The sequence below is a fragment of the Protopterus annectens genome, chromosome 3.part0 (genome assembly GCF_019279795.1).
Source record: "Protopterus annectens isolate FY-2018-M chromosome 3.part0, PAN1.0, whole genome shotgun sequence".
NCBI lineage: Eukaryota > Metazoa > Chordata > Ceratodontiformes > Protopteridae > Protopterus > Protopterus annectens.
Genome location: NC_056731.1, coordinates 1,226,653,192 through 1,226,725,280, shown reverse-complemented (window position 1 = coordinate 1,226,725,280; position 72,089 = coordinate 1,226,653,192).

Below are 72,089 nucleotides of genomic sequence, written 5' to 3'. Positions count from 1 at the left end.
CTTACCAACAAAATCTTTAAAGCAATAGACAAGGGTAAGTTAACTAGCAATTGTTGTTGACCTGATCAACACATTTCAATTCATTAAACTATATCACACATTTAAATTGGCTTTTTATTATCTAAGCCCACTAACCTTAAACTTGTTTGCATGTTATTTGCAATATGAATATATGTTCTGATTGAATTTCATCTTTCTCAAGTTCACACCATAACACATGTACTGTCCTTCAGCCTTTGCTTGCACCCTATTTGTGGATGCCTTATCTCTTTTTAAAACATTTTTTTTGAATTTCTTCAAAATAATCCCATTATTCTGGGAGACCTACCATTCACTGAAAAGTCTCATACTGATTGTAACCTCACCAGTTGAATCTCTCCAAATGGAATGGTCCCCAAAATGGTTTCATATTTTCTTGTAGTACTGCAAGATCACAGTATGTGGCAGAACTTATTTTTTTTTGTGGAGAGTGATTGTGTTTTTCCTGGGGATATGCAACTTTGGAACTTGGACATTTCAGCCAGAAATATGGAATGGAAGCTAACTATGAGGGGGGATTACAACAGGGAGAGGCTTGTTGCCCTATAGAAATGTTTTTTTTTTGCTACCACTTGCACAATTTGGAAGTATGTTTATCAATAAGATAAAGTAATCTTTTTACATTGAGCTGACTCTACACTGAGTCCTCAAAGGGATTCCATAAACCCTCATGACCACTTACTTTGGGATTCTGAAAGGTTTATCATGCATGCTAAGTCCTAATAAGAGAAGCCAACCACTGGTAGTTATCCTTTCTGATTAAGAGACACACCCACCACAGTGATTTTCCAGAGTTGGTGGAATCACTGTGGTGGATCATTCCAACGTCCATGTTAAATGCTAATGAGGCATTCTGGGGAAGTGGTTAAGGCTGAATAGCCATGTGCTCCCCCTTATTTAGAAAATCACTTGGCTGCTTAAATTAGCTGGCCAAAATACAGCATTCCCCAGTTATACTCACTGGGAGACAGCGTGTTACAGATGAGACTAGGAAGGATCATTGGGGATGTAGTGGTGGGAGGGGGGACGCATCACTGTGTGTGTGTGTGAGTGTGTGTGTGTGTGTGTGTGTGTGTGTGTGTGTGTGTGTGTGTGTGTGTGTGTGTGTGCAGCAGAGTGTATGCGTGGCAGTGAGTGTGTGTGTCTGTGTGTGTGTGTGTGTGTGTGTGTGTGTGTGTGTGTGTGTGTGTGTGTGTGTGTGTGTGTGTGTGTGTGTGTGTGTGTGTGTGTGTGTGTGTGTGTGTGTGTGTGTGTGTGTGTGTGTGTGTGCAGCAGAGTGTATGCGTGGCAGTGAGTGTGTGTGTGTGTGTGTGTGTGTGTGTGTGTGTGTGTGTGTGTGTGTGTGTGTGTGTGTGTGTGTGTGCAGAGAGTTTTGTGTGTGTGCGTGTGTGTGTGTGTGTGTGTGTGTGTGTGTGTGTGTGTGTGTGTGTGTTTTTGTGTACGTGTGGATGAATATGTCTATATGTACATGAATGCATTGGGGGGGATAACATGCTGAATTAATGCCTGTGTGTGGGGGGAGGGTGTCTGTTAGTCTGTTTGTGTGTGCATTAATGTCTGCATATGTGTGGAAGAGTGACTGTGAGGGTTCCTAAGCCAAAACAATGCATCGGCCCTTTCCTCTAAAAAGTGCTTTTTAGCACTGGTGATAATTATGCACAATTCAGAGGCATGCAGATTAGCAACTAATGAGATCATGACTAAACATATCTCTAAATGGCGTTTTATGCAACCACATAAACTGCATCTACCTGTGGTTGGCAGTTTACCCCGCCACTCCCTTGTCTCTGAATCCCCTGGTTACGTGGCATATATAAACAGCTTTTAACTTAGAGAATTACAAATTAATGTGTATACAACGCAAAGTAAGTGTTCCAAGTCTTAAAAATTCAGCTAAATTAAGCTACTAAAATGCAACTAAGAAGGATTCTATTTATAGTAATAAAAAGGAAAGTCCAAAATTAACCACATACACTACTCAAGTATATTATTTGCCCTAAGTTTAGATATTTGTTCATATACAGCATAAACTGTTGAGAAATCTTTATGGAGCATAACAACTTCTTCACATAAAATTGCCAATTATCAAATGATTTATTAGCATTGTCAATATATTTCTTAGATATATACAGCTTCAAGAAGAACAATATCACATGCAGTGTTTTGAGAATTATTTACAAGAATATTAAAAATGTCATTATGCCAATATATAGGACAAGATATTTGATAACCTTAATGCTTAGAAGGTCATTCATTTTCTATATATACAGAGGACACAAACTTTTAGGTCACATGCCAGTCAGCTCTGGGAATTACTTCCACTCTTAGAAATAAATTTATCTTATGCTAAAGTCAACAGAGTTAAGACTTCAGTTGACAGCTTTGTGAACACCAGATCTATATCATTTGGAATTTTCATAGGGCTCATCTTGGTTAATAGCAGCTCATGTATTCTGAAATATGTGTTTTCTTTGACTGTGGTCTTGTGTTTTCATTTCATATCAAGCAGACAACAAACTTGACCTGTTCACTTATAGCCTACTACTCCAGCAGAATCTAAAATGTACTAACGAGTGAAGTGAGATAAATGCTGGGAAAAGGTGTACTAGTTTCATCACCAGAATGAATACTTGGCAGATATTTTTGCAGTAGTTGCAAACAACTTAAACAGGATCCATCAAAAACAAAATCAGTGGATTAGTTATTGGAGTTCCAAGAGACTCTGCTATAACAGAGTCAGTTGGCTAACCATAAATCTTAGGGCCAAACTTTTACCTGGCAGTCTAAGTTACTGAACATTAAAACAGACTTTTGTAAATCTTGCAGAAGATTCCGTGAATACAAGTCTAGTTCTGGAACCCTATAATGAAGTTACACTTCTGCAAATGAAATAGATGCTTTCTATTCCTATTGATTATGTACTTCTAAAGCATTTTCGCCACCTCATCTTGTGGAACTCAAATCCTTCCTCATGTACATACTCACCTATGTTGGACTTGTATAGGAAGACTCTATTTTCATTCCTATATGATGAAGTCTATTACAAATATTAAATGAATACCATGTGATTTTCTTCAGGCTTCACATTTAAGATGTGCCCTCCTTGAACCAAACAGAGAAGCTGTGCTGCACTATTTTATTTCTGTTTTAAACTTTCCTAAATCTCTTACTGTGCATATGAGCCACTGTTCGATATTTTTTAAATGAAGTTAAGTCCTAGTCGTACAATACTTACCATTTAAATATATAAATAAATGTGTAACGGGTTCATAGGTAAGTACTAAACAAGCTACCCTTGCAGGTCATTTTAAGCCTAGCCAGTTTTACTTTTGATGCTTGAATTAAGCTGTTCCGATTGGTGTTAGATAAGCCATACCTATGTAAAGGTCAATAACTGTATGCTACATTCAGTGAAAATAACTAGTATCATACCATAAATAATTTGAGAGGGCCCATTCATGGGATAAAGCATTTAGGAGCTGCCTCTGTCTATTAGTAGCCCAGAAGGCAGTCCTGGGATAAATTTTCTACTACCAATCTATAGAGCCAAACTGTGCTTGAATATGGACAGAGATGGGCTTTGTTTTTATGTGGATAGGGAGTCTGTTCCAGAGCACTGGTATCTTCTGAGACATATGCCTCTCCCTTCAAATCATTCTGTTGATGTTGAAGAAGAGGTTTAGATACCTGGAGTGAGTATTTATGATGACATTTGATTTACTGATGTGCAGTAGGTCCACTGGTATTGGATTGGAGAATGTCTTGTATGCCAGACACACTACATCTGTTAGTAGTCTGTAGGATACCGAGTATAGCAGCAGGGCTTTGAGTCAGTCCATATGTTGAATAGGCTTTGCATCCTTTTAGTAAGGTAGTTCTGTGAGTGCTCCAGCTATTGCATGTGACTGGACAGATACATGCCAAAGGAGGTATTATATTCAATGGCTGGCCTAATGATGTAAATGCGAGCAATGACATCTCTAAATATATTAGCAATCTCTTTGTGTACAAATTGTGCAATTCTTTATTACAAGAGTGGACACATGTTGGTCAAAAGTTGGGTTACTGTCCACATAAGTTCCCAAATCCCAAGCAAATGGGTCACCTCCTAGATGAGTATGGTCAATGTGGCAGTTCCCCCAGGAAAAACAACTTCCCAAATGATATGATAATGCATTTTTTGCCATTTAGTTTCAGTCCATGATTCTGGCACCAGTTATTTGTTTGGTACAAATCTTCCTGCAGGGTGGCTAATTCATTTGGGAATTGAATGACTGATTCCAGCTTGCAGTCATCTGCAAACTTAGTCAGCCAGAGCCCTTTAGCACTGACTTTTACTCAAAGAAGTAGATGCCAAACAAGAGAGGTTCCAGCATCAAACTCTTTGCAACTCTCATGGTGACTGGTCTCTTTGTGGAGGCAGCTTCCCTTAGTTTGATCTTCTGCATCATATCTGTGAGGCTGTTCACAATCCAGTGGCATTTTAGGAGTTTATTACCAGTTTAGTTGGCTTTTCTACTATGCCTAAGTGGGGGATTTTGTCAAAAGCCTTGGCCAGGTTGAGGAATGTGGTGTGTACCATTTTAACTTCTTTCATTGCTATGGTGACTTTTTCAAAAAAGTCTACCAGGTTGAGTAAACATGACCTGACCTTTATGGAGCCAAGTTAAGACAGGTCCAGTATTTGGAGGTTCCCTATGTCATGATTAATCGATTCCATAATAAGACTTTCCGTGGCTTTGCATATGAGGCTGGTCAGACTTATGGACCTGTAATTGCCTTGGTATGTAGAAGATCTTTCCTTATGCAGGGCAATGACTGTAGTTGTTCTTCATTCACTTAGTACAAAACCTATCAGGGGCTGAGGTTAAACAATTTTGTTAGGGCAGTGGATAAATCACGGTTCATGCTATTTAAGGCACATCCAGGGATATTGTCAGGACCCATCAGTATGTTTAACTTTTGATAGAGCTTTTAGGACTTGGTCTTGTGTGATAGCTAGAGGTGAGTTGGTTTCAGGAATATCTTGTGGAATATACTGAGGGGATAGAGGGGAAAAGTTTGAGCTGAATTTATTGGCCACTAGGTTTGCTATATCTTCAGCCTCAGTGTAGGTAATAACATTCAAAATCAGCTCAGTGTGTTGCTGAATTGTGTTTATGCGATTATGAATATATGTAAAAAGGCCTTGTTATTGTTTTTGGCTTGGGTGGCTATTTTAGCCTCAGACTTGGCTTTGGTGGATTTTATTAAGATCCTGAGTCACTTGTTTACTTCAATGACAAGAGCTCTATCATTTTGGGACTTACTCTTCTTACTTTTAGTCAAATTTCTCTTGCTTTTATTTAAAAACTTCTTAATATTATGGTTCCAGCATGAGAGTTTATTTCTGGGGTTTGCCTTGCACTTGTTTCTACAGGGTACAGCTGCATTTATGCAACTGTATATGTGCCGGTGTAGTGTAGTGGTGTACATTTCCACATATTCAGTGGAGTTAAATGGGTTTCATGGGGGTTTGAAACTTGCCAACGTGTCACTTTGGATTAGGTAGTTTGTTTTACAGAAACTTCTAAAGTTACTTTGGGTGTAAAGTGTCTAATTTCAATTTTATTTCAAAGGAGATAGTTTTATAGTCAGACCTAACAAGTGTCAGAAACATGCAAGGGATAGTGCAAGATACCCATATGTTAGTGAGATACTTCTCCTGCAAATGTCACTGTGTTTCAGGGCTTTTCAAAAGCTAGCCTTATACAGCAATTAAATGACCTATGCCAATTCAACTACAATCCCCACCTGTCAGAGTTGTCACCTATGCCTCTGTGTCTACTTACACTCAGAACAATTCTACTGATAACATATTTCATATCTGAGCCAAAGGTACTCAGAAATACTGTATGTAACTACTTAATACTTACTGTGTGATAAATGTAGTGTACAGCCAATCATGACAAAGTCATCTGCAGTGTTGGCCACCATCCCCAAATATATTTTATTTCTGTAAATGCCACAGCTAAATATATCTAAGAGGCTCTGATCATGCAATTTCATACTGGCTATTTTTTTTCTATTGTTATAGTGTTTATCTCCATGGTGGCACAGTGGATAGCATTGTTGCCCACAGCAAAAGGTTCCCCTGTTTGATTCTCAGCTGGGGTTCCTTCTTTGCAGAGTCTGCATGTCCTCCCTTTGTTTGTGGGAGTTTGCTCCTGGTGCTCCAGTTTCCTCCCACATTCCAAAGGCATGGAGTAGGTAGATTGGACACTCTAAGTTGACCATAGGTACGAGTGTGCATGTGAGTGTGTGATGTGGAAGAACTACCATGATAGGGCTAGCCAGCTAGTGGTGTAAACCTTGGCTGTAAATGATTGTCACTGCTGAAGTGACACCTTGACCCCATATGCAAAAATTGGAAAAAGGGGTTGTGACTGGATGCATGGATAGTATACACCTCCAGTAGGGCCTTCTCCTTTTGTGCATGTTATCACATAGTATTCTCTTACTGCCTCTCTGCCTACCTTACTAGTTCCTTGTTTTCCATCAATTTACTCTTATTGAGTATGTTTTTTTTCTGGAGGAACTCCATGACAGAAGTCCAACCCATTCAATTCCCCTACCCTACCCCCAATTCCCAACCAACCCCACTATGTCTACTTTTATACCCAGCCTTACTCCTCCCCTAAACATTTCAATGAGTCAGTACTAGCTCCTATCAGTTATTTTCAACCTATCATTCCTAGCTTTTATCTACTTTAAATACTTCCTCATATATCTCATCAACCAGTAGCAAACATTCTCACAGCCTGCATCCCTCACTTTCCATCAAGAAATATGACTCTTCAAACATTATCTTTTCTTTTTCTGTTACCTCTTGTCAGCCATTTAACTTCCCACTGTTTTATATAAAACTAACATTAACCTCTCCTATCCTCACCTACTACTTAAAAATCTAATAGTCTCAATCGCATCACCATTATTGCATCTTGTCTTTTCAATGACTACCCCAGCAATCACTATCATTACAAAATTCATAACTACAAACTAAAATATTCCCTATTTAAGCAACAACTAAAATTCCCATTTAAGAAAGCCCACTCTTCTCCTTTACTTCTCTCCAAAATATTACTATATAGACACATACACCCCAACCCTGAGCCCAACCAATCCAGCAACCAACTAACCTCCACCAACATTCCACATCACCACCCCCGACCAAAAACAATTGAACATTGTCTCCATTAACACTGACATTATCCACAACAAAATCTCAGAACTACATGCCTGGATATGCCATTTCTCCAGTCACATATTAGACATCTCATAAACATAGCTCAAACTCTGAAACAGTGCCCTGGCTACAATATTATCAGAGCAGACCTTCCTATTAAAAGATGCTAGTGGAATACTTCTCCTGTACTATAACTCTCTTGAAATTATCCCTTATATAAACCCACTACCTAAATTCAATAGTGCAGAATTAATGATCTATTTCCTTGAATTAAATAACACTAACTATAAATAACTATGTTATCATACTCCATTATATTCCCCCAGGAAAATATAGACACACTAGAAAACATTCTCAACTGGTTAACTCATACTTCCCCTCCAAAAAAAATAATAATATTAGGCAATATTAATATTGACTGGAAAAATTTTTATCCCCAATTTCCAAGTTCTAGCATCAACATTTTTGGCCTCTCCTGGCTAATCAGTATGCCTACATGCTTCAATAAAGTGTCAAACAAAAACTGCACCTTTGACTGGACTACAGTATGTGACCCTTCCAAATATACCTCTGTTGAGACTCTTTCCAACTCCCTCAGCAACCACCTTCCAGCATTTACCCATCAGATTTGTAGTCATCAACCAAAATAACATATATATAAATGTACCCAAAATCTCTACATTTAATCCACAAAATGTCATAGTCACCTTACAATTTATTAAATGTTCTGTCCTAAAGCACCTCCAGTTAGATAAAGCTATGTTATCATCATTCAACAAAACATACCTAGACATATTAAACAGCTGTGCTCCCCTTAAAACTGATTACATCCAGCCATATACCCTAGATGTGCAATGATACTAGAGTCCTTAAGCAAAATACGAGACAAGACATGGAAATTAGTTATAACTAACAATACACCCTAGCTTCTGAAGAAATTCAGAGAATGTAGAAACCTAAGTAAAAAGCAAATAAACACAGATAAAATATGTATTATAGCAACCTCCAAAACCAACATAAATCCAACCCCAAAAAACGGTGGTCTTCAATCAAAAACTTATTCCACCCAGGTACCAAACCTAACGGAGTTTTAGTTTGGACATTTGATGAACCCTTTACCAAATAGTTCAGATCCAGAAATTGCAATTAATTCAACACATGCTTTATTGATAGCACAGCTACTCCAAATATAAACACACCTCTCAGCACACCCACATGCCTCTTCATCTTCCTTTTCCACCCAATAACTCCTTCATTAACACAAGCACACCCCACCTCTCCTGGAGTTTCACCAAACATGCTTACTCTGAAAACAGTGCCTACATCCAGCATCAGTAAATTGCTTCACAAACTCCCCCTCAATTGACAACTTAACTTCAAAATACTTCAAACCAGCAACAGATGTCATAGCATACCCTGTATCTGCTATAATTAATAGGTCCATAATTGAATGCTGTGCTCCAAACCTTTGGAAAAAATCCTTTGTCACCTCTCTCCACAAAGATGGAAATACTCTCAACATATCAAACTTATGTCTCATAGATATTCTTTCCCCATTGTCCAAAATATTTGAAGTCTCTAATGATAAACAAGTCCTCTAACATGTCCTTCAAAAACAACTCCTCACTCCCACACCCTGCCCACAACTCTACCACTGCTCTTCTCTCTCTTTTATGGACATCATCAGTAAAGCCAGGGATGAAGGAAAACTTATTGCCAACTGTTCCTCAACTTATTAAAAGCCTTTGACACTGTTTCACATTATATACTACTTCATTAAATGTCCAAACTAAAACTCTCTGAGTTTGCCATACATTGGTTTAAATAGCTTACTGACAGGTAAACAACAATCTGTAAAATGTCTCAGTACTCCATCTTTCCTGCATGTCCCCACAGGTGCAACCCAAAGATCCATCTTAGGACCTATCCTTTTTAATATATTCATAAATAACCTCCATACAGCTTCTAAACAAGCATCACTTACACAATACATAGAAGACTCGATGCTTATATGCAGCAACCAGCCACTACAAACCATTTCACAATTGCATCATTAAAATTCTAGGCTACATGACATGGAATCAGGGAGAAAATGGACAGCTGCTCAGCTTACAGTAAACACAAATACAAGTTTACTGTACTTTGAGTGCCATTAAGAAGTTTAAAGTTTAATATGAAGTAAAAATATCTTCTCATACTGAAATTACCATAAATATTTCTTTAATTATGTCAGGAAATATAATTACTAACACTCAGCAGTGTCCTGAGCTTGTCGACAAAAACACTACCCATTCAGTCCCTAAGGAAATAGCTGATATTCTATCTGACAAATTCAGTGCAAATTTTTCCACCTACACTTACAACTGATTTGCAGATTTTTCAGTCCTGTGTACCCCATATAATCACTATGGAACAAGTCCCCAATCCTCAAAAAGGCTAAGGTCTCCACATCCACAAGATCTGATACCATATAAGGTTGCCTGATTGTTACTGCCAAATGTGGCCTATATAAACCCACACATAATCTTTTCATACTAAGCTTCTTCATAGAAAACATCACCAAAGCCTGCAAATGTTATCATAATGTTTTCACATAAGGATGGACCAACCTCTGAGTCATCACCCTTGTTAACCTCATACAGAAAGGCATATTAAGTATCAGTTCTTACCTCATAACTCTAGACATTGAAAACTCTCAGTTTGACAAAGTTAGGTTCTACATCTTTAACGTTTTAACCTCATTAATATCTTTGAAAAGTAACTGAAGCAATGAATATTTGATGACAATGCATGTAGCTTACCTTGCTCTGATTAAAGCCTCATGTCCTATTCCAATGCAGGTTTTATAGACAAACTTATAAACCTGAATGCTAATTCATATGGTATAATATGAATAGCTAACTGGCTGACTAACAAATCCCATGTAGTCAGAGTTACAGAAACCAGCCATACCTCTCAACTGTACAGATTTTCACAGAATGTCCAAATTTTTACCTCATATTTTTGGTCTGTTTCTCATAAATTTGTGTTTTTTTCTGGCAAAACATTGAGGGAAGAACTCAAAAAAATAATGACAGCAATTTGAGTTTCAGACTTCATACTCATCAGAAAATTCATGCTAATTCAAAACCTGTTATTCTATCAACTTTCTAAGTTTGTAAGAGCAATATTTAAAAAAGTGTATCTATTTTGGGGCCTCTGTCCCCTCTTTATTTATGGCATTGTCCAGATTTCTTGTAATTAGAAGTTGAGAGGTACGGACGCCACTTCCGTGAGTCAAAATGGTATCAGTTGTATCCTGCAGGGCTCAATACTGAACCCTGTGCTAGTCAGCATTGACATCTCAGACCTTCAAGCCAATATGCCTGATCTGTGGTTATCCAAGTCTGCAGACATCTTCAAACTGGGTGCTATTCCTTCATCCATTCACTCATAATTGTTCCAGAAATGGAGAAACCATACCAAAAACTGATATAAGAACAAATTCTTCAAACTAAGTACAAGAGGATGTATTAGTTTAATTTGGTAAATAAAATATTTCTGCATCCTATCACATATGTGACACGCCTGCACAAATGGGCACTGTCATCAGAGATTAAGGCACTTTTGTTGATAACTTCAGATATTTTGGTTATCATGTTTCCACAATTTGGAAATGCTTTTATCTGTCCCAACTAATATTCAAAGATTTCTCTCTCCTCCCAGGTCCAAAGATGCCTTAAATCCCCTTTAGTTATCATGCCTCAGATCATTTATTGAATATAATGCCTCCTTCTGATCCAAATATATCACTCAGCTTGAGCAACCTCAAATATTCTTAACTAAAGAGACCATTAGACTTAAGACTCTTAATTACCATGACAGGCCGACATCAGTCTCTTTTAAATTCCTCTCTGATGATCAGTGTCTAGCATTTTGGTCATAAAAGACCCTTCCCTCTTTGAACTCCTATACTTCACAGAACAAATGGTTCCTTAAATGCCTGTATAAAGGACTTTTATGTTCATCTAAAATGATTAAGAGATAATTGAGATACATTGATTTCCCACTGTATTCTCTTCCTCTGCAACATTCTTCCACCACATGTCAAACAGATCAATACCCTTCCCCTTTTCAAAGTAATTGGACGGGTAGTCACAAAATCTCCCTGGGTTTACTATGTGGCGACCTCCTTGAGGCAGTAAGAAACATTTCAATATATTTATTGGCTAGGCTCATGATCGCCTGAAGACTGATTGTCTATTTTCTACCTATGAATGTATGAATTTATTCAATAAAATAAAAACACATTATGAAAGGACACAACATTAAATATGTTTATCACAGTTTCCCTTACATCAAAGAATGCACACAGTATAAATATACATCAGACAAAGACATCACTGAAAAAGGCTCATTAGATCTCTGCCTGCTGTCATTCTTGGAGTCTGGACAAAGCATAAAAATACATATATTATTTAGTACATCAGAAGTACCAATGACACTCCACTGTGAAAGTGATTTGTTTCATTCCTCATTACTGTTGTCTGTAATTTTATTTTATTTTTGAAATCAGTTGTGCTTTTATATGTGGGTTATTTTGTATCAACTGTATTGCATATTCTTAAAACAAGACTATGCACTCAGCCAGCCCCTAAAATTCCAAACTCCTGCATCTAGTGATTAGACCTTAATCTCATGATTTGTGGGGTCTGTTAAGCTTAATCACTAGGCAACAATGCTTTGTGATACAACAATGAAGACCATCCCTCAATTATCACTGTGGTTTGTTGGCATCAAAGAAATACCTTCAGGCACTAGTGTGAGCTTGAGTGAAGTCAAGCTGCCTGTTAAGCGTGACCATATCAGGAACCAGTGGGATCCCTGTATGTTTGACAGGCAGGGCAAAAGCAATGCAGTAATCTGATAAAGAAAACACCAGCCGCAGACATCACTGAAAAACGTTGACTCCTGGAATTGAAATGTTATTTTCATATGCATAATTACTAACTAATCTCAGCTGTACCACCACTTGAAACAAAGAAAAAAAATAGCTGCATATTTTACTGCTTTACCTGAGTAGAGCCAATTGGAAGATATTTACATTCCATTTATTCAGTAACAGAAAAATCAGGAAGATTATATATACTATTTGAAGGGACTGTAAAACAAGGGATACCAAATAATGATCATAATACATGCTGCTGTATGGTACTTATGGCAAATCAGGCTGACCATATGACACATAAAAATAAATTGCTGTGCAGATACATACACACACACGCACACACACACACACACACACACACACACACACACACGCACACACACACACGCACACACACATTAACACAAACACATATTAGAAATGAAGGTATTTGCTACCTCTTTCCTTGAGCATTACATGCACACAATTGATCCACTGATTTTCAGGAATCTGTCACATAACACATAGCAAAATATCAGGCACTAATCATCAGCTAAAAGCAGAGAATTCAGGAAATTTATACACTGACTATATACTGCTTGAAGAGACTGCAAAACAGGAAGTAGTAAATAACAATTATGGAGGCATGCTGTTGTGTAGTATCTATGATAAATCTAGTTGATCATGAGATATATACAAATACATTGCTGTGCACACACACACACACACACACACACACACACACACACACACACACACACACTCACACACAAACACATACACACACACACACTAAAAATTAAGGTATTTGTTTTCCTTTATCCATGACCATTATAAACACACAATCTATCCACTGATTCTGAGGAACTGATTGCATAAAGCATGCCAAAATATCAGGCATCACAAATCAGCTAAAATCCACATTCCAAGTTACAGTTCTCATGATGATGATTTATTCAAGGAAATAACCTCAAAAGGTTTACAGGAAGAAAAAAAAGAATAATTAATGGAAGGAGTACTGCTTCATTTTATTGCTACAGGTGGTGATGCATGTCATTATCTAGAAAGAATGCAAAATGTCTGCATGCAGTAACATACAGCTGACATACAGAATGATTTATAATCCCATCACAAATATGGCCCCAGCCTGACCCTACCTGGAATACCTCAGCTGGAATCTGTAGCTTCTGTTCAGGTGTGGCAAAAAACAAGGGATAATAAAGAAGGGATGAAGAAAAAAAACATGTTGAGTCAGTTTAGAAACAAGGGCATATTTACAGTGCAGTAATGCACTAAACAGAAACAGTGATTCCCAGAATAATAAGTTAGGCTAATACAGAGTCTGCTACTAGGACAAGGGAGAATGTGAGAGATAAAACTATATACAAAAATTCAACAGTAATTTAGCCAAATGATAGAGGCAACAAAGAATGTAAAAAAAAGAAGAAGAAAGAAACAGTATGTAGACACACCATTTCTTCAAAAAACAGAACAATAATGAACGATACGGCACTTAGAAACAAGTTGTGCAATTTGAAGACTATAAATGAAGCACTTGTTGTGTGTATGTATAATGGCACATAAAACATGTATGCCACGATAACCATATGTCTGTGAGCCAAATCACTGAGCAGCCAGAAATGTTCACCTTATGTTCAAAGTAGCACGCAACAGTGCTCACTCCTCACTACCTATACAAAAATGTGTATGTATTATGCTTACATTATATACTTAAGGAATGCACTTGGCATTTTTACTGTTAAACATTCAGTAGTAAACATAGAGAATGGAAATTAAATTAAATGAAATGAGCAATATGACCTCTAAAGTGTTATGTTCACTTATATGTACAGCAAGAAAAAGTTAGTAACAGACATCCTATGATCTGGGAAATTCTAGTTTCCAATGCTGTGTAGGAAAAGTATTAACCTAGCTGAGAAAAGACAAGGAGGACTAGATGTTGGTTTGGACATGCAAGAGCGATCAAACTGCAGACAGGCAATGTTTTTTAAAGTATAGACAGGATCATAGAGAAAGTCCCAAAACTGGCATTAAATGTACTCTTTTCCATCAAAAATAGCAAGTATGCATTATTCCACTTTTTTCTTTCTGGCTTGCAGCATACCCTTTTCAGCTATTATATTTATACTAAGGCTGATTCAGTTAGAAAGATACCTGAACTCATATCTGCTGCTATTTCAAAGTAGAGAAAGTAGTAGCAATGTGTAGAAATGAAGATGTAAATATTTTTTGTAAATGTGCAGGCACACTACATTGCTGCTTTCAGATGCGACATGGCAAGTAATGACACTGAGATTGGATTTCATTAAATCAACACAGAGTAAAATATAAGGCTGATCACAGGAGATAAGAAAAGATGGTAGAGATGGTATAACTGAAATGGATAAGAGCAAGGTCTGGGTAGGTTCACAAAAGTGAATAAGGTCAGGGCTGGATTTTAGTGTTCGTAAGCCCTAGGCACTTTCACTTCGAGCTGTGCAAAAACAGGAATAAACACCCTCTGAATTACGGTGACTGACATGGTGTTCTTATTACCCATGTTTCTTCCCAAACGTATTATGATCACTTGCTCAACGAATCAGGGTAATTAGTCTGTCACGTGACCAATTAAGCAGGAAGTGATCATGATCACTGAAAATAAGATGAAAAATCATGACTATTATATTGTTAAACCATGTGACTGATGAAGTCAGTTGAGCAACTATCATTTTTGCACTTCTACTTTATATAACTGTGTGTGTTGTTCAATTGTATTGCATGGTAGCACACAGAATATAAGATCATTGTTTGTGTGGACATGGATGAGTCAGCACTGGACAAGTGGACATCTCGGCACCAGATGGGGAAATCAGTTCCGTCAATTTTGCATCGGAAGTATGACTGAACTAGGGAGTTTATTTTTTGAGATTATTCAACACAAGGCCAAGATGTCCACTATCGATGTTTGTGCTGGTTTTTCGTTAGTTACTATTGTTTGAACTTGAAGAAAGTGAGGCATACTTCAGTATTTGTGCAATCCCTGGTAAAAATCTGTTGCAGTAAGGTGATAAACAAACAGCTAGCAACTGGCAGTAAATTGTGTATACCACGTGTATAACCTACAATCATTTGGACATTTTTTATTTAAGCTATTAAAGAAACTGCGTGCTATTTTTTTATAAACTTTTGCTTTTTAATTTTTGTTTACCATTTTAAGGGTAAAATTCTAAAAATAAATTTCAGTTAAGGGTTTATTGTAGTAATTATTCCTGCTTTATTATTTTTAATTTCTTTATGAAAATTGAAAAATACGTTTTTTTATGACTCTTGGTTTTATTCAAAATTTGGTACCATCAATTGGACTTGATCCATATTTTTTTTAATTATTTTTTTTTGCTGAAAAAAGTAATATAATCTTTTTTATTAAAGGTTAACCTCATTTAAAATATCTGATGGATACAAGTGAAAGTACAATTCTGGTTTTGAAAAAAGGAAAAAGAAAGAAAAAAAATTGAAAAGAATTTGAGTAAAATTAAAGGTTCATTGCTTAAATATATACATGTTCCACAGCTGCTGAACAGTACAACTATCCTTTGTCAATCAGAAGATTTCAGTTGTGACAATCATAGGTCTGTAGATCAAAAAACAAAAGAAAATCAAGTTAATGAGAAATTACAAACAACACAGACAGATTTTGTGCTGTCAACATAAGATGTAACTACAAATCAAGGTAAATTATTATGTAAGAGTGATTTAAAAAAACACGAAACAACCGTTACTGTTTCATCATCAGGTTTCAGTATTGATCCAGCTAAATGGGAAATAAATTCAGATCTCATTCATTACTTCTCCCAAAATATGCCATCTCAAAATTTGGTATCTAATTTGAAATCAGTGTCTAAACAGTCTGGTAAAAAGGTATCCAAAAAAATTATTTTTTTTACAGGAAAATAAGTAATGGCGAGGTATTTAAAAGAGACTGGCTAATATTCTCAGAATCCACAGCCAAAGTGTATTGTTATGTGTACATGTTATTTAGAAGTGGGCTTAATGAGTTATCTAATCAATTTCAAACTGGATTTGATGACTGGAAAAATCCACATGCAAGGATCACATCACATGAAAAACCAAAAGAACATCTCACTGCAATATCTACAATGCTACAATGCCAAACGTCTTTATGAACTGATAGAGAATTGCAAAAGGAAAAGCAAAAATTAAGTAATTACTGGACTGAGGTTTTAAGAAGGGCAGTTGTGGTGGTTACATTTCTGGCAGAAAGAGGTTTGGGTTTTCGTGGTGATACAAACTACATAACAATCCTAACAATGGCAACTTCCTCGAGTGCATTGATCTTTTGTCTAAGTTTGATCCTTTTCTCAAAAAACACATAATAAGATATGGAAATCCAGGCAAAGGAAATATTTTGTACCTATTTTCGACCACATATGAAGACTTTATAAATTTATTAGGATTGAAAGTGTTGACCCAGATTAAATCTGAAATTAATGAAGCAAAATATTTTGAATTGATTATAGATTCATCCCCAGATACAAGTCATGCAGGTCAATTGTCAATCATTATTCGTTATGTATCAAAAGATGGCAAAGTACATGAGTGCTTCTTAATGTTTGTTCCCATTGAAAAACATAGCACTAAATATGTTTTTGACACAGTAGTATCAACATTTGACAAACATGGAACAGACATAGCAAAGTGCAGATCTCAGTCATATGACAATGCCAGTAACATGAGCAGGATATATTCTGGACTCCGAGCCAGAATCAAAGAAGCCAGCAAACAGGCAGTATGGGTTCCATGTGCTGCTCTCAGCCTAAATTTAGTAGGGAGAAAGCTGTTTGGCCGCCATTATTTTTTTCAGCTTTTTGCAGTCACTTTACACATTTTTTGCAGCCTCACCACAAAGATGATCTAAACTAAATATGATGGAAAATGCAATTTCAATTAAAAATCTATCACATAAAAGATGGCTATCCTGATATGATGCTGTTAGTTCACTGAATATAAATTGCAATCAAATCTGTGCAGCACTACTTGATATCTCAGAATGTCAAAAAAACCCTGACAGTGGTTCATGAAGCAAAAGCTTTGATGTTGCATGATACCTTTGGTTTCCTTCCAGACAGATCTCTAACAAAAGATGAAATTAAATTGAAAGCCAGAGACTTAGTTAATATCTATTCATCAGACTCGGAAGACGTTGTTAACGATTTTGTTAAAGATTTGTCATTGTACAAGGATAACAAGTCAGTAGTTGAAGTGACTCAACTGATAAAATCCCAAATAAAGGACAAAATTGTTACAAATTTTCCAAGTGTACATATTGTGTTGAGGATTTATTTATCAATAATTGGAACAAATGCAGAAGGAGAAAGATCATTTTCTAAACTTAAGAAAATGAATAATTATATGCGCTCAACTATGAGCCAGGATTGACTGTCATCTTTGGCTCTTTTGTGCATTGAAAGTGACATTACTCCTGATATGGACTTTAAGGATATTATTAAAGACTTTGCTGAAAAGAAAAGTTGAAGAAAGAATATTTTTTAGGAAATTATCTAATAATTTTGAATTGTTGGTTCTGTAATGTAATTTTGAATTTTAGATAAATTAGATTTTTACATTGCACTCTTTTTTTATTAATTAATTTATTGTTTTTTCAATTTGTTTGCCTCCTTCATAGGCCCTACAAATTCTGTAGGCTCTAGGCTCTGTGCCTACAGTGCCTAATGGGAAATCCGGCCCTGAATAAGGTATTCCTCATTGTTAATGTTGTAAGTCTTCACTGTTCACATGTAAACAGCAGACCATGCGCCAAGAAGTACTCCTGCAAAGGAAGGAAAATTCAATCAAACAGGACAGTGTAGAGCAGGTGGGAGGCAATCTGGCATACGGAATCAAAGAAAAGTATGTACAGCAGTGAAAGATATATGGCTAGCATAGATTGTCATTACTTTGGTCATACTAGGGTTCATCTTCCAAAATGTTCTCTTCATCTAATCAAGGACAACATCCACACTGTCTTCCAGGGAAACAAATAGAGACACATACATTCCTGAAGAAAGGAAAATTTAAAAATGCTCCTCCCTTTGATGAAATCACCTGGTTCATCCTGTACACAGAGAAGAAGAGAGATTCCAGAACTGACATGGGAGTCACACAACTTATGTGATAAAATGCAGGCCATCCTCTGACTACATCCAGAAGAGTATGAGACAGAGTACTCTTGGACTGGTGGAAAAACACAGTAACTTTGTGTATTTATTTATTTATTTATTTGATAAGTGTTAACCTGAACAGTGGATTGATCCCAACAGAGTCGGGTACTCGAACTGAATTCCATTATCAGCTTTGTCAAATGCTGCAGAGAGATGAAGAAGAATGAAGACTGAGTAAAAACAGTTGATCTATAATCACCAGCAGATAATTAACCACTTTAAAAATTGTCTTTTCAGTGTCATGGTATATTTAACTCAGACTTAAGTAAAATTAAGCCTCCATGAGAAGTTGTCTTTTTTTCAATCCTATTTAAGCCTTTCCCAATGACTCCCCTTGTTATGGGCTCTTTCTCTTCTTCCAGAGGCAATAGGTAAGCATTCCAAGATTGAGAAAGAACCTAGGTCTCATCCATACTCATCTAAGGATCAACCCATTCATTCCTCTGAACGTTGAGAGCCACATGTTAGGCAGCAGGCCAAATACTGGTCTCATAGAGATCCTGACCTCACCCCTCCTTACCCCCTATGCAGTAGGCAACTTATGGACTCACAATGGCCATCTGGCCAAGGAGAGGCATATAGCCTCCCACACATGCCAACCTCCCTGATTTAGCAGTGCTCACACATGGATTTGCAGTGTAAGCATGCACATTTGCATCAATTTTCACTAATCACTTACTCACAGGTAGGTGTCACTAGTAAGACATTCCTAGCCAGCCCCCCTCCCAGGAGAGGCAAGCTGGGAATGGTCACTAATGCCCATCTTCTCCTTCCCAGAACCTCCAAACCCTCTGCAGCTAGTCAATCGCTGGTCACCTGTGTCATTGTAAGGGCTTCATTCCTATACAGCATAGAGCCAGGGTTTAAAAGTATGAGTTTCAATAAAAGATTGAGGCTGCTCAGTCACCCGTTTGCCCATCACCTTCTAAATAAAGAAAATATTGTTTTTATTGCAGTAACAATCCAGGATGCCTTTGTCCAAAGATGGTTCCCTAAAGACTGGGATCAACCAAGGCCTCCTTTAAAACAGAGAAGGAAATAGGTGAGATCAGACAAACAACTATACTATTCTAAATGCAACACCACAGCTGAGACCCTCAACCCAAAATAGAGAAACCTATGAGGTTTAGGGTGGAGCTTACAAATTGTGGAATACAGACCTGAATTCAGATTCAGTAGCTCACGGAAATGGACATATTGCTATTATACCATCTCCAATAAACCTAAGGAAAAGTTGCTGTGAAAAATCTTCCATTTGACAAGACATGTTAGACTGCAATGGCTTGTTACAGCAGATCTCTATCGGCACCAAGTATAATGAAGGGTCTACTGTAATTCAGATGGTGGGTATGTCTCCACTACTGTTTCATTTTTTATCTTTCTTTTCTATGACTGTATTGCTCAAGATCATGCTAAGTCTCTACAGGCAGGATAGGACCAGTAGATATACTTACTCTAAAAAAGTAAAATGTTGGCACAGGTTTTATTGGTGACAACAAAGAGACAAATCAGAATCATTCACACTGCAGTGCTCACTATAAACTCAACTTAAATTCCTGTGCTGTTGTGGGTTTAGGTTGTAGACTATAATGTCTGAGTGCATATATTTTAAGATAGTGGTTTATCTAGCAGTTGTTAGCAAGCAGTATGTCTGAGCTGAGTTTGCAGAAGGCATTTAATCTGAAGGGACTAAGGCAGAGGGTGCTAACAGCAAGCATTTTGATATTTAATAGATGTGTATTTGAAATAAGCAGTGGTGATCCTTTCTGCATTAACAATTGAGTTCTTTTTAATAATTTTGGCTTTTAATTTGATGCTATAAAATGCCCATGAAGCATAGTGCTTTATGTGTTAAAGAACTGAAAGACTATATAATAGTTTAAACTGATAATAATTTAAAATGATTTCAGATCATTGAGGGGGAAACAACAAACAAACTATTGAGTGTATATTGAGCTCATTGTATTTTCAACTGTTACAGAGAGTTGATGTGGCTTTAAGGGGATAAGATTAGAAGCTTTGTGTGTGTGTGTGTGTGTGTGTGTGTGTGTGTGTGTGTGTGTGTGTGTGTGTGTGTGTGTGTGTGTGTGTGTGTGTGTGTGTGTGTGTGTGTGTGTGTGTGTGTGTGTGTGCGCGTGTGTGTGTGTGTGTGAGAGAGAGAGAGAGAGAGAGACAGGAGAGAGAGAAAGAAATCTAAATAAAGAGTATAACTATAAAAGTAGATGCAACTGCAGTGGTTGAAGATAGAGGTGGATAAATTAAGGGCCCAATATTATAAATCATAATTTTAGTAATATTTTCCACCAATACTCCTACATGGCCATTAGTATGTGTCATACTCATGTTGCCAAGTTGCATTAGTCTTAGTTTCCATTACATGGTCTATAAGAATTCCATCAATTTCCAGAGTATGTATTTATTGTGTTGTCATTATATCAAAAGTAAAAAAAAATTCTTAAACAATTCATCAGACAAGGCAATATTTCTGTGACTGCATAAATGAGACATGACATCCCTGTACTGACAAGGGCAGTGTGCTACCATGTAACTTAGGATTAAGGCACAATGAAATATTTAGGGGTAGAATTCATTCTTGATGTGTTTTGTACCTTGCTAATTGGCAATCTCATCAGGGCAAGAGGTGAGAAATAGAAATGGGGGTATAGCTTAGTGGTAGCGCATTTGAATGCACCACCAGAGGAAGGTTGGCATTATGGTTAAGATATCTGCCTTACAAACACAAGGTAGAAAGTTCGATTTTCGCATGAGTTAATTAGCTAGGCTTAAAATAACCCACAAGGACAGTTAGTCTAGTATTAATCTAGGAACCTATAAATAATTAGGGATATAATTATAAATTAAACCATCTGAATGTAGACGCCATAAGAAAATTCATTTGATTATACTGCCTGGTGTTAAGAACAGTATTACCAAATAATCTTTCTTAAGGCTTCATTACTATATTGGTTTCCTTTATAGTTATATACAGTCCTTTCATTATTTTATTTTATTTATTTTTTGAGCAACTAATTGGAGATGTGCCTATTGCCTTCAGTCTTCTAGTGTAGTTCCTCTTATTACTGACCAATGATGTATCACTTCCTCGCAGATTCTTCTCATGTGTCTGCATCACTGATGCATGAGTATAATCCCTTTTTCCACTTCTTGGCATCTCCAGCAAATGTCACTTTTCATCCATCATCATTTTTCAAACTCTTAAAAGTTTTTTTTTTTTTTTTTTTTTAACACTGATGTAACTATTTCTTTTACTGGTCATCCATCTGGCTTTTAAGAACTTCATAAACTCCCTACTCAACGCAAACTATTTAGCATATCCACTTGGCCCTAATACACTTTCGTCCTTCTCTGTCTGCTAGATAATACATAATCCATGACTACCTTCTTTACCATATAATATCTTAACCAATTCAGTTACCTTAATTCGGTCACTTTCAAATTCGTCCCACAATTTGTATCTTTTTCCTCATGTCATACTTCACCTGCTATCACCATCTATTTAAGAACAAAGAGAAGAGCAGAGAAGGGAAAGGAAGAGAAATCTAATGGGTTAAAGAAGGGGTGGCACAATTACATTGGTGCACAGAAAACATTCCTGAGCATTGAGTCATAGGATGATGTGAGAAGGGAGGGAGAAAACACCAAAGTATATAGTGAAAGGAAGGATAGATTAGAGAAGGTATACTATTTAAGAAGATGAGGTGTAGGGCAGAGATAAATAATACATTTAAGGAAAATATTAAGGAGGTGGCTAGAAGGAGAAAATACAAGGATAATTCAAATTAGTAGACATTCAAAGAAAGAAAAATGTAGCATACAAGATAGACTAGAAAGAGCATTTGGAGGAAAATAGCATATGTTATCTGTTGAGTGAAGTGGTCTGCTGGGACAACAGAGTTGGTGGATGTTGCTTAGACTAGGGCATTATTCGGGTTTATAGAGAATTTTGATGGTGGTGACTAATTGTGAGATAGTTAGGAAGTAGGATAATTCTGTCCAGTAAAGTTACTTAACAGCCAGACAATGATTGTATTTGTAGTGAATGTTGGTAGCAAATTTAGTGATTTGTATTATCCTATTCAGTCAGAAGATTAAATTGAATTGGTCAGGTATGGTTTAATTCTATAAAGAGCACAGAGTTTTTGAAGTTTTTCTGCCAGTTTCATTGATGTGGTTGAATATGAGGTGTTCATCAATGTTGATTCTCAGGAGCTTGGTGTGGGTTACAATTTTCTTTTTTTTTTCTTTTTTTATTTATGTCAGCATGTATATATGTATTATTTTGTTTACTTATTTATTGAGGGGGGCGTAGGTTAACATGTATTTTCTGTTCATGAAGCTGTTTAGAGATTAATAGAATTAATTAAAATTTTGGGGAGGTTTAGTAATAGTTGTTCTTAGGATAGCCAATTTTCAACTGGTGTAAAGGAGTCCTGTATGAACTGTTGCAGAGTGTGAAGGATTCTGCAGAGGAGATGAGTGTTGAATCATCTGCATATTGTACAATGGTGAAATATTTGTCTTCTGTGTGGATGTCATTAATGAATATATTATGTAGATGTCTACCTACTGTTAAACAGAAAAAGGAAGAAATGTCATTATGTCATTTAACTGCTTGGGATCGACCAGAGAGGTAGCTTTCAAACCATGGTAGAGTTGGGAAATCAAGTCCTCAAGAAGATATTTTATGCAGAAGTTTTAATAACCAAACTATATCAAAGGCTTTACACAGGCCAAGGAATAGAGCTGAAACCAGATTGCCTAAGTTCTTGTTATAATTTATATTGAAAGCGAAACTGAGGAGATCAGTAGTAGTGCTATGGTGTGAGTGGAAACCATGCTCTGTGGGGATAGGAGATTATTTCCAGTGTTGAGCTTAATTTTTTGTGATTGTATGCATTTTGTAGAACTTTAGAAAGGGGTTAGAAAATGGTAAATGGCCTATAGTTGGAGAGATCAATAGAGCTGCTGCTCTTATACAAAAGAAGCATATATTCTTTTTTTCCAAATTATGGAGACACATATTTTCTTTCATGGTATGGTTTACTAAATTGGAAATGGAGTAAGCTAGGCTATCAGCAGTCATTTTAATGAATTAAGTGGGCAAGTTGTCAGGTACAAGAGTATGAGGTTTCTTTCTGAGGAGAAATATTTTTTTATGGTGGAGGTAGGCACTAGTTGAAAGGAGAAGGTTTTGTAATGATATAAAAGTTCTGGAGTCACAGGTTCTACTAGAAAGGTAAAGTTATTCAAGAGAAAAAATATAGCTTGAATAAACTGTTGTTAAATTATGAAGTTATACAATCAGATTAGGACTTTAGTGTGTGGGGAGGGGGTTGTTTAAGTGATAGTACCTGAGTGAAGGAAGTTAAGGATGGAAGACCAGAAGAGCTTTGGACTTTTATAGATGGAGTTCTGGAAATTTAAATATTGTTTTCTTGCCTAAAATTACTGCTTGTTCAGTCATGTTTCTAAGATGTCTATGGGTTTGGAGGTTAGAAATATTTTTTTTTCTATGCAGTCCAAGCTCTATCCATCTGCTTCATGAAGGTTTCTTTAGATGGCAATGATGTGGAGTTAATTTGTATGATTTTCTACAGATTGGAGCAAGTTCACTTAGGATATTAAGAAAGTGGTACTAAATAATAACACTGTTTCACCAAGTGGAAGAGTGTCTAGGGTGTTCCATTCAAGACATTTTAGGTTAGAGGTGGGGTGTAGTCAAATAGTAATGCAACTGGACAGGAGTACACTAACTCATCTTGCTGGTTAGATTTTAATGTAGGGCAAGAGGGGTGGGTGATATTAGGGCCAGGGTAGGAGACTGAAGTGAGGCCAAGCTGAGCAAAGACAAATAGAGTGGGGCCCCCACAAGAATGTCACCTTATACCAATAAAACAATAATCTGTGGAAATGAATCAAAGCTTTTGTGGTGAACTTAAACAGCTAAAATAAGGGTAGGCAAATGTTGTTGGCAAGTACAATGCTAAGAAAAATAACTTAGTTGCTCTAGTAAAATATAGAAAAGGAGAATCTAGGCATTATTTTGTACTCTTTGAAGAGGAACAGGAATATGTGATTTCAAAATAATATTTGAGGAGGTTTTGAAAAGCACATCACAGAAAAGAATGCAGTGACAAGGTAGAACCCCAGGTGTGTTTGCTTCACAGTTTAGTCTAGGTTTTCCTATAGCTTATCTAAATAAGGAGGTAGTCCTTGTGCTTTTTGGTCCTTTCTAAGTTGTGCAGAAGGAGTATTGCATTAACTGCAGCCCATTGAGTTGGTGTAGCACTGGAGGAGAATGTGTCATGGGGGCTGACTATTATCTAGTGCAAGGGAACCAACAGGCAGTACTTTCCAAAAACTTTCCTATCACATGCAAAAATGTACATCCCTCTTAGGTGGTTCCCAGAGAGCGGGAAAGTAATAGGCAAGGCTCTGCTTACTTTAAAAAGCACTGCAGTGTTCAGTGAAGTCTTGAACTTGAAAATGGCACTGAATTTCATTGTTTTCAATAGATAGCCTTGGTCTTTCTTGCTGACTAGTAATTGCTTGGGGTAGGGAGGGTATGTCCTATTGAAGTTAAATAAAGGAAATAAGGGTTAAGGAGATAATTACCAACACACATATACCACAATAATATACTTAGCTATATTTTATAGCACAGTATTCTTCTCAAGAACTAAATATAAAGGTATGATGCTAGGTCTGAGGTCAGCAATTTGAGGGTGTGGAATCACTACTAGAAATGAAAAAGGGGAGGCCTTAAACAAGGTATCTAAAATAACTAGGTTTAAAAGAAAGAAAGCAAAATATGAGACCTATTGAAACCTTACAAGGTCAGTCATAACAGAGACAAATAAAGCAACTTCTATCACTATTTTTCATATGGCACACAGGAACAGTACAAGCATTCCACTGTGCCCTAACAATGAACACTTATGCAATAGAAGGAGGGCAATCACAGACATACTGTCCTGCAGATACTGAACTCTAGTATACTAATAGAAATCCCTAACACATTGCTAACAGAATCGCAGTAGGCTGCCACAACGATACCCGAAATGTTGTTTGACTTCGGATGACTTTTACTTTCATTCTTCTTCTTCTTCTTCTTCTTCTTCTTCTTCTTCTTCTTCTACTTTCAGCTTTTCCTGGTTAGGGGTCGCCACAGCAGATCACCTTGTCCGCTCATGATTGGCAGTGGAGTTTTACAGTGTCGAGTTGCCAGCCCGGTGCCCAACCTTCCACAGAAGGCACACACATGCACACACTCACACCTAGGGGCAATTTAGAGTGTCCAATCCACCTACAGCATGTCTTTGGGATGTGGGAGGAAACCGGAGCACCCGGAGGAAACCCACGTGACCACAGGGAGGACATGCAGACTCCACACAGAAGGCACAACAGCTGAGGATCAAACCGGTGAAATGACTTTTATTTTGATTAATGCCCTTAAAAGCATTCCACTTGTTACCCAAATGATCATAGTTTTGGTTGTTATAAACTAACCTTCACCATTTTTATGTTAGTGATCTTCGTTCATCCATGCCTCAGTCACTGCCACCTATGTATCTAGTCTGTACTTACACCTGTCAAGTATTCTCCTTATACTTCTAATATTCATAGTCATTTTTGTTTCAGAATTCCCAAAATGTTTTGCCATTTTCCCATTGTTTGCAGTGTTTTACTGAAATGCCTCTGTGAGTGCTTCTTTTTTAAGTAATTTCATACACGGTTAGTCTTTTCTAAAGCCATATGTGCTCTCCATCATTGTAGTAGAGATGCTTTTCAATCAAACTGTCCCAAGAGTCAGTCTAACTTACTCCATTAAAGTCATCTTCTTCGTCTTTTTTCGGCTTTTCCCGGTTAGTAACCTTTTTAAAATATACAGTAGTCCTATAGCTTTGAATGAGAGCTTGGCGCAAGTACTGTCTTTGGCTACACATCTGAAACTACAGTGTCACTGCATTTGTAATTAAGTATTTTAACAAATCCGAAATGCCTGCTCAAGTACTTTCTTCATTGTCTTCTTTGAGACTGTTATTCCAAAAGTGCCCCTTTACTCATGCTATGCATGTATTTTACTCTGTAATTTATTTTTGCACCCTTAAAACACCTTTCACTTTAGTTCCTGTTAAACAAATCCCTCGCCTTCCTTCTCTGACTTAATTATTTTTTTTTCTCCCCTGCTCCCCTTAAGACAAAAATAATTTGCTGGAAATCTTGCCTGATTATTATTATTATAATAATTATTATTATTATTATTATTATTATTATTATTATTATTGTTTTGTATGACTTCTTTGTGTGTTTTCTTGTCTGAACAACTCTCTGCTTCATATATTTTTTTCTACATTATCCTTTAGTCTTATGTTTCCTTCACTGCATTCTGGTGTGGTTTTGTACCATGCTGCTTTATCTTATTGTTTGCAGTGTTCTTTCTGTTATCTATGTTGATGTTTTCTGAAAGTTGCTGCCTTTCTCAGTTTTGTTTTCATTTCTTGCTTTTTTCAAGTTTCACCTTTCTCAGATTCCTCAGCTGAATACTGTCATTATCTTTGTGTTTTTTATTAGTTTATCCCTCCTTAAATACCTTTAGACCTCTCTATCTGGTGACCTTCTGTGCATTCTACTTTCTTTTTTTTCTAATTCCTCACTCTTGTTAATCCTAGTGCCTGAATAAACTCTTATATATTAAAATTACTGTTCAGATACATGCATGTCCCATCTATGTTGCTAACTGCATTGACATATGTTCTGCTGGTTAGCACTTTTAACTCCTTTGCTTCTACTGAATTAATTTGAGTTTACTGACTGTTTTTAATGACTTTTGCTTCTAGCTCTGCTGTGTAATCTTAACTTACATTTATGTGCTATCCAGCTTCACTAAAACATAAAACAAGAGCTGTCTTGTTATGCGCCAGTCAGTCTTGTAGCAGTATTTTATTTTATTTTTGAGTTATCAGTTATCATTATTAGCTTATGCAAATTTGACTTAATAATGTCACCCTAACAGTTTCAATGTTTGTCTTCTCAGTGTCACAGTCTCATGGTCTTCAGTAGGAAAATAGAACTTGTTCAACAGCATTCCCTCCCAGCTTTTTCAAATGCATCCAGCTATGTTCAGTCCTTCATTTTATGCTTCATTGTAGTAATATGCACAGCAGCAAAACTTTCAGCTTTAAATGCTAGTAGCACATTATTGTGACTCTCATTATGGCTGTATTTATTTTACTATTTGTGTAATCACATCAAAAATGTTAGCAATGGTACACTTAAGGATATGACAAAACTCAGCTTATTCTACTAAGTTCACAAAGATTTCTAGAGCAGTATCCATGGCAGTCACAGCTACTGAAAGGAAATCACTCCTTTTTAAACTCTGTTAGAAAGTTGGTTAATATGTTGAAACTTATTTCAAAATAGAAAAAGCTGTTTAAAGACATGAGAAGTGTCTGTTCAAAATTAATGTCATTGATTTTTTGAGTTTTTATTTAATATCTATTTGTCAAAATTGTAATAATTACTTTGTATTGTTTATTGCTTTTAGAAATAATGCATTTAGTTGATTGTTAGACTATTATGATATTATATATTTATGTTTGTACTACATATGTTTGTTCCCAATGTATTTTTTATGCCTTTATTATTGTTGTTGCCATGTAAGAAAATTCTATCTTGCACCAATAGAACAGAGGGATAAAGGTCTGACCATGACCTAGGTGACCTGTGTTTGGATAGTGTCTCAGATGCTTGATGACACACAGGAACAGTGTCTGTGGGTATCTTTGAGGGACATGGTGGTTCCCAATTGGTTGATCTATTACCAAGCCCTATGTTGAAGAGTAATGGCTCATGATAATGTGGGTAGCAAATGACAGGGAATGGTGTCGGTGATCCCCCCAAGCCCTTGCTGAAGCATGTGGAGGCCTCAAAAGAAGGGCAAACACAGTTTTTGTCTTGAAGCAAGTGTTCACATTCCCAACAGAGAAGGGCTAGGATCATAGGAAGTTAGGCCAAAAACAAAAATGCTGTCATTTCCAGGATGCAGGCAAGATAATAAAAACACCTTCATGGCTGCCTGGATAACACCTCTCTTAACAGTGCAATGCTTGGTTGATGGCAGATAGACAATGGGACATGTATGGCACAATTCCAATCTCATCTCATCAAAGTACTGACTTTTATATTTACTTCCCTAGCCTACTTCAGTTATTAACCCTTGGTATGATACAACATGTCTTTATTTTAACCAATGTAGTGCATTTTTGTTGATCTAAGTAAATACTGTTTAGCCACAGTTATCCTGTCTTAGTCATTGTTATAAGTTTGATTTAGTCACTGTTGTTGACCTTTTTTCCCTGGACCTCTCCTCTGAAAATGAGTAGCACACCCAGTCAGAATTTCCTGTAAACAAATGTCAATAAAGAAATTAATAAATTAAACAAAACTAAAAAAATTAAATTTGTCATTTTCAGAAGAAAATGAAACTGAGTTTAATATGCAAGCAGGAAAACTATGTAATCAGGCTACATGCTAGCTATTTATATTCTGTGTGATGATTTCAAATTCTGAATAAGAAAAATCCTTAATAATGTGTGTAAATAGTTTCCCCTATGCAGTAGCTTATTTGTGAGTACATTACATACAAGCAACATCAAAACAGTTTTCCAAAAGCAAAATCACTATTAAATTTCAAAAAAGAAAACTTATAATTGATATAAAGATACTGTCTAAACAAAAGTAACACAGAAAATGCTCCAGAAACAGGCAGTAATGATTAGGTCAATATAATAATTTACCCTAAGCAAACTGTGCCCTTGACATTGCAACAAGCCAATGCATTTCAAGGGGAAAAGTACCTATGCTGTAACAAAATGCTGTCAGAAACATTAATACCAGTGTAATATTCCTACTTAATATAGTTTGTGGTGCCTCCAAAGAATGTCATCTGACAGGTATCATCTACCGTCTTATCAGCCAAGGAAAGTAGCTCCAAGCCACCTCATGCAAGTCTAAAATAAATATTTTCATACCTAGGTGCAGTCTCCTGCCCTCTGGACATGTCCCTCAGCTATACATCATGCTAGCATGTTTATATGTCACACAGATGGTATTTTGTTATGCAAACTCTATTTTATCTTCTTACAAACATGCCCTTTTCCACCAGTGATACTTTCTACTACAATTGAGAAACTTCAATTCTTCAAGAGCATAGTTTGTAATTGCATACAGTCAACAAAATAATCTATAATGGATCCCTTAACAGCTTTATGGGCCACTGGGGACACTGTAATTAACTTGGCTAGCAGTGTCCAAACCCTATGCAGAGAAGGGCAGTCCTAGTACATATGAAAATGAGTAGCCCAGCTCTCCTGACCTTCAGAAAGGATTTGAATATCCTAAGAAACAGCTATTAATACAAGACACTGCAAAGTGTCATTTGAGGTTCATGTGCTAAAACAGTGCCCCCACTGTGACACATACTGTCTAACCTAATGGTGACATAAGCACTCCACCATTGTGTCTGCAATAACCCCTTCATTATCATCATTCCATGCAAGTATCACCTTTCCATTACTCAGACTAGACATAACTCCCTCCATTATCATCATTCCATATGAGGATCACCTTTCCATTAGTCAGACTAGACATAACTCTTGCGCTGTGTTAAGCGCTCTCAATCTTTTAGCACAAGAAATGTGGACAAAGCCAAAAATAATGGTGGGACAAAGGCCCAAAAAAAGAGATACATTTTAAATACTGCCCATATAAGCTTAGAAAGCTGCTAAAATAAAAAGCATTGTGCTAGCATATATTTTCTGAAGGATATGATGTCTGAAACTCAAGTGACTGCCATTATTGAGTGACTTCAATCCTCAATAATCTGTCAGAAAACAAAAACATTTATGAGGATCAGACCAACAATATGAGACAAAGATCTAGAGATTCTGCAAAAATCTGTACAGTTGAGAGGTATGCCTAGACCACTAGACAATAAGAAAGTCTCCTGAGGCAAGCCATGAGACCACCATACTCTAAACACTCAAAAGAAACTTAAGAAATATTTTTCAAACTGGGGGAGGGATTTCTTTTTTTAATAAATCCTTTATTTCGTTTTTCCATATATCACGCACTAGGGTAGAAAGTTAATTTAGAGTGTTTTCACCCAGCACGAGTTGTGCTACAATCTTTCTGGAAAGAGCAAGTCAACCATCCCTCATACTAGACTTCAGAAACAGTGAATATTTATCTCCATGAAAACAAGGGTGTCGGTGCTAAGTAACTATTGAGGTAAACAAAGATACATTTAACTTCCTAAATATTACTGATTGTGTCCCTCTACTGAATGCTAAGTATCCAAAATGGCATAAGGAAGCCAAGTTCTGTAAGTATCAATCATTCTAGTATCAGTCAGCAATGTGTACAACTGTTTACTTATAATCCTGCACCCACTATAACTCATGTAACTTTGACATGCTAGCTTTTAGAGGCATATTCACCCACAGAAGCTCTAAGATCTTGGTTTGTAACCTAGCTAATACACCGCTGGCTGAATCCAATGAGAATGAGCTGCATTATGTCAAATTAGAGAAAGTCATTATTTTATGGCCAGTTATTGAATCACAGAGGACATGGGGATCTTACCCCATGGGCTATGCAGAGCCCTTGAAAATATTTTTAAGGCAGCTTAATTATCCTGAATAAAGTCAGAAACTTTTCATCTAAACCGAAAGGGACAGAATTAAGTCTTCTGTAAACAGGTTAATCCACATTTATTATCTTCCCCAAAATCTCCTCAAAGTATGCAAAAGTTTCTGCAGAAGATAATACTTCAGCTCCCCAACCATAAATGTGTAGTGATTATGTACAGCTGTACCCACAAAAAAAATGGCATTGAGTTACTTCCTTACTTACCTGCAATCACTATTGATATAACAAAAGGATTTGGTCACAAATATAGTTGGGGTATGAGAGGTTATTCTTGTCTAGTATTTTTCAAGACTTGGGGGGGTAAAGAATGAATAATAACAGGTCTATCTGTTGGGCTATAATGCAAGAGTTTAAATTTGATGAGCATGGGTCTGAATCCCACAAACAGCATACCACAAATAATATACCCTTTTCCAGGTTATGACGTGCTTTCTTTTTTTTTTTTAAAACAAGTTTATTGTTTTTAACATACAAAAGAAATATCATAACAATTTTATACAGGTAATTAAAATAGATATGATTATAACATTCAACAAAACAACCAAAGTATTTACAAAGACATCCACTACAATCAGATCAATTAATTAAACTAAAATACCATGCTATTGAAATTAAGATTTTTTAACAAGTTTTGTAAATTATCCCATGCAATATAATAAGATGTTTTTCTAGTAGTTCTTGACTTTACTGTATTTAATTCCATATGGCACACTATATTCATAACATTTTTAAATTCATTGAACGAAGGAGGTGTATCTGAAACCCAATTTCTGGTTATTATTTTTCTAGCCACTGCTAGAATGGACCATAACAAGGGAAGCTTAACCTTTTTAACACTTTGAGGTACAGGTGTATTAAATAATATAAGAGATTTAGAAATAATGAAATTATCTGTAAAAAGAGCCTGCAAAAATTCATTAATTGACTTCCAATATTCTTTCAATTTTATACAGTCATAAAACATATGAGCCCAATCAGCATTAATTTCTACATTACATCTTTTACATAGATTATCTTTATTGTTTATTTTATTCATCATCAAAGGTATATAAAAGGATCTATGTAAAAATTTCCATGTAAAAAGTCTCCAGACAATGGAAGACGTAGTTTTATAGGCAGATTCCAATATGTATTGTTTATCTTGTAGATTTGGTGGGTCACCATTAATGGAAGTGAAATAATTCCAGTAGGTATCTACACTGTAAAAAGTTTCTTGTCTGATAATTTTATGTATGTATGAAAGCTTACCTTTATCAGAAACTTTATGTTGTAAATTTAATATCAAGTAATCAATCAGTGTTGGAATAGATTCTTTAACTGATATAGACATTAAATCTATTTTATCAATGAGATGTTGTCTAAAGGTCTGAACCTCTAACCAGCAAGTTTCTCTTAGATCAAATTCTTGTTTTAAGAAATCTAGATTTTTAACTTTATTATCAGATATCAACTGATACCAGTACTTTAGATCATTATCTATAGCTAAATGGGTTCCTTCAGAAGTGGATGACAAAAGCATACCCCGAGTATACATTATAGGGAATATAATAAAATTCCATTCCCTATATTTAGGATGCATGAATATAAAGTTACGATAGCTAACAATAATGTTTAATGGGTAACTAACTATATGTTTAGGTGTAATAGGTGAAGTACAAAATTCCTTTAGTAACCATAACATGGAGTTATTTACAATCATATTTTTATGTGTTAAGGAGAATTTCATAAAGTGAATGCTAATTAGCTCCCAGTAATCTTTCCATTTTGCAAAATATGACTGATCTATTAATAAAGTAATAACTTTTACAATAGAAGAGATAGTATATAAATAAAAGTCTGGAAAAGAAATACCCCCTTGAGACCAGCTATTAATATGTTTCTTTAATGCAATCCTAGGTCTATTAGGTGCCCATAGGAAATTTAACATTAGTGTATTCAATTTCTTGATAATTATTTTTGTAGGTGGGAGTATTATTGATTGTATTAAGTATAATATTTTGGGGAATATTATCATTTTAATAATTGTAAGTCTCTCTTCCATAGTAAAAAACATATTATTCCAGGTATTGAAAATATTTTGTATATTAAGAAGGCAGGTATTATAATTATTATGTATAATAGATTTAATATCTTTAGATAATATTATACCTAGATAAGTTATCTGACCTGAATTGGGTACATATTTAGTAAAATCACTAATGAGAACATTTTTTTGTGTATATATAGGTAGTATTTTAGTTTTTTCTTCATTGAATATTAAACCAGAAATACTTTTAAAATTCATCATTTTATCAAATAGAGACTGCATAGAAGAATTAGATCCTGCTGATGTAATTAGAACGTCATCTGCAAAAAGTTGAATTTTAGATGTTGTATTTTCATCTATTTCAAATCCCTCTATGTCAGTACTGTTTCTGATCAAATTAGCCCAAGGCTCCATTATTAAAGTGAATAATAATGGAGAGAGTGGACACCCTTGTTTTGTACCTTTAAAAATGGGTATTTTTTTGTGAGACATATGTTCCTACCTTAATATAAGCCAATGTTCCTTTGTATAGATGTTCAATTAGATTTACAAATGTATCTGAGAAGTTTGTACACTTCAGTAAGGTAAACAGGTAGTCCCAACTTACTGAATCAAATGCTGAACTTATATCAAGACTAATAAGTGTTAAATCTTTCTTTTTCCTATTTGCAAAATCAATCAATGTTAGAGTTCTCCTTATATTATCAAAGGTATTTCTATTTACAATGAAGCCTGTCTGATCTATATCTATAATGCCAGGGATGATTGTCTTCAATCTATCAGCAAAAATACTCATAAACATTTTATAATCAACATTAAGTAATGAGATAGGTCGATATGAAGTGCATCTAGTTGGATCTTTATTAGGTTTTAAAATTGGCAAAATAAATGTATATTGCCAAGATGGAGGTGTTATTAGCTCATTTTGGGCCCAAATAGAAACCTTATGAATTAATGAGTATGTACTTTTAGAAAGTATTTTATATATCTCTGGTATAATACCATCATTACCTGGTGCTTTGTTTGATTTAAGCTTGTTTATTTGTGTAACAACCTCTGTATATGAAATACTTTTATCCAATAGTTTAGTCTGTTGTTTATTAAGCTTTTTATTCATGTTTGTGGTTATAAATTCCTTTATTTTATCTTTAGGTTCCATGTTGATGTTATTATGATTAATTTTGTGAAAGTGATTTCTAAATTCATCTAGTATTTCTGGTAAACTAGAAACATTCTTCTTTTTCCTTAGAGAAAAGATTTCTTTGATATGATTTTGTTTATTCAGCCTTTTGTTTTATTTTTAAGTCTATGTAAGTATTTGGGGCTTATTGAGTAAGACAAAACTTGTATTTCTCTAAAGTTATTTTAACTTTATGAGTTAAAATTTCTTTGTATTTCTCATTTAGTTTGTTTATTTCTTCAATGACTTTCTTATCCATAATATTTTCTTTATTATTATGTTTATAAGAGTCTAGTTTACTTTGAATATCTAACAATTCCTTATCCCAAGATTTCCTTTTATTATTATACCATCTGATACTTTGTCCATATAGATATGATTTTAAAGCATCCCAAACATAAACAATGGAGACTTCAGGAGTATTATTTATATCTAGAAAATGTTGTACTTCTGAAAGTATATATTCTTTGTAGTCTTTTAGCTGAGTTAAGTATGCTGGTATCCTTTTGATCTGAACATTGTGAGTATTTTTTATCATGAACTCAAAAACAATTGAATTATGATCAGATATAGGACAAGAAATTATTTTAGAGTTAATTAAATCTGTTACCATCTGGTTAGAAATCAAGACTCTATCTATTTTTGAATAAGTTTTGTATCTGTTAGAAAAAAAGGTGTATGGTAATGATTTTGAGTCTATCTGATTATTAATATCATTTAAATGATAAGAATTAGCAAAATCCTTTAAATGTTTTGCATTAGATGCAATTTTCCTTTTTCCTATAGTGGTAGTGTCACTTTGATGTAGTATACAATTAAAATCACCAGCTAGAATAATATCTCCTATAGAAAATTATATGATCTTATCAAGATGGTATTTCACTGTATTGATACCAATTCCAGGTATCCAATATACATTAATTAATGTATAAGTCTTCCCATTAATTTGTATTGTAACCATACAAAACATTCCTTTGTCATCTTGATAAGTCTTAATAGTTTTAGGAATGGGCATACTTTTATTCCATAAAATAGCCACTCCTCTTTTTTTCTGAGTGTGCTCTGAACTAACCAATACTGTATATTTGTTTGTGGCTAGTTTATCAATATCTTTTTCAAAAGATGTGTTTCTTGAAGGAAAACTAAGTTGGCCTTATGTAAATTAATGTATCTTATTAGGCTTGCCCTTTTACACGGATTATTCAGTCCATTAATGTTTAAAGAAATTCCTTTTAGAGAAGTCATTTGGCATTTTTAAAACATAAAAATCTTATGATCAAAATAACAATTAACAAAATAAGTAATGTTATACCTCCTCCTTTAGATGTGTCTTTAAATATAGCTGTGTTTATTGAATCTCTTATGGGATTTTGTATAAGATTCAATTTTGTTTGTAGTGACAATGAACTTACAAAATGTATTGTGGATGTCAGAACTATATACATACAACAGTGAACAAGAGAAAATGATGTAAGGATTAAACCTTGCACCCAGCCTGGAGTTAAAAACTCCAACTTAGAGTAGTACATACTACTCAAGTTAACCCCCTACCCTAAGCAGCAGTACCTCAGCTACCACCTTATCAATTTAATACTAGTTACATTTAACTTAAATTAACAACTTTCAATTAGATTATCTGATAAGACAAAACTACACATTTGATAGAACAGCATCATATAAACTAAAAGAAACTTTTTTAAAAACTATTCATACTACTATATACATCTATTTAATATAATACATTTATATTCAAATAACATTCAAATAAACTTGATACTAGGAACCAAGAAGAGAGAGAAATAAAAGACATGAAAGGAAGAGAGAGAAAAAAAAGGAGGGCATATTTACATATTAATTTATTCAAAGTTTGTAAAAACAAATTCTAATGTTCATTCAAATCAATAGCTTTGGCTAATATGGATCAGACATTACATATATTAAGATGTATCTATTTTCTGTCATGTAAATACAGTTAACAGTTTCCAAAAGACTTTAAATTACTTGTATCAGAGCTTTTCCTCATCCTTATTATTGTCAGTAAGATAAAATATTAAATTTATAGAAATTGTTATAAATCATATTGCATAGTTATGTAAATTCTCAGGAACATTTGCATTATCGTGAAGAAAGCCATCTGTAATTTGCATATCTAAACTGCTGCTTTAAAATATATCACATAACAACTTCATCCAGAATAGAGTTATAAAGTTATTTATGCTTGTCAATCAAATAAATCAAAAGAATTATAGCAATGTATATGCTTAAATCATAAGTTTTTAACATACTTTAATATGCTGCAGTCAAGTAAACTTTCAAGAACACTTGTATAAATGTTTCACTTTCTATGCCTTCTAAATATCACATTTGCTTACTATGAAAAACTGCATCATTTAAAATAATTATAACTTACATATTTTATAAATTATAACATAAATAATTAAGTAATTATATAAAATAACTCACATTTAAAAGTTAAAGAGTTCATTTTCCATCGCAGAGTCGCATTTGCAGCAGTTCTACTTCCTGGTAGAGTGTTCTTGATGAATCTGCGATGTGTCAGTGTGAATTCTGGGGTCAAAGTTCAAATTGACTGCTTTCAGCTTCTCTGCGTGAATTCTGAGAGTTGAAGCTTTTAAAACAACTCGAGGACACTGTTCTCGAGGTAACCCACATCCTAGATTGTCTCCCTTAACATTTTGGCGGGAATTTTGTTAAAAACAAGTGACTAACATTCATTTAGCAGTATAAATGAAGTTAAACATAACAAAACCTTCACAAAGTATTTTACAAGTTATTACAGCCTCTATGAAAGTGAAACTAAGCCCAAAGCTATTAATATGTAATAGAACTCAATATTTTTACCCCAATTCAATTTTTATACAAATCTTATTATTTACTGTACCAGTATGATCAAAAGCATGTCTATATATTAATATGAAAGAGAATATAGAGAAAGAACAGAGAAAAGAAAAAAAGAGAGCAAAAGCAGAGATAAAAAAAATGTAAAGGGAAGCTATAAAAAGCACTTACAATGGAATATTACTTGCTGCTTATATTAATAAAGATGAAATGAAACATACTATTTACTGTTACTTAATTCTAATTATTATTAATTAAAGCATGACAGATTATATGTAAACAAGCATAAACAATATAATCAAGGAAGTATAATTAGCAATAGCATTTAAACAACATATAAACTTTTTTACAAGGAATAAATAAGTTATTATTCCATTTATCATATTTTCATTACACATTCTCTCTCTGCCCTCCCCCACCCCTTACCCAGTGCATAATCTAAATAGAATGTCATTGTTTAAAATAAAGAAAGAAAAAAAAAGAGAAGAGAAAAAAAAATGTATCAAGTTACTAACCTTAATTCTCTTTTTCAGAAAGAGAAACATATTGAATGATAGTTTGTTATTAGTTCCTCAGATATTTTGACTGGTTATGAAACAGAACTATTCTTTGCACACAGAAAATAACTTTGATTAAATCTTTTTCAGAATATTTGTGGCTTTCTGAAAATGCAGTAACTATATTTAAAAAAGATTAATAATGAAAAAAAAAAATAAAGAGAAAAAAGAACATAGAACAAGTAATTTGTTCTTTAGCCTCTTCTTCTTCTCTGAAGTCTTCCATGAAGTTTCAGTTGCCAACCTCTTTAATGAAGGACTAGCCCATTCCATTTCCTCTATTTTATCCAAAATCTTATTTTTTTTTGATAAACAGCAACGCAGAATCTAAGTCATCAAAACTTTTTGGACCATCTGGAAGGAAGATTTTTAGCTTGGCAGGAAACATAAGGTAGGTTTTAAACTGTGCTTTTTTTAGCTCCCTTATTAATGGCAGAAAAACTTTTCTTTTAGTTATAACTAAAGAAGAATAGTCATTGTCAAAACGCACAGTTGTCTCATTGATTTTAACAGGAGCTTTAGCCCAAGCAGATTTAAGAACCATCTCTTTATCAAAAGATGATAAAAATCTAACTATAACTGATCTAGGATACTTTTTGTTAGTGTTAGTATTAGCTATAGATCTATGGGCTCTTTCGATATCAAAAGAGAGTGCTTCTGGTAATTCTAAAGTTTTAGGGAGCCATGTTGTTAAAAAAGAAGTAATATTGTTACCTTCAATATTTTCTGGCAGTCCAAAAATCCTAATGTTATTGCGCCTAGATCTATTTTCCAGGTCATCAAGCTTTGTTTGTAGATGTGTATTTTGTTTCAGCAAAAACTCAATGTTGATTTCCTCTTCTTGGATTCTATTTTCCATGTCATTTACAGTCTCTTCTATGCCTGTAATCTGGATCTTCTGTTGTTGCAAGTCTATATGTAACAAGTCTATTTGTTTTGTAGTTTTTTCTATGAAGGTATCAATTTTAGTATCCAGTTTATCCATCTTAGCAGTTAGTTGCTGGACTGTAGATATCAGAGACTGAAGTTCTTTCTTGATGCTGGAGTCTTGAGAATTTGTCTTACTAGAACTCATTTCACACAGTGAAACTGACAAGAAAATTTCCAAGGTGATTTCTGACAGGAGTATTATTAAAATTTCCTTTCTTTTTTAGATATAGTTCAAGAAATAGATAAAACAAACATATTTAGAAAGAAAATTACTTCATAAAATAATTTTTTAAGTAATTATTTCCTGTCAGTGCAGTGAGATTGGTGGAGCTGAAGAAATCTGCTGCTATCCTGTGTTCATCCTTGGCCACCATGACATGCTTTCTTGATATCTAATTGTACCTCTCAATTGTCCAGATTTCCACAGAATGTCCAGAGTTTTGCCTCATATTTTTGATATGTTGCTCATAAAATTTGTGGTTTTCTGGCAAATCACTGAAGATTGAAGTCACTAAATAAACATATATATTTGGGTTTCAGACTTCATATCCTTTAGAAAAATGCATGTTAATGTAAAATCTGTTATTCTATCAAATTCAAAGTTCCTAAAAGTACTAATGAACATTTGTCTCTGTTTTTGGGCCTTTGCTTCTGCTCTATTATTTTTGGCTTTACCCAGATGTCTTATGCATATATTTGGAGAGGTAAGTATCTAATAAAAGTGATATAAACTCAGAACCTATGAACCTATTAGAAGATACAATGGGCCTACAGAAGTAAATAAACTGGCAAACCACATGTAATCTATGGATTGCCTGACTTTCATGAGCCCTACCTGCATTTTCAAGATAAGGAATGACAAAAATCATTGTAGACATATCTGGTTGTACTTTGGACAGAACCACTGGATTAGTATTTTACAGCAAAGTAGGATCAGAAATGCTGCAGCTGTGTTTTAGTCAGTCTAGGCTTATGAAAAAAGATAAATATGTCCTTATTTAGCAATATCAGCTAAAGAGCATTTCTCTAGTTCTTGGCATGTACCTTACACAGAGGTCCACTCTTACCAAAAGAATCAGGTTATACAAGTCAGGAGAAACCATATCATCCTTTGGGAGTTCTGCTCTCATTCATATCAACAATGGAGGCCAAATTTCTCCTTCTGCAATGGGTCTGCCAAGGCCTTCTTTGAAGTGCAAAAGCAGTATTAAAGAATAAAACACTGTATTCCCAAAGAACATCCAGCTCTCCTATATATATATTTTCAGTGGAGGTCCAGGGAGAAAATCTCCATCACAGCATCACAGTACATATATATTAACAAGTGAATTTAGACAGTCCTCAGAAAAACAATGGTTACATTTCACAAAAAAAAAAAAAAAAAAAAAAAAAAAACAGGTAGATACAGTATAATATTTAAAGTAATATGTTTAAGTATAAAACATATTTGGTAATTCTAAATTCTTGCAGTAAGTAAGCGGATTTATACTTTAGAATGGAAAGCATTTTGTTGCATAGGGTGTAGCTAAGTAAGCGTTGCAAGGAGGTGCAGACATTTTAAGAGAGAAGCTAGAGTTAGTGTGGTAGAGGAGATAAGAAGTTACAAAAGATTTAGGTGAAGGGAAAAGGGGAGAGAGAAAGAGGTGTGTATGATTGGAAAAAGGAGTGAGTTAAGATGGGGAAGAAAGATGGAAGAGGTGCTGGGTTATAGGGGAGTCAGCCTGGAGCTGAGCATGCACATGACCAGGATTTAGTCAGATGTACTTTGAATAGCCTTTTAAAAGTGTGTACTTTGTCAGCAAGTTTTATGTGTTACAGGAGGGTGCTCATTATTTTTGAGACAGCAGGAGTAAAGTGAGTCTCCAGCTGAGAATTAGACTTAGTTGTTTTCAATAAGAGATTGTCAACAGAAAAGAGTTCCTTTGAAGGGGAGGAAGGCAATAAAATATTTTTTAGTGTGGGGCATTTATCTGGGTAGTAAAAATGTTTAACTGGGTAAACTACTTATGTACCAATACACTTGCCCAATGTTTCTTGGAGTTTATTAATTCCAATGCCCTGGACCAGCTCATTCTTACCCCCACTAGAGGTAGCAACATCCTTGAGCTGGTCATTAGTAACATGGATGACTGTTGCTCTATACCAATAGTCAGCTCCTCCCTGGTTAGATCCGACCACAAACCCACCTTGGAAATCCACATCCCTCCAACCCCCCCCCCCCCCCCAACAAAGGTAACCACCATGAAAAACTTCTCCAAAGCTAACTTTGGGATCCTAAAAACAGAGGTGGCTAACTTCACGGCACCCATGCAAATGGAGAATAGTTGCGTGACTGAAGAATCATACACCAATGCACTGAATGAACATGTACACAAATGCATGAATCTCGCCATAACCCAATAGAGCCAAGGCACTCTCCTCCAAAAAAAGGAAGCCAATCTGGTGGTCCCCTGCCATAAACAAACTCTACAACAGAAGGAGGAAACTGATGCGGAATAAAGTGAAGTCTCAAGACTGGAAAAACTCCCTTATCTGCCTCAACAAAAAGTTGAGATCCCTCATCAAATCCTCTAAAGCTATGTATTAAAACAGAATTGCAGCAGATAGTAAAGACAACCACAAGGCCTTCTATAGTTATATAAAGAATCTCCATGGCAATACCTAGATTTGCGTTGAGCTACTGCACAATGGTACCTCCTATACCAAGCCAACAGATAATGCCAGTGTACTGGCTGACAGATTCAATGCCAACTTTACCCCCCCCAAGGACCAATCACAATACCAGTAGATTGTCAGGCACCCAGTATTACTGCTGCACAGGTTAAAACAGCACTGTCCAAGGCCAAGAATACAACATGACAATATCCCTGGTTGTGTTCTACATGAACTACAGAGTGAACTGACACCTCACCTGTGTGCCCTATTCAATCACAGCCTCACCTAAGGCTTTGTCCCTGCTGAATGACACACTGCTACAGTTATCCCTCTCCACAAAGAAGGAGTGACTACAGTCCCTGGGAACTATAGCCCCATTAGCCTGACGAGTCTGATATGCAAAGCTATGGAATGCATCATCATGGACCTAATAAACAAGGATATAGGGAATTTCCAAACTCTGGATCCCACACAGTTTGATTTTGTGAAGGGTGGATCATGCCTGCTCAACTTGGTCGACTTCTTTGAGTCAGTCACCAAAGCTGTGGATGAAGGCAAGGTGGTTCATACAGCCTACCTTGATCTGACCAAGGCTTTTGATACCATTCCCCACTGAGGAATCATAGAAAAACTCACTAAGCTTGCATTCAACCCCTATATCATTAGGTGGGTTGCAAACTGACTCACAGATAGAGCCCACAGTGTGAAAGTAGCTGACTCTAAGTCCAAGTCAAACTGCTGATTAGTCATGAGTGGAGTCCCACATGATTCAGTCCTAGGTCCTCTCCTGTTTGGTATCTACTTTTCTGAAGTCCAGGCCAACATGAAGGGACTCTGGCTGACAAGGTTTGCAGATGATTGCAATTTGGGAGCTATTATTAACTCCCCAAGTGATGTTGACATCCTACAGAATGGCCTCAATGTGACAAACAACTGGTGTCAGAACCATGGCCTTAAGCTCAATGCCAAAAAATGTGTCATCATCCCCTTTGGGAAAAACACGGTTCCCATGAATTACCATATTGATGGTAGTTCACTGAACACAGAAAACGTTATAAGAGATCTGGGAACACAGGTTGACAGCAACCTCTCTTTTGATCACCACATTGCTACTGTGGTCAGAAAGTCCTTCTATGTGGCACATCTCATTACTAAGGGTTTTGCATCCAGGAAGAAAGAAGCCATTGTCTCCCTCTGCTCTTCCCTCATTAGGCCAATCATCTAGTACAATGCCCCATTTGACATGTACCTCACTAGGCACCTGCAACAACTGGAGAGGCCACAAAAGTACCTTACAAACAGGATCCTAGGCCTTAAACACTTGTCCTATATGGACAGACTCAAAAAACTCCATCTATTCTCTGTCTCATATCGCCCACTTAGAGGCGATATCTGCTTGACTTTCAAAGCCATGTCTGATCCAGCTCTGTTAGAAATGCTACATCTAAAGAAATCCCAATCCCTCCACACCATACACTCCAGAGACTTCAGCCTCTTTACCACAATTAACGGAACATGCTGGAGGGACAGGTTCATAATCCAGAGACTGCCCATGCTATGGAACAGACTTCCCATACATGTCAATCAGAGCACCTCGCTGACCCTCTTCAACAGAAATCTTGATGAGTGGATGGGAAACAGAAAATTCACCCCGGATAACACCAGTGGCTCTACTTGACAAAGGCACTGGGAACTAAGGTCGGGTGGCACTATGCCAGGGTAATCCTATGGGTAGGCTTATAAAGGCCCCAGGGCCATTAGCCTAATATACACCTATGAACCTATGAACCTATATACAGATACTGATTGTGAATGTTTAGCACATTGCTTAGGTCAAGCCAGTTAAGTTGTCTCAAGGCATGACATTGGTGGGTCCTATCTGTTGAGTTAATGGCAAATTTATCAATTTTATTATTCAAGAGGCTATTTTGGATTCAAGAGTGGTATTTAGGTTAGTTATGATAGGTGATGTGTAAAGGAGGCCTTAGAAGTAAGTAGATTGAGGCAATGTTTGTCATGCTGTTTGGTTCTATAGAGAGAGCCCAGATTCTTTTTTATGGTTTGTAAGGATTTCTTTTTCTAATATGTGTTCTGCATTACATACTCAACTAAGAACAAACAAATTAAAGTTGCTGTCTAAAGTGACAAATAAAGAGAAAAATCCTTTAAAGGTGATTTTTTTTTCTGATCTTTTAGAAAGTTTACTGCCTATTAATGGCACACATTCGGGGATTAGGTGTGATTGCCTTCATATCTTTAGATCTAATTACGAAGTAAAGATGTTTATAGTAAATATAAATTCCTTTTCAGAGGGACATTTATTATTTTCTTGTAGGGTTTACACAAATGAGTATAATTTCTGTAACTCAAACCACGTGTTGGATGTACTTCTGAGTTCAAAAGGAACTTTGATATGCAGTAGCTGGTTTAACAGGTCAGTTGATATCAATTGTGCCAGAATGATAAGAAAACAATGAAATATTCCACCTCTGGCTGTCTTATTTCTATTCCCTTTACTCCTTCATTGCTTCCTCCTAACACACCTGTCTGCTGACTGCTGAAAACATTCAACAAAAGTGAGTTTCTATAATAATGCTAATAATATTTGCTTTCATATATCAGATCTGTCTACTTTTGACAGTCAAAACCTTTGAAGAATATTCAGTCATTTTTACCCCTAAAACTATTCTAACAGCTATCATTCTTCATTAAGTTTTCAAATTAAGTGTTACTTCTTCTGTTTAAACACATAAATAGTACACATGCTGTTTATGATTCTCCCATGCATTATTACAAAGGATTGCAGGAACATAATGACTTAACTAGCTGTATCTTGTGGTAACCATTAATGAAAACTTAAAATAGAAAACTGAATCAGCACATCTGTTCAACTTCATTTTAAACAACAAAGAATTCAAAACGTGATGTTTCTGTTCGGCTGCACCTAAAGTCATTCATTTTGCCCCCTCCCCGTGTCATGAAGAGCAGAAAACAGACACACATGAATGCATGTTTTACGTGTGTGTGTGTGTGTGTGTGTGTGTGTGTGTGTGTGTGTGTGTGTGTGTGTGTGTGTGTGTGTGTGTGTGAGCATGTGGGTATGTTGCTGTAGTAATAATGACCTGAGAACACTTCAGCAAGAATTTACAGTACCATTATATCTATTACTCACTAGGTCATTTAAATATGGGGAGATTCCTCAAGATTGGCATGTGCTTATTAATCCTGTCTTCAAGGGAAAGGGGAGTAGGACAAACCCAGAGTCATAAAGACCCTTAAGTCTACTTTCATGTAGTGGAAAAGTAATGGAGAAGGTAATATTGGATAAGTTATTATTAGACTTGGATAGACTGGGTCTTGAAACCACATAGCAGCATGCACATGTTGAAAATAAATTTATTTCCAACTGTAACAAGATGGTCTATAACAATATAATAACAACTATGACTGAAAGATTGTGCTGTGATATAATTAATATAGATTTAACTTCAGCATTTGACAGAGTCATATACAACGCATTGATCAATAAATTAGAACAACTAGGTATCAATGTACTCTGATAAGATGAACAGCTGCATGGCTTACAAATAAGACATGGCAAGTATCATACAGCAACTGCACAGGTGAAGTTCTTGGTTACAGTCAAGGTGTCCCACAGGGCTCTATTCTAGGCACTTACTTGTTTAGATTGCATCTTTCAGACTTATCTTTTTCATCTGAAGTGTTCGACAATCTGTATGCAGATTACCTGAAATTGGGTAAACTGATTATATGTGTTACAGATAAGGCATGTCTGCAAAATAACTTGACTAAATTGACCATTTGGGCACAGGAGAATAATATGTTGATAAATACATCAAAACTAAGCATATGAGATTTGGGAAACATAAATTGGAAGGTGAATATTTAATACAGCACACAGTGATTGAAACTGTAAATTCATTTAAGGACCTGGGTATATGGATAGATCCAACTTTGAAATGTTCTAATCATATCAACCAAGTGGTTAATGATAGTTATAGAACTATAGGTTGTACAAAAAGCTTTACAAAGTTTAGGAAATCTGAAAAATTATGAAGTCATTGTTTGTTAGTTACAGTAGACCCAAACTTGAGTATGGACTAACAATATATAAACCTTATAAGAAAGCAAGCATGTATAAGATACACCCTACAATGATCAATTACATTACAGTGGCCATGAAACAGTGGCAGACCATTTTGCAATTAAGCCATGATACAGGACAAATTATTATCCTAGGGATAAAAATACAAAGGGGGATATTCCAGGGTGACTCTGTCACAGCTGCTGTTCTGCCTTGCCTTAACTCATTAAACTGTCTACTTAACAACTTAGACCATGGCTACAATTTGGCTCCTAGAAAATAACAAAGTGTAAATACTTCTCATTTTCTCTTTGTCAATGATTTAAAACTGTATAGCTCATCAGGTGAGGAACTGAAAGCACAACTGCAAGTTGTCAAAACTTTTTCAGATGATATGAGAATGTCATTTGGTCTTGATAAATGTGCAAAAGCAACCTTTAAAGCAGGAAAACTGCAGCACCAGGAAAACATCGGTTTGGGACAAGAATGTGATATAAAATTACTTGAGCAAGAGGGAGTGTATAAATATTTGGGACTTGCTGAAGGATCAGCAATAAAACATGAACAAATATGAATAAAACTTAGTAAGGAATACTTTAGAAGGTTTAAATTAATCCTGAAAACAGAGTTGCCATTTAGGAACAAAATCCAAGCTATAAACCAATTTGCTCTTCCTGTCCTAAATTACAGTTTTGGAGTGACTGACTGGCCCCAAAATGTGTTGGATAGATTAGATAGGAAAACAAGAAGAATACTTCATGCTCACCAAATGATTTATAAAAATCAGTGTGTACCAAGATTATATATTCCCCATTCTGAAGGAGGGATGGGCCTCTTTGAAATTGATTACATGTATAGATCTGCAATCATGGGACTGCACACATATCTGCTGACCTCACAAGTAACCAAACATAGTGAAAGTTTTGAAACATGAGGAGAATAAATCTAAGATGAGTTCTCTGCTTAATCTAGCAGAAGCATATCAGCGTCAAGCAGGAATGAAAATCAAACCAGAAGTAGATAAAAATCAGACAGGAACTGAATGTGCCAAAAAACAAAAGAAAGAATATAAGGTAAAGGGCCAGATGAGAAGGCAGGAAATGTAGAAAACGCATAGGTATAGTTGCAAGTATAGAAAACTTCTGGAAGAACCTCATGCTGATCAGGAATAAATGCAGGAATAGTTAAGGAGAGGCGAATTCAAACCAAAAGATGAAAACTTAATATTGGCGACCCAAGATAGTAGGCTGCATACATGTTGGTTTACAAAGTCCATTGAACATGTGGAAGAAACAAACAAATGTAGGTTTTGTAAAACCGAATTGGAAACAGTCGCACACCTCATTGCTGGTTGTCACTTATTTATTTATTTATTTATTTATTTATTTTATTTCATGTTTGTTAACCAGGATAGTCCGACTGGACAGCAGGTGTCCATTTTCAGCAGATTCCTGGGGGGAAAAGCTCCAGAACAATAACAAAAGAGAGAAAATACAATTTACAATAACATGAGAGAAGAAGTTGTAGATTACCTTAACATAGTATAACAAGTTACAGGACTAATTACAATAGGTCAGAGTATAGGTATAAATTTGCAGGTAGATAAACAGGTGATTACTTGTAGAAATATTTACAGTATGTACAGTATTTACAGTGAGCATTAAGATGAGTTCAAAGGAGTATAGTACAGTCTGAACAGTGTCCTTGGCAGAGGATGCACTTGAGTTGTAAAAAGGTTTCCCTGTAGTAGTATGTTGTTTTATGGCAGCTTGTTACAGTTGCATAGATGGTTGGAGTAGAGATATGGTTTCATAGATTAATAGGTTCATAGGTTGGTACTAGGCTATCGGCCCTAGGGCCTATACAAGCCTAGCCATAACAATTCCCTGGCTATTTCTTCCCAGAATATTTACTTCCCTGGTCCCCTATCTAGCAAGGCAACTGGTGTGATCCCCGGGGTGAATTTCCTATCTCCCATCCAATCATCAAGGTTCCTTTTGAAGAGGGCCAAAGAGGCTCTCAGCTTGACATGTATGTGCAGTTTATTCCAGAGTCTGGGGAGTCTCTGGGTCAGGAACCTTAGGAATTTTAGGAGTGTCTTAAAGAAGGATGTAGAATTTAGAAGTCTAAGGTCAGGAGGAAGGTTATTCCAGGTCTTGGCAATTTCATGAGCAAAAAGAGATTCCCCAGAGTTGTTTTTGCAGGAGATGGTTTCAATTAAGGCTTTGTTGCTAGAGTGCAGTTATCTATTTGTATTATGAAAGTTAAGGAGCTTGTTTAGGCCATGTGTTTTTTCAGGGTAGTACAGTATTTCATGGGCTAAGTTGAGTTGGTGATATTTTAGAAGGTTGGGGTATTATAGCCAATGTAGGGATTGTAGAGCATGGAAATGGTGGGAATGGGACTTGGTATTGGTGGCGAATCTGGCAATTTTGTTGTAGCAGGTGGAGTGTTTGTTTAAGTCAGTTTTATTTAGGTTTGTTAGTGATGGAGAGGCATATAGCAGTGTGGACATAAGATGAGTTCTAGCTATGGCAATACAAGATTCTGAGGTAAGGTACCTTTTGCATCTGTAGAGGGAGCCTAGTTTGTTTGTGGACCTTAGAGATGGTTACTGATATGTGTTTGTGAAACTTGAGCTGTTGGTCAATTGTAATTCCTAGGAGTTTTGCCTCAGGGACTGGGTTGATTTTGGTGTTATTGGTGGAGAAAAGAGGAGATTAGAGGGTTTGGTTGGGAGGAACAGCATGAGTTGTGATTTTTGGGTTTAAGTATAAGTTGTGAGTTATTGAGCCAGTTCTCGATTTCAGTGAAGGTTAGTTGGGCTTTTTGCTGGAGAAGTTGGATATTGGATGCAGAGCATATGAGGGTTGTGTCATCAGCATATTGGACTGTATTGGCTTTTGTGGTAGCTAGGTGGAGTTGGTTGGTGAAGATATTAAATATAAGTGGACCAAGGATAGAACCTTGGGGTGCACCTAGGGTGACTGGGAGTGGGAGGATAGACCATTTGACAGACTGGTGACGGTTATCTAGGTAGCTTTTGAACCAGAGCATAGTGGTGGTATCAAATCTAAGGTCAGAGCAACAAGTTAAGAGTTTTTTTGTGAGATACCATTTCAAATGCCTTGGATAAATCAAGGAAGATGGCAAAGATGAGATTTCCTTGGTTCCTGCAGGAGCTTATAGTGTTGGTAAATCTGAGTAGAGTGATGGACATACTAATGGCAGAATGACTTTATACTGAAAGGCATAATAATGTGGCAAGATTGTTGCACTGGGGATTGTGCAAACATTATGCTATTGAAGTGGCTAAAAAACACTGGAAACATGAGCCACAAAGCATAACAGAAAATTATGAAGTTTACATCACATGGGATCATCCATTATCAACTGTTCAAAAGACAGATGCTAGAAAACCAGATATAGTGGTCCATGAAAAGAAGACAAAAGTAGCATTGATCACTGAAATCACCACACCCAGTGACTACAGTGTCTTGTGTAGAGAGGGACACAAAGTCATAAAATATCAGGATTTGTAGCAGAAATGAGAGCAATGTGGAAGAAAGATACCCAGACAGTCCCAATAGTAGTAGGAGCAATGGGTCTTATAAGATAAATATACATTCATATTTAGATATGTTACCAATACATGTAACTCTGTACGAGTTGCAGGAGTCATTACTGGGCACACTGAGGATGCTGTGAAGAGCTATTTTGGCTGACATCAAAGACAGAAACAATCCTAATTTCATGAACATTAATTGTACTTTGACTTAGGAATGGGGTCCATTTCCGCCATGGTATTAGAAGCCCAAAAGATTTGGAGAAATTAAAAAAAAGATTCTATAGGAATGAGAAGTGTACTAATTTGTTCTCTGAGAGAGCAGCTGATGCATGGAACAGACTACTACATTACATTAAAGCAAGTACTAGTTTAGATATTTTAAGAACAACGGGAACTACCGCCCCATTAGCCTGACAAGCCTGATCTGCAAGGCCATGGAACGTATCATCATGGAACTCATAAAGACATTGGTAATCTCAAAACTCTGGACCCCACACACTTCAGGTTTGTAAAAGGCAGATCATGTCTCCTAAACCTGATAGACTTCTCTGAAGCAGTCACCAAAGCCATAGATGAGGGCAAGGTGGTTCACACAGCCTATCTAGATCTCGCCAAGGCTTTCAATACCATCCCCCACTCTGGAATTATAGATAAACTCACTAAACTAGGTATAAATCCCTATGTCATAAGATGGGTTGCCAACTGGCTCATGGACAGAACCCGCACTGAAAGTAGCAGACTCCAAATCCAACTTCAGACCAGTGACAAGTGGAGTACCACGGGGTTAAGTCCTGGGTCCTCTCCTGTTTGGTATATACTTCTCTGAAGTACAGGCTAACACAGAAGGTCTTTGGCTAACAAAGTTTGCAGATGACTGCAAACTGGGAGCCATAATCAAAACTCCTAATGATGTGGGCATCCTACAAAAGGGCATCACTGAGTTAGGTGCCTGGTGTCAAAGCCATGGCCTGAAGCTCAATGCCAAAAAGTGCATTGTCATCCCCTTTGGTAAAAACTCTGTACCCATGAACTACCACATAGGTGGTAGTCTACTGAACACTGAAAGTGTGATAGGAGACCTTGGGACACAGGTGGACAGTAGTCTCTCTTTTGATAATCACATCACCACAGTGGTCAGGAAATCCTTCTATGTGTCTCACCTCATCACAAAAGGTTTCTCATCCAGAAAATGAGGTCATTATTCCCCTCTACTCATCACTCATTAGACCCATTATAGAGTACAACGCCCCTTTTGGTATGTACCTCACAAGACATCTACAACAACTGGAGAGGCCACAGAAATGCCTCATAAAGAGGATTACTGGCCTCAAACAGATACCCTATGCAGACCGACTCAAAAAACTCCAGCTTTACTCCGTCGCATATCACCTTCTCAGAGCTAATCTCTGCCTAACATACATATATGCATAACATCTGCCTATGTCAAACCCAGAGCTGTTGGACATGCTCTACTTAAAGAAATCCCAATCCCTCCAAACTACATGCTGTAGGGACCTAAACCTTGTCACCACAATAAACAGCACATGCTGGAGGGAAAGATACCTGTCCCAGAGACTTCCCATACTCTGGAACCTATTGAGGGTCAGGGCATCTGCAATAGTGCTTTATTATACAGTAACCTTTTAAGGGTCAGGGCCTTTGCAATAGTGTCTCATTGTACAGTAACCTATTGAGGGTCAGACACTTTGCAATAGTGCCTCATTGTACAGTAACCTATTGAGGGTCAGGGCATCTGCAATAGTGCTTTATTATACAGTAACCTTTTAAGGGTCAGGGCCTTTGCAATAGTGTCTCATTGTACAGTAACCTATTGAGGGTCAGACACTTTGCAATAGTGCCTCATTGTACAGTAACCTATTGAGGGTCAGGGCATCTGCAATAGTGCTTTATTATACAGTAACCTTTTAAGGGTCAGGGCCTTTGCAATAGTGTCTCATTGTACAGTAACCTATTGAGGGTCAGGCACTTTGCAATAGTGCCTCATTATACAGCAACCTTTTGAGGGTAAGGACCCTTGCAATAGTGCCTCATTGTACAGTAACCTATTGAAGGTCAGGCACTTTGCAATAGTGCCTCATTATACAGTAATCCATTGAGGGTCAGGGACTTTCCAATAGTGCCTCATTGTACAGTAACCTATTGAGGGTCAGAGACTTTGCAATAGTGCCTCATTCTACAGTAACCTATTGAGGGTCAGGCATTTTGCAATAGTGCCTCATTATACAGTAATCCATTGAGGGTCAGGGCCTTTGCAATAGTGCCTTATTATACAGTAACCTTTTGAGGATCAGGGACTTTCCAATAGTTCCTCATTGTACAGTAACCTATTGAGGGTCAGACACTTTACAATAGTGCCTCATTATGCAGTAATCCATTGAGGGCCAGGGACTATCCAATAGTGCCTCATTGTACAGTAACCTATTAAGTGTCAGGGACTATGCAATAGTGCCTCATTGTGCATTAACCTATTGAGGATCTGGGACTTTGCAATAGTGCTTCATTGTACAGTAACCTTTTGAATGTCAGGGCCTTTGCAATACTGCCTTATTGTACAGTAAACTATTGAGGGTCAGGAACTTTTGCTTTGACACCCACATCATTCCTTGAATACATGGAAAATTCTTTTGAGTTACAAGCCCAAGGTTGACATAATTAAAACTTACATCTCACAAAACATTTCCTATCACTGCCCTTTAAATGTCATACAGAAAGGCAGCTAAATGCCTGGGATAACTAATGTAACACTCCAAATCTCGTCAGCTGTTCTCACTGCTCTTTGCCATGCAGATTCTGTAGATGAGGCCTAGCTGATGTGGGTTATTATTGTGTTACCCTTCTCTGTTTGCAACTTACTCTTGTTTGCCCTCTTTTTATATTTGAACCTGCACCACATATAAGGAGCACAACTTATGGCTAGATAGTTAAGAGAAATCATCTAGATTTTGGATATCAAACAAAATCTAAAAAGTGAGCTATGAACCACGATAAAATGTCATATTAAAAATATGTCTCTACTTCTGGCCAAAGGCTTCACAATTACACAGTATAATTACTTTCTTTGAACAATAAATTTAAACTAGTACAATAACTGCACTGAAACATTAAATCATTACAATACTTTGCTCCTAAATCAAAAGTATTTTGAATTATTTACATTGCATATTTTGCACCAGACATTAAATGAAGATATGTGCCTTCTGCCACAGTCTCTCATAGTCTTGATTTATATTTGGGCCAAATAATTGCTCATTTAAATCAGTGGCATGTTTCCTTGCCTGAAATGATTTCAGAACATGATATGTCCAGAGTTTATCCCTCAGCTGACCCAATTTTTGAGGAAGAAAGTCACTTTCCTCTAGGTGCTGGGTTTGCTTTGATATCAACTCTCTAAGCAGCTCCAGAGTTATTAAGTACAAATTTTGGTTCTGAACAAGCATACTAAAGATTGTGATAACTACACACACATCCATAGCCCCCCCACCCACCCACACACACACACAAACTCACACACAAGCATGCTCCTGCGAGCACACAAGTATACACAAACATAGGCAAGCACACATGCATGCACAAATATAGACACACACACACACATGCACGCACACATGCATATCAATATAAAATGGTGATAATGTTTCAGTTAAAATTAATTTCAAACCAAAAAATTACAATTCACACCCTTTTCCAGCTTCACTTTTTTATTTATTTATTTTTTCCAATATAGTTTTTTATTGCTTTTGTTTTCCAATCAAAATATTCAGACATTTACAGAATGAATAACAACAAAGAGTAACAATTATTTAAAATGATCACATAAAAACTTACTGAAACTAAAAGCTAATAGTTTCATCATTCTTGAGGGTACAGGGAAAAACAAGACATAAGCTGACTCTTGGTTCTGTCAAAAATGATACACTGTCCCTATTTCTGAATAAAGTATAATTATTCTTCTCATTAAAAAAAGAAAAATAAAAAACTTGTTTTATATCATCATTTGGATGACGTTTGGTTTGTGAAGATTAACTTCAAACGGATGGCATCCAACACTGTAAATAGTTTAACTTGTACATAGTTCAGAGTTTCACAAACCCTTCTTCAAGTAAGGTTATCCTACCTTCACTTTTTTATTTAAATATCTACTTATTTTTATTTTCTGAAGGGTAGGTAAACTGATCATTAACCCTTTCAATATATCTTAGACTATAAGGCCATGTATGCATTTGTGTGTGTGCATGTGTGCATGTGTGTGTATGTTTGTATGTGTGATACACACACGCATGCGCACACACACACACACACACACACACACACACACACACACACGCACACACACACACACACACACACACACACACACACACACACAGACACACACACACTTTAACCATTAAACAGCAAGTTTTGGAGAGTAGAAGATAGCCTTCTTGGAGAAAATCAATGAATCCATGCAGACATGGGAAGAACATACAGCTTCCATACAGGTAGTGGCAGGAGGTCTGGCCTGATCCCTGGACCTTGGAATTGTAAGGCAGTGATCTTAACCACAATGCCACAAAGCTGCCCATAGCATAATGTTGTGCCCCCCCCCCTTTTTACAGGCAGCAACAGATAAACTCTCTTGATTGTCACCTGAATTGTTAGTCACTCACTGTTAAGTAAGTGCAAGCAATCTAGCCCTACATGGGTAAGGTATGTTTAAAGACTTCAGATTTACATTAAATGATAATTTTCACAATGAGGCTAAGTATAACTGCTTTCATGATATTGGCTAACTCACTGTGCAAGTCTTAGTCAAGACAAACACACATATACCATATTCAAGTTGTGGTCGGAATTTTATACTATATGTAAATATTGTGTAAATTGTATTTAGAGCTTTTATGTATAAATTTGTTATGGATAATGTATTGAACAGTAAGATTATGTTTTATTCCAGTCAGTTCATCATGTCACTTATAATGCTGAAGAATAAAATCAGTGCTGTTCTTGCATTTCCGTTTGTTTAATGAAACTATTATTTGTGTAATATTGGTTTTACCAGTAATGTACTCAGATGGTGACTGAAAGAGTCAGTAGATAAGCTCACTAACCTGGTTAACAAATGGAAAATAAAAAATATAAATTAAAGGCAAATATGTTCCATACTGTACTGCTTGTTTTCGGGTATCACTTTTTGCCTGCTTTTAAGCTAAAAAGTACGGATGACAAATGCGATTAAATTAAAACAAGCTGTAGTGATGTTTGGGAGAGTAAGCTTAGCAGAAAGTGTCCTGTGGGAAGGCTGATAGTGTTCACAACATTTAAAATCACTGAGACAGAGAATGGCAACATGTTTACCATTAATCAACCCCTTTTGGTCTGTGCATATTCCAGGTGCACTTACGGGTAATCATATTATCTATGACGCCCTGCAGAGTACAGGTGGCTTACATCTGGTATTTTTATCTAGCTTTTGAATACAGCACAAACTTTCAGTACCAATCATGGTATGTTTTATACCGGCAGAACAACTGCTGTGAAGTTCAGGTTATTGTACAAAGTCAGTTGAAGCGGAGCGTCTAGAATTACAATTTTAATGCACTCACTGATTAGTTGCAATATAGACCCTATTTGATTAGCTGTGACGGTGGTACTGGGTTAAGAAAAGAATAAGCTAGGTTTGTCATCTCTGAAATATAGACAAGCAATACAGTCCATCTTTGTGGAACAACATGAAAAATATATTATTTCTTAAATACAGGCAACATTGCATACTTCCTTGCTTTCTGGTTCTAATTTTTGTTTTGTTCTTTCTGGAAATTATAAATATTTTATGTATGATTTCACTATATATATTTGAAAAACTAGTATACAACTACATAATTTCGCTCTAATCATAGCCACAAGGAATAGATGTGTTACTAAAATAGCTACTGCCTCATGTAGTGCATTGATAAGTATTTTATGCCTTCATATCCAGTTTTAGATCAGCCTATTTAATCAGACATGAAGATCAACACTTCTGTACCAAAAATCTAGATTTGTTCATATTGTAGGAGCACAAGCATCTGAATTCCATGTGCCTTGATGGAGGTATATTATCACAGTGCTCAATGCCACATTTGTCAGAAACAGCTGGCTCATCGGCCTATTCTGTTCATAAATTCTCATCATTAGACAGATGTTTCTTCTAATATAACATGCCTTACAAGTACACCATGCCATACAGACCACATGCTTAGTGCCACAACAGGGCTCAAGCTGCTAGGTGACAAGACATTCCCTGCTATACATTTGGTTATTAGCCTGTTTATTTGCTGTGGCTGGTTCAGGCTGCTATGTGACAAGACATTTTCCCAAGGTATATTTGCATGGCTGAAGTGAAATTCAGTGACAGAAGTATATGTTGTCACAGATGTCACTGCAGACTTAGTGAAGCATGCAGCACCGTGCCCACAGCTTCAATAACCAAATGAGTGTGGGCAGGGGAAGTATTGTGTGTGCTGTTCTGATGCAGAAGTATGCTACAGCATGGAGGAAATCCTGCATGATACTGTTGTCACACTAATGCTAAGTTTTAGCAATGTTCATTTGACATTGAGAAGGGAGTAATGGTCCCCACACACTGCTAATAAATGCCCTGCCCATTATACACTGCATTTTTCACTACTACTAACATGACCATTAGGCATCCTGCTGTTGTTGCCTGTCATACTGCCTGTTGTCTCTAGGTGCCTTGAGGGCCATGGACATTATTTTCCCCCTGTTTACCTGGTTAATGAAGCTGTGGCTGTACCACTGCATCCTTCTATATGCCCATAGTGAATCTGGGAAAGTTAAATGTCTCTGCCTCTGCATTTCACTTCAGCCATGTATCCCCTACCAAATGTACCTCAGGGTAATGTCTCGCCCATAGCAGCCTGAACTCACCACAGCAAAGAAACAGGTTAATATCACCTAACCAGTCGGGCTTATTCCTGGCTACATTTGTAACGTTGTCCAATAAAGTGTCATAGTGTTTTTGAGAACTTGCATGCCCAAAGGCAAAGGTAACCAACTGCTGTTACACATTTGGTGTTTACATCCACTTCACAACGTCCCCCTACATAACAGTCCTCCTGTATCAAAATGGTTCAATCCCAGCCTGATTTATTGCTGTGTTGAGATTTCTTCAACATGTGTGAAAGCTTTTTGGCTTCCTATAAACTGGTGTAACATCACCAGTTACTAAATACGAATTTGTCAAAAAAAATCTGGTGCAGTCTGCATTCAAAAATCAGATGTTAATTTTTATCCACTATGAAGCATCATTAGCATCACCTTTGTCACAGGTTGACAGTTTTTGCAAAGTCAGAATGACTGGAGGTTAGTCACTTATATTTCACACATGGAGAATTAAGCAGACACACTACTGAGATGCAAAATCTGCAGCCCCCATTGAAGACCCTGATCTAGGTTCCTGTTATTTCGGCTACATGGAGTTTTGTTATAGAGAGTACAGCATGTACACTCTCATAGATTATTTAGAATACACATGCTGGGAAAGGTCACAACTTTTTAAATACAACCTTTTTTTTACAAGTTAGTCATGTCTGATCTGTAAACAGTTTCCAAAAACAATGACTCCCATCTGGATCCTGTTACATATGTTGCATATTTTTTCTTTTATAATTTCTTAGTTCATTCCATTAAAACATCTTAAATGCAAATGTATAAGTAAATACTAGGCTACCAGCCTATAGACTGTTCCAAACTTAACCGATATCCAGAGGTCAGAATTAAACACTTTACCTTGTATCTATGAAGTAAAGACCTTAACCATTATGCCAAATCCTCCCCACATACATGACAATTTGCAAAATAAATGTTGTTTGTTAAGAAGCTACTAACTTACTAGCAAAGATATTAGCTGCACTATTACATTATTCTCAGAAAACATTGGCTGCTTAATCTCCCAATATCTGCAATTTATAAACTCACCCATTGCTTCTCCATCTGACCTCTCCATTCCCTACTATGTATCTAATGTCCACGTCTCCGGTCATTTGCTCTTCTACTGCCTTCTCTGCTAAAATTGTCCTGCATGCATGCGCATACTGTGACCATTCTTTTGACTGAACCACATTTGCCTCACCTATTAAAACCTGTATACTCCTGATCCTACTTCTTTTTAAATCTCCTTGTTAATATGTGTAAATATGTTTTTAACATCCACATAATCTTATGTCTGTTTACTGTATAATTTAGTTATATCTTTAATGTTATTTTACTGTTTTTACTATATATGTAATCTAGGCTGAGCCTGCAAATACCCACATTTGATCAGTGTTCCACGTTGGTAAACAAAATTAAATAAAACAAATAAAGTATTCACAAACGTATTGCTGAAAAATCAGTGCATGAAACATATTTCAAGTAATGTCATGGCGTAAGATCTGATAACATGTTTGACAGTAAATTATCAAATGACAGAGGCAGTTTTAGATCATGGAATGTAAGCAAAGGACTTGAGTAAATGCAGCGGCAGCATAGTTTTATATTCCAACATACAATGTCATTCAAGCAAACTTGCTGCAAAACACATCTGAATGGAACATAATATAGACTTATAGAATAAAATATTACCTTAATATAGCATCTAGTGAGAAATTAGGGTTATGTTAAGGAACATTTAAAACAATAAAGATTATTTGCACAAAACGTGTCTAGAAGAAGGTACAAATCTAAGAAAAATATAATCTAAGGTGCATTGATTAAGGTTATCAGATGTAGAAGTATTTGTTAGTTATGCATTTGCTCTCCATGAAAATGTTTACAAGTCCCTATCCAAACAACATTTTAGCAAGCAGCAGCAGACATGTTATGTGACTATAAAAATTAAGCTTATGACAGGATTTTAATAGATGACTCTCAGCCCATCTGTTTCACAATAAATATAAATGTGGTTTGATTTTTTAACAGTCACCACTGTCACTGTAAACAATAATTGTCAAACATATTTACTTGGAATTGCTTTAGCAGATGTCACCATTTTTTTGTTCTGCAGTTCATTTTGTGTCTGTAATGTATGACTGTTTTTTTTTTTTTCTCAGCTTCACCAGAGAATACAGAGTAAGGTATTTCTGGGAGTGCTTTAGGGCAAGCAGGAAGATATTATCTGGTCTAAACATTACTTTTATGTCCCTCTCCAACTCAAAGTGCCCCAGGGATGTTGACCTGTTACCACCTGCCTCCAGCAGTTCAACCTTTTTATCACCCTAATCTGTTAATTGTAGGCCCTGCACTAGCTCGTGGTAGCTTTACATAAGCAACATAATCTATCCCAGTCTGAAACTATACCATGAATGCAGAAAATATTGTTGTGTAACAGTTAATGTTTTCTCCTCTGTCTGATCTTTTGTTGTTTTTTCACAAATTAAGATTATCTTATTAATTTATTTAAATTATTTCCATAACTAATTCAGTTCTTCTGAGCTATGGCCTTATTCCTGCTAAGGTGGTCATTTTGGGATTAATGGTTTTGATCCCTTTGAAATGGATAAACACTTCTTAGTTGATTTGGATCTCAGCAGTACAGCCTCAATGTTTACAGACTCATCATACATCCCTGTTGAAATGCTAATGCTAAATGCCTTTTTCACATCTACTTTAAATTATTCAAGAGTTACTCTTTGTTCAAAGTGTTGTTCGTTGCTATTGAGGTATTGGTCAAACAGTGATTGTTTGCTTTTTGAGAAAAAAAATCGTAAAATGCATTCTTTGAGTGGAATTCAGCTTTTAATGTACCTCACAAAAGTAACAGAAACAGAACATTTCAACTATAATAATTGTGTGTGTGTCTGTGCTGCTAACATTTTTGGATGAATGCCGAAATATATGATTAGATATCAATGTGATACTTCACAACACAGCTATACAACATGCTAACAGTTATTAACATTTTATATGAATCCTGTTTTCAGAAATCTGTCAACATTGCTTTTATTAACAATATGTCTTTTTTAATAACCCATACTATTTGTAGGAAGGATATGTAAAGGTCTGTATCTAGACATGTATGCAGGTGTGTGTGTGTGTGTGTGTGTGTGTGTGTGTGTGTGTGTGTGTGTGTATAGACAGCAAGAAATAGATGAAAATAAAAATTATAAAAAGATACAGATTAGCAATAAAATATATTTGGGGTGTGTGTTTATCTGTCAGTTATTGTTTACACAAGCTATATCTGTGTCATGGAGGATACGTGTGTCTGTGTGTGTGTGTGTGTGTGTGTGTGTGTGTGTGTGTGTGTGTGTGTGTGTGTGTGTGTGTGTGTGTGTGTGTGTGTGTGTGTGTGTGTGTGTGAGTTATTGTTTAGACTTAAGATATATCTGTATCATGGAGGATACATATGTGTGTGTGTGTGTGTGTGTGTGTGTGTGTGTGTGTGTGTGTGTGTGTGTGAGTTATTGTTTAAACTTAAGATATATCTGTATCATGGAGGATATGTGTGTGTGTGTGTGTGTGTGTGTGTGTGTGTGTGTGTGTGTGTGTGTGTGTGTGTGTGTGTGTTGGGTGTGTGGGTGCATATATGTATATTAAACTATATATGTTGCATTTCACTTAGACTTCACTGAGAGCCTTCATCTGAGGAAGCTTATATTTTGCAAAGCAAATAGACTGTGTAGTTAAATATCTTCTATATGATATAGACCAGTTTCTCCCAGTTTCTAAGTCTGTGCTTGCATTTCCTGATTTTTTTCATTAATACTTTTGCAACCTGGCATGAAAATGCATTATATGTTATAATTCCTCAAGATCACAGTCAGAAGGGAACCTTTTAACAAACTTCAAACTGTCTCAGTGTTTTGTATTAAATCTGTGTCAGATATTTTAAAATGGTTGCCCAATATATATATATATATATATATATATATATATATATATATATATATATATATATATATATTGGTTACCTTCATTTGATCGACAGCCCATTTGACTGAAACCCATTTGACTGACAACTAGTACTTCAGTATACTTTAAGGCAAATAACAGGGATTTGTTCCCTTCCCCAATATAGTGCAACCCTGGAGTTGGTATATATAATTGGGGGGCAAAGCCCCCCCAACTATTTTGGTTTAAATTCTGTACTTTTTGTATTTTCTTCTTTTACACCCCCCCCCCCAATTATATATACCAACTTATTTATGAATATACGACAATTTTAGTAATATGTTTACACAGAATCTGACATAAATGAGGTAAATTGCTTAGAAATAGTATAAGTGCAGTCATAGTGTTTACTAAATGTACATATTCCTTGAATTAAGCGGGAATTACTGCTTATCTTGAGCTGTTGTTAAACTGTCTCAGGGCATTTATTTTTCTCAGTGTCTCTGTACTTGTTAATTACATTAATTAATTACATTTTCTTTTATGACAGACCACGGTTTACAAGGTTATAATAACTTCAAAATCAAACAAGAGAGAGGAGACATAACTTTTTGTGGAAAATATGTATTAACAGAAAATGGAAAAACAGACCTAGGCACATAATGCCAAAATGCATGAAAATTTAGCTAAAAGTATAAAGCGTGAACCTTTTTAAAAGTTCTTCTTTTAACATTGGAGAATATGATGCCAGGTAACTTACAAGAACTGTGTACAAAGGCTGAAAGCAAATATTGCAAGCAGGTGTTTTACTTTCTTGAGTTGTACCAGCATATATCATCTACTTCACATGTAGCAAGAAAAGTTATGCAAGCATGCAGTCATCTAGAAAGAATGATATAAGTAAATCCAGAAATGTAACATAATTGGAAAAATCAAGGTAATGCACTGAGAATTGGTTGCTACATGGTTTTCTTAAGTTGCATGTGAAACCTTTTATCTTTATAAAATAATGATCTATAAATATCATAGTGATATAGAGACCTACAGATAGATAGATTATAGACATAAATAGCAAGATAGATAGTCGACAGTTATGCAGATAGGTAGGTGTGTGTGCGTGTGTGAGAGAGATTTAAGTGATCATGAAGAAATTTAGCCTGGACTGTTCTAACTACAACTTACTATTGACAAATGTTAATTATAGTTTATAGTTTACTGGCATCATAGGTCATAGTCCCACGGGGACCTTTCTGACATCTCATATACTCACATATTTCCTCTCCCCATGTGCTCATCCAGAGGGCTTTTATAATACTTTCACTACCAGTCTTACTGCTTTTGAGGACCTGCTGCAGTTGTACTAAAAGACAAAACTCAAGAAAGGGAATTCACCCTGCAAATGGCTAATCAACATGCTTTTAAAAGTGGAAACAAAAAAACCTGCAACATTTTTGGAGTATAAACATTATTTTCAGGCATACAGCTGAAGTGTCAGACATAATGCAGATTGCTATAACTGGCTCTCTCTCTTTCTCTGTCCACCTGCCTCTATCTCATCTACTTCCTCTCTCGTTCTCATTCTCTAAACACACACACACACACACACACACACACACACACACACACACACACACACATACATGAATACATGTAACTTAAAAAGCAAAGTTACAGAGGGCTGGTGCACACTTTATATAACTACAAAACCTAAAAAACACCAATGTTGTAGAGATCTGAAGGAGTCTTTTCTAAGTAACAAAAGATAAAAGCACTAAACTTGGTCAAACAAAATCTGTTCAACTACTCCTCAGCACCAGTGCTTTTTATTTTTATAAGTTTTATATATGTATGTGTGTGTTTGTGTGTTTGTGCGTTTGTGTGTGTGTGCGTGTGTGCGTGCATGCATGCGTGCATATGTGTGTGTGTGTGTGTGTGTGTTTGTGTATATATATATATATATATATATATATATATATAGAATATATATATATATATATATATATATATAGATTATATCAAGAGAAGTCATTTTAAATGATTGACCAATACATGCCAAAGGTTCATTTAAGTAACAACAAAAATAAACAAAACCCAACAAATAAAAAATACCTTTTCTAATCTATAAACCATATCAATGCCAAACCTTTGAGACCAAAATTGTCTGAATAGTGGTCGAGTTACAGAAAGTTTTTTTTTTCTAAGATAAAGTGCATGGTTAGGATACAGGGCAGGGTTAGGTTCAGCATGCATTGCTAAGGCAGAAGGGAAGTGGGGTTATGCTTCCTGTTCCATCTTAGTAACTAATGCATGAAAACCAGAATCCTAACCCTAACCCTGACATCTTAATTCCTCTTTTTAAACCAGTAATAAGACCAATAATTGAATATTGTGCACCTCTATGCGCATATAATAGTGAGGAAATGAAAATGTTGGTGAGAATTAAAGGATACTGTATTAGACAGATAAAAGGAATGAATGGGTTGATACAGGGTTAGGTTGGAAATAGTATCTTTATTCCCAATTAATTAAAGGTTAATGAAAGGGCTTCTTGCGCTCATGTGTAAATGTATGAAAAAGTTAATATTACTGTTAACTTAAGAGATGAAACTAAATATTGCCAGTAGGACACAAGGAATAAAAATTTGTTTGTTGAAGTTCCTGTGTATAAATCTTCCCTCCCAAGAAGAAATTTCCAGTGCAGCTATAGAATGTGATGGAATGCTCTTCCACTGCAAGTTAGGAAAAGGCAACCCTTAGTTTATTTTAAAGAAGCCTAGATGATTGGGTGGGACTTAAGGAATATGATCCAACACTGGTAGATGGCAAACGCTTTAAAAGTCAGTAAGCTTGTCTTTGAGTCTGACTCAGTATGCATTGAATATTGAACATTTATTGTATTGACCAAAACAGAGCTCAACCAAATGCAGTGAAACGTGTGTGTGTGTGCGTGTGTGTGTGTGTGTGTGTGTGTGTGTGTGTGTGTGTGTGTGTGTGTGTGTGTGTGTGTGTGTGTGTGTGTGTGTGTGTGTGTGTGTGTGTGTGTGTGTGTGTTCATGTGTGTAGTAATTCTGCACAAATGTCAATATATATAAGATCATAACACAAACAGCATTTTACAAAGTTCACTTGTAAGAAATGAGTATATAACATGTTTAGTTAGAATATATAAGCACAAATAAGAACAGAATTTATATTGCTTGTCGAAGATCATCAAAATTCATATTTTGTTTTTCTTTTCAGTATCAGAATTTCAATTTTCTTGAGCCTGCTACAGCTGCATGAGAGCAGCGGGTTCACTATACTGCGAAATACTGCAATGGTAAAAAATGCAGGGAAGTTATTTCAGTCTAACAATGAAATAATTATTAAGGAGGAATCATTCCAGTAAAGGTATGTGTGTGTGTGTGTGTGTGTGTGTGTGTGTGTGTGTGTGTGTGTGTGTGTGTGTGTGTGTGTGTGTGTGTGTGTGTGTGTGTGTGTGTGTGTGTGTGTGTGTGTGTGTGTGTGTGTGTGTGTGTGTGTGTGTGTGTGTGTGTGTGTGTGTGTGTGTGTGTGTGTGTGTGTGTGTGTGTGTGTGTGTGTGTGTGTGTGTGTGTGTGTGTGTGTGTGTGTGTGTGTGTGTGTGTGTGTGTGTGTGTGCCAATATCAAGGTTTTCAAGCCTCTTGTTTTTGTGAAAACCAAATGAAGAAATCGTTTGAAGTTATTAGTTTATGTCTAGTGATGTTTGCAGTATCTGCTGAGCATTAAAGTGGGCTCAACCAAACTATAAAACTCAGTGGAAAGATATGATATTTAACAGCCGGAGAACCACATTATAGCCACATTATAGCTGTATGTTAAACTATCCAACTTCATTATAATATATTAAAATGTTTGTTTTTTTCCCTTTAAAACATTATTTTTTGCTAAAATATCATTTTAAAAGCATTGCTTATCAAAGCTAAGATTACATATAAATGTGAGTAAAACATCAAAAAGTCTGAAATGAAAATTGTCTCTTCCATTCTACATTTGCTGTATCAAAATGACAAACAGCATGTAATTTGTGCTGAACCTCTAGATCATCATAGTGGCAGTTGATATATCTTGGGATCCCATTCTGTCCCTCTGTAAATTAACAATGTTGCAACAGGCCTTGATTCAGCAGCATGACTAGTAGTGTTCATTGTAACAAACATACTTTGAACCAGTACTGACAGAAGATCCTGTTCAACATTGAATCTCATACTATACCAGAGCCTCATACCATATTTCTCAATTCTGCTAATACTACCCAAGTCCTCTTCTTTTTGTTACTTCAGAGATGAGTGGAGAAACAAAATTATATCCCCCTTTCCCCAAAATGTTTGAATGTATATCCTTAGCTGACAGTATCAGACAACAGCAAATTATTTTTTTGTTATAATAATGTATTATATTTTATTATGCCCCTCTGCAGTGGGTGATGATTACTCTCTTGAAGTTATTCACTTCTCTTTAATTTAATCCCTTGCTTTATCGCATCCTGGTCAACTCCTACAGCAGGTAGGAGCAGATGTCCATTCATTTATCCATTCATTAATCCATTCATTTATTCATTCATTTATCCATTCATCTATCCATTCATTTATCCATTCATTTATTCATTCATTTATCCATTCATTTATTCATTCATTTATCCATTCATTTATCCATTCATTTACTCATTCATTTATCCATTCATTTATCCATTCATTTATTCATTCATTTATCCATTCATTTATTCATTCATTTATCCATTCATTTATCCATTCATTTATTCATTCATTTATCCATTCATTTATTCATTCATTTATCCATTCATTTATCCATTCATTTATTCATTCATTTATCCATTCATTTATTCATTCATTTATTCATTCATTTATCCATTCATTTATTCATTCATTTATTCATTCATTTATCCATTCATTTATCCATTCATTTTCATTTATCCATTCATTTATCCATTCATTTATTCATTCATTTATCCATTCATTCAGTCAGTCATTCATTCTCTTTTTCTTGCTTTTACTTTTGTTTTATTCAGGGTTATGAGGGGATGAAGCCTATTCTGGCAAGAATCTGGTGAAAGGCAGATATTCATGTTCTGAAAAGGACTCCAGTCCAGGGGTAATTCACACACCCTCAATTTACCAAATAATCAACTTATCTTTGGGACATGAGAGAAAAACAAAGCAACCAGCAAAAAGCCTTGTTCAGTCACAGCCTCACCTCAGGCTTTGTCTCTATCGAATGGTGCACTGCTACAGTCATCCCTCTCTATAAAGAGGGAGCAACTACAGACCTTGTGAATTATCACCACATTAGCCTGATGAGTCTGCTATGTAAAGCTATAGAGCACATCATCGTGGAACTGGTTAACAAAGATATAGGAAATTTCCAAATCTAGACCCCACACAATTTGTCTGAGTGAGTCGCCAGGGCTGTCGATGAAGGTAAGGCAGTGCATACAGATTACTTCAATCTGGCCAAGGCCTTTGATACCATTCCTCACTTGGGAATTATTGATAAACTCACCAAACTAGTTTCACTAGGTGGGTTGCAAATTGGCTCACAGATAGAACACACAGTGTGAAAGTAGCAGACTCCAAGTCAGACTGCCGGCCAGTCATGTGTGGAGTCCCACAAGGATCGGTCCTGGGTCCTCTCCTGTTCAGCATCTATTCTCAGAAGTCCAGGCCAACACAAAGGGACTCTGGCTGGCCAAGTTTGCAGATGACTGCAAGCTGGCAGCCATTATTAACTCCCCAAGTGATGCAGACATCCTACAGAAAGGCCTCACTGAGACCAATGACTGATATCAAAACCATGGCCTTAAGCTTAATTCCAAAAAATATGTTGCCATCCCCTTTAGTAAAAACTCAGTACCCACTAATTACCGCATTGATGGGAGCCCACTGAACACTGAAGGCATTATAAGAGATCTGGGGATGAAGGTTGACAGCAACCTCTCCTTTGACCACCACATTGCCACTGTGGTCAGAAAGTCCTTCTATGTGGCACATCTCATTACCAAGGGTTTTGCATCCAGGAAGAAAGAGGTCATCGTCTCTCTCTACTCTTCCCTCATTAGACCAAGTATCGAGTATAATACCCCTTTTGGCATGTACCTCACTAGACACCTGCAACAGCTGGAGAGGCCACAGAAGTACCTCACGAAGAGGATCCTAGGCATTAAACACATGTCCTGCACAGACAGACTCAGAAGATTCCAGCTATTCTCTGTCTCATATCACCTACTTAGAGCCGATCTCTGCTTGACTTACAAAGCCATGTCTGACCCAGCTCTGTTAGAAATGCTACATCTAAAGAAATCCCAATCCCTCCACATCACATGCCCCAGAGACCTCAACTTCATTACCACAATCAACAGAACATGCTGGAGGGACAGGTTCCTCACCCAGAGACTGCCCATGCTCTGGAATAGATTTCCCATACATGTCAAGCAGAGCACCTCACTGTCCCTCTTCAAGAGAAATCTTGATGAGTGGATGAGAAATAGAAAGTGCACCCCGGGGATCACTCCAGCGGTTCTACTTGATAGAGGCACTTCTATGGGCTTGGCTTGTAAAGGCTCCAGGGCCATTAGCCTAGTACACACCTATGAACCTACGAACAACAGGCAGACTCAACACAGAAGGAACTCTAGCTGGTGTCTGGACGAGAGGATAAAGAGCTGTGACCCAGCGACATAGCGTTCAACTGTCCAACATTTTGCAGAATGTTCAGATCTTTACCTCATGTTTCTGGTCTGTTCCTGATAAAATGTGTGCTTTTCTGTCCAATCCTTGAAGACTTAAGTCAATAAACAATGACAGACATTTGCATTTCAGAATGTATATCCTTTAGAAAGTGCATGTTAATGCAAAACCTGTTATTCTAGCACTTTTCTAAGTTTACAATATTTAAAACAAATCTGTCCTGATTTTGGGCCTTTCTCTCTCATTATTTTTGGCCTTGTTAAGAATTCTTGTGCTAAAAGGTTGAGATGTAAGGCCAACAATGCTAAGAGCTATGCCATCATGAGCAGAAAAATAGCTATAAACATGTTTTATACTCAGACTTCATATTATTGGCTTTTCACTAACCTATACTCTTGAAAAAAGCATACATCTCTTTCAACTGTTTAGTCCTTCAACCAAGAAATTTCAGTTAATAAAATGAGTATCCCTGTCTTTTAGTATGTCATACACAGATCTACATAGTGGGTATATAGATGTCACAGTCTGTGTGAGCTATATTTTTGAGAGGATTTCAGAAAAAAATGTATTCAGGATGAGTACAGTGCATATGCCTGGCTACACATATGACTGTGAGTAGTAGCTGACACAATCCCTTGTCTGCACTAGGAGCTATGCTATAAATATCCCATTTACTTCACTATTAACTAAAATAAAGACATTTATTCTAGAAAATTAGGATTTAACTACATATATAAAATGAAAATCTTTGCTTAATACATGCAAGAAAATAAACTAATATTTTGGGCTAAATGGACAATGGCATGCAATATGTACTTTTAATACAAGTGAACACAGGTGACTAGCTTAGGTCCGAACTTATTTAGTATCTCAGCACTCATGCGAAATTTGACACTGTTATGTTAAATGTCTACAGCACAGGTGTGAGACTACTTAATCCAGCACTATGCAAAAGAAAACCTGTGTTGATGGCTTACTGGAATAGGAATCAAGCCTTTGTTTTCCAACACAACGTGGCTGCCCATGGCACAGTTACTCTGCATGACTAATTACTACAGTTCCATTCATTATAGTGTTTAATGAATAGGCAATAGAAACAGCAGATTTTGATGAAAAACTAACTGTCTCATTTCATTTTGCATCATTTATGAACATGTGACCTGAAAGATACATAAATATACTCATCTGTAAAAGATGAGCACATACACATGCATGTGTGTGTATATATATGTGAGTTTGTAAGATTGTGTGTGTGTGTGTGTGTGTGTGTGCACGTGTGTGTGTGTGTGTGTGTGTGTGTGTGTGTGTGTGTGCGTGTGTGTGCGTGTGTGTGTGTGTGTGTGTGTGTGTGTGTGTGTGTGTGTGTGTGTGTGTGTGTGTGTGTGTGTGTGTGTGTGTGTGTGTGTGTGTGTGTGTGTGTGTGTGTGTGTGTGTGTGTGTGTGTCTCTGTCTATCCTTTCTGGCCAAGGATGTAAGGATTTGCATTAAATTGCTATTGGTTCTGAAATGTCATTTTTTAACTATTTGGCACTCATCTCTTTTGCCATACATGGCAGGTGAAGGCTTTTATGATCGTTTTCACTACATTGCTCATACAGACATTGGTCTTTCAAGGAATGGCATGACTGAAGAATAGAGAAGACAAGGTATTCTGACAATTTTATGTGTTTCCATTATTCAAAATATTCAGGAATGTCCTCATTTTGTATGTGATATTTGTAGTTTTTTTCAACAAGTCTACCATTAAGAACTGCAGACAACTTTACTCCCATACTGCAATGTTACAAATATTTTGGGTAATACTTTGAAAGGCAAGTTATAGTTTTTATGCACAGTTTTCTCACTCAGAGTTAATCTATCCTTAATTTAGGTAATTTGTTCCTAATATTTTAACAATTTTGCTCTGATTTGGATGAAAATGGAAATGTAATGTATGCAGGCATGACCCAAAACAACAGGTAAAAGGCCTCTTTACGTTTCATCTTGTTGCATTGCAGATCCTGTATGTTTCTGAAGACAAGTAATTGCACTCTAGAGCTGAGATCAATCACTGATGGATGAAATTACACATGATGCTCAATTTAAGACTAATCTGATTAAGAGATGATGGGAAGGCAGCTAATATATTGTCTCATTGCTCAGGACCCTCAGCTTCTGACACCAGAAATCCATCAATTTGAAACTGTCCTTAACTTTGCAGACAATGACTACTGTGTGGAGAACAAAAGTTTCTCTCTTTCTCTCTCTCTTTCTTTCTCACTCTTGTCACTAAAGCAGTATTAAAATATGAGCAAAGGTGTGTGTGTGTGTGTGTGTGTGTGTGTGTGTGTGTGTGTGTGTGTGTGTGTGTGTGTGTGTGTGTGTGTGTGTGTGTGTGTGTGTGTGTGTGTGTGTGTGTGTGTGTGTGTGTGTGTGTGTGTGTGTGTGTGTGTGCGCACGCGCGCATGTGTGTGTGTGTGTGTGTGTGTGTGTGTGTTTAAACTGTCTGAAGCATGTGTCTGCAAGCTGATTTCCTCTATTCTAAAAGCTCCTGCACATTGGGTAAACCCTTTATCAAGGGCTGGCACTGACTTTGCCTGCAGCTATGAGTTGCCTGAAGGAAGGAGTTGGGATTGCATCCTATCATCCAAGTCCCTAATAACACTGCTCTTGCTGCAGCTGTGTTCTGACCCTTTGTGATCGAGCAAATCGCAGCTCAATGAAATAATGTTCTCCTTTTGCTGTGAAATTATCATGTTGATTAACTCAGAGCGACACTTGCTTCACCTTTTCATTTCAAGCATCGGAAATGTGAAGTGCAAAGAACATACCCCTTCCCCCGCCCACCCCCCCCCACAAACACACACACACACACACACACACACACAAACCTCACTTGCCTTGCCTTTTTCTCTGTCCTTTCCTAAAGCACCTTACAAATATTTTTTCCTAAGCCACTTTTCCAGAATGAGTCATCAACTTCCTGGATGCAAAATATCAAATAATGCTAACAACTTTTATATTTTTATTACTCTCTCTCTCTGTTTGCATGTGTGTGTGTGTGTGTGTGTGTGTGCATGTGTGTGTGTGTGTGTATAGTACATATTTAAACAATATATATAGTGTATATTTAAACAGAGACAGATAATAGGAGAGTAAAAGGATAAATAGTCACAAACTTGCTGTATTAAGAAAACACATATATTTTACATTTGCTTTATTTATTGTTATTAACTGGGAGAAATGAATTGCTGTTCAAGTCATTTTCAACTATAACCTGAGTCAAATTCATTTCATCTGAGTATGCAGGTTCTTCAAAGAATATGGCTAATTTATCATGACATCTGTCCTAATTGTATGACTTTCCCCTGTGATTACATAACAAGTATACATAATTTTATATACATATGTACACAACTCATATGTGGGTGTATTACACATATCATTATGCAAAGACTGTATAATCTTATATACCTGTGTACACACTCATATGTGGGTGTATTAACCATCTATTATGCAAAGACTATATAATTTTTTATATATATATATATATATATATATATATATATATATATATATATATATATATATATACACACACACACGTATGTAGGTATATTACATATATATTATAAAAAGACCTATTCTTTTCAGTGTAATAATTCTGAAAAAGCCAAAAATATGGGGGGACAAAGGTTCAAAATCAGGAATAGATTTTATAAAATATCCCTCTTATAAACTCAGGATCCTGACAGAATGACAGGGTTTTCATTTGTGTGCATATGAAGTCTAAAACTCAAATGTCTGCCATTATTTAGTTAATTTAATCCTCAGTGATTTCATAGAAAATCACAAATTTTGTGATGAACAGACTAAAAATGATAAGCAAAAACCTGCATGTTCTGTGAAATTGTGGACAGTTGAGAGGTATGATTACCTATTGGTTCTACTACAGAGCTCGAGTGCCAAGCACTTAAAGACCACTGTCTTTGAAGCCAGGGACTTCAAAGTTTTGTAGCTTCTGTAAGCTGCCACTCACATTCAGACTCAAATATGAGTCCAGGCAAACAGCTGCTGAACCTCACCAGAACACACTATTCAAATTCGAGAGAGATACATGCACTAGCTGTGGGGAGGGAGTGGGTTTGGCGGTATAGATTAGGGTAGTGTTCAGGACAGAGGTTTAGGTTTAGGTAGTAGGAGGGCAGTTTAAGAATCAGGGAGTGAGGGGAGTTTTAAAGTTGGAGCAGGAAGGGAGTCCTCGGTTAAGGGAGACGGAAAGGAGGTTTAGGGTTAGGGAGCAACTTGGGAATTTAGTTTTAAGGGGAATTTGGAGTTTTAGGGTAAGGAAGGGAGAACTTGGGTTTGGAACTGGGTGGGAGTTTTATGGTTTGAGTCAGGGCACTGATAGGACTACACAGTTTTATAGGACTGGATATTTAAGTAGTTACTGGAGACTGAGATGGTGGGAGTTAGAGAGCTTGCTTTTTCAAGCACGTTGCAGCAAACATATCATGAACTACTACCATGTCAGCACTCATATTAGACCCTTATGTATTACATGAATCTACACTGCTTGTACTCCTAAGGCTAATTTCACAGTAAATGAGTTTGCTTATATATTATTATTTTATATTTCTCATAGTTACTACAGCATATTACATTAATGAACTTTTTAAAATTATATAGAATTGCTTGTTTTATTGTGTGAAATGAGCATTCAGTCAAGCTATTCAAAGATTTGCCTGCTGTCTTCTAGGGGCATCATAAAAACTTTAGTCTCATATTAAATATTCCTCTAAACATAGAGGTAATTAATAACACAAACTGAAATGTGTAGAGTTTGTGCTGTTGTGTTTAGCACTGTAGACACCATAGTTTGCCATAATGTTCTCAAATTTTGATGAAGCAGTCAGCCTTAAGGCCTTTAATGTTGTTTACAATGCACACAAAATCATCAGATATGAATGGGAACTAATATTAAGTGGATGAAATTGTGAAGGGTTGACAGTATTTGTATTGCATTCTATTATTATTATCATGATTACATCTTTCAAGATGTTATACCTTGTATTACATTAATCTCATGTGACTGCAATGAACATGGCGTTTTGTAGGTATTATTTTTTTACACAATAGCAACAATTTTGCCTTTGCATGTGTGCTTAATTTTGTACTTACATTTTGCCTATGGCCTAGGTCATGTCTGAGAAAGGTCATGTGAAACCAGCACACCTACCTAGTTATCAGCTCAAATCAATACATTTTAATTAACTGACACAGCATGTTGTCCAGCTTATAATGCAAACTCTACTGATATAACTAAAAGATTTCTTGTCTGCTGTGGCCATTCCTGGAATGTGTGTTTCATATGGATGTTTTTCACTAAGGAATAAGATATATATATATATAGAGTTACAGACATACATAGTAGTATATATTTACAGGCATAAATAGCTTGTATATCTATAGCTATATATATATATATATA